The sequence below is a fragment of the Aotus nancymaae genome, unplaced genomic scaffold (genome assembly GCF_030222135.1).
Source record: "Aotus nancymaae isolate 86718 unplaced genomic scaffold, 86718_ANA_hifiasm-v0.15.2.pri h1tg000039l, whole genome shotgun sequence".
NCBI lineage: Eukaryota > Metazoa > Chordata > Mammalia > Primates > Aotidae > Aotus > Aotus nancymaae.
Genome location: NW_026988453.1, coordinates 11,023,937 through 11,096,025, shown reverse-complemented (window position 1 = coordinate 11,096,025; position 72,089 = coordinate 11,023,937). Strand labels below are relative to the sequence as shown.

The window sequence follows — 72,089 nt, the reverse complement described above, 5'->3', positions numbered from 1 at the left end:
AATGCTTTGTATAGGAACAAAGCTTTATTAAAGAATAAGTTTCCTCCACATTGTGAAATCACCAAGGACACCTGGGTAACGTAACATCATTTAATACATCATACAGACCCAGGCTAGCCTCCTGTTTCTTTTAGCATCTCTAGGAAACCAGCAATGTCAGAATAGTCAGATTCTCATAGCAGATACGGGATCAATTTTAAATGGCCTTGCATGGGGCATTGACCTAGCACTGCTTCTTTTTAAATCTTTCCAGTACTAAGAAAACTAATTTTGCTGGTACATGTGCCTCTGCCATAGGAAACAGGAAAGCCAGCCTTTCTCCTTTGAACCAGGGGCATTGTTCTATTGTCTTGGTCAAGAGAGGTCTTAAGGAGCAATTGAATTTGTAGTTCAACTATTGCCAGAAAGAACATTAATAATGTTAATTATGCCATAATTAAATCATAGAAACAAGTAATCATTCATCCAAATTTAAAAGGGCAGTTTTAGACAATCTTCTGCAACTAGTTAAATGGAATTATTCTGCTATTTAAATTACATTTTCACACTTTTACTTATTTATGGCATCTAATAAATGCCTTCATCAGAAAAAAAACAAAACAGAAAAACAACAGAGAAGTTCTCTTTAAGGAGGTGTACACAGGTGGGAACGTCAAGCCCAACGACTTGTCAGACAAAGTCACATTTTCCCAAGTAGTGTGGACTAGAGTTCTGAAATCTCTCTGGGTATCAGTATCGTGCTGTCGGAGCAGTGGCTTTGAAGTCAGGCTGCTTGGATAGGACCTTTAATTTTTCTAAGCCTCTGTTTTCTCACCTGAAAAATGTGGATAACATTTTCAAACAGTGCCTAGCATATAATTAAACTATTATTCCGACGTCATCCAGCTAGGGTGTTTTATGTAGATACGTATCACATGGGTGTGTGACCTGAAGTGGTCAGTCTGTCTGGTCAGGGTTATAAATTGAGGTCTTAACATTCCAACACACAATGACACATTCATTTCTTTGCTATCTTGTATCTAAAGCTTACAGCTCTCATTTTAATAAACACCGGAAAAATCTGTATTGTTTAGAGGATTTGCACGTTATTTACAGGTATTTAGCATGTGACCAGCAATTGTTAAAGAATCTGGTATTTGAAGAGAATTGCGCATAAATTACTCATCGGAGATTCTCCAAGTTCTAATCACGATTTCAGGTCTTAAAGGAAGCACAGCATTATGATTTTTTCAGCCTTATAGAGACAATTTAACAAGTATTAGGTTAGTATGCAAGGGCATCTGCTCTTATTTAAGAATATGACAACCAAGAATGTGAATGACTCTTCTGTGTCTCATAAAACCAGGCTTAGATATTTTCCATGTTGTTGTTCAATTCCCTTTATTAAAGGCTCATGCAATCAATTCCTACTTAAGTTGTCTGCAGCTGAATTTTATCCATCTTATTGTCGGGAAAAAAAGCTATGCAATCCACATGTTTAGCTTTCGCTTTGGCTGCCAGAAAGCTCACAGTCAGTTCATTGCCCATGTGTGCCAATCAGTTTAATTTCAGTGCCTCATTGCCTACCCTCTCTTGTTCCTTCAGCTGCAGTCTGCAGAACTTTACTGCTAAGTATCTTATCTTGCCCTATGTCTTAATCTTGAGTCCTTTCTAAAGTAGGAGGCAGGACAATTTTAAAACCTTAAATGAAGAAAGTTAAACTAATTAAACAATAGCAGCAACAACAAAAATATTGGACCAGCATTCTAAGCAAATATAAGTAAATCATTGTATAGATATTTAAGATTTCTGTTCAGAAAGGCTTAAAAGTAAAAATAATAATAATAATAATAATAGGGATTTTGTTTTGAGACAGAGTCTCATTCTGTTGTTCAGGTTGGAGCACGGCGCCACGATCACTGCTCACTGCAGCCTCGACCTCCCAGGCTCAAGAGATCCTCCCACCTCAGCCTCCTGAGTAGCTGAGACTATAGATGCATGCCACCATGCCCTGCTAATTTTTAGAGAGACAGGGTTTCGCCACATTGCCCAAGCTGGTCTTGAACTTCTGGGCTCAAGAAATCCACCCACCTTGGCTTCCCAAATTTCTAGGATTACAAGCATGAGCCACCATGCCCAGCTAGGGATATTTTATATAGATACATATCAAATGTGTGTATAAGAACAAAGAAATCAAATCTGGGGTCAAGACTGCCTAGGTCTGAATCCTAACTCCACCCTTTACTAGTTGTATGTCCTTGGGAAAGTTATTTATCTTCTTGCTGCCTTTGGTTCATCATCCCAAACTGCAGATAAAAACAACCTCAATTAATGTTTTTATGAGGATTAATGAGATATTTAGGGTATGATAAGCTCTCAGTAAATACCAACTTTTACTCTTAAAACTTCCTTTTCCTTTTCTTCATTTATGATAACAATGTATCCCAACAATGTTTACAAGTCCAGTATTCAAGCGTTGAATAGTAGGCTTACCTATTTTAAGATGGGATGAGGTATCCTCCCCAAATGCAAAATATTGGAAAATCCTTAATTTTGCTTCCCATAGAGACAACCTTCAGTAACCTAGAGCATATTAAAGTCTTCAATAGGCACAACTAGCAAGGGTAGAAACTGCTGTGATCATGGGAGAAGGGCTCAAGGCTTCTCCTTAAGGTAAGGGCCCAAGGTAATCCTTAGGACCAGGGGAGTAAAGCCATGCAGCCCCTGCCCTGATCCTCTGCAGGACATTCTGATACATAGGGATTGGGAGCAGAGGAGGTAGATCTCCCTTTCTTACTTCTGAAAAAAAACTAATGAAGGCTTAATCTGCTCTTCCCCACAAGCTTACCCTTAAGCAAGGGCCTCCACTCAGTGGCCAGCTTTCTCTATACATGTGGTCAGAGAAGAGGGGGCCCAGCAGGAGGACACCAGCTTGAGATGCTGACCCTGTGTGGTGAGCAAGCCGCAGACACCCTGGCAGTCAAGAGATGGGGTTACGGGTTGGGGAAGGGGTTGAGGGTGGAGACATCTGCTGTCTTAGAAGTCCAGTCTCGGCTCTCAACCATCAGTCACCCTTGGCAGCATCAATCCCCTCATCCCCAGCAGCAGTAACAAATGGACAACAGCACCACCCTCTTTTGGCTCAAAATCATCAGCAATCAGATGACACAGGGAAGAAGCAAACAAGCATGTGACTTCTTATGTTCCAGACATTGTGCTTAATGGTTTACATGGAAATCTTATTTAATATACTGTGTTATAAACAAAAATGTGAAAGTATGAAAGCTAAATTTCTGCAAGTTGAGATATTTTATTCTTAGTTTACATTGTGGTTTTATTACATCCTTATTTAGAGCAGTCACAATAAATTATAGTTTAATTATATTTTTAAAATATCTGTTCCTGTGTTTTTAAATATTCACTCAAGGAAATGGAATCAAAACCCCTTTAAAAAGGGCTTTTTAGACTGAGCTCGGAGTCTAGCAGTTCTAGTTACCACATAATTCGAGGCTGCAGTATCCACTATGGTAAATACTAGCAACCATGTGGCTACTGAGCACTTGAAATATGTCTAGTGCCATGGTGATACTAATTTTTTATTTGACGTAATTGTAATTAATTTATATTTAAAAGTTGAAATATTTTTCCAATAACATAGCTTGATCCCTTTGTAAGATAACATTTCGCTTTATTTCTCACGAGATGTTACGACATTATAGTGTATCTGTAGAGCACATGCATCGTTTCTAGCATTACATGTAAACGCATCATTAATTTAGTTGATGTCCACATATTGATTCAGTTTAATTTTTTTGCTATATAGTGATGCAACATTGCAATATGTTTGAGTATTTTATGCAGACAGCACAAGTTAGAGTGACACCTCTATAAACCATAGCAGGTAATGAAATGAAAATATTATTACTGTAATTATAACATATGTTAATTATTTTGCTAGTTAAAAAATAAGTATGTATACATTTTAAAATTCAAAATGAAGGCATTCTATTTATGCAGAATTGCATAGAGGTGCAGAAGCTACTACTACGATGGGAACAGAAAAACGAGAGAGAGAAAGAGACAGAGACTGGAAAAAGTGTATTGCAAATTTCACAATGAATAGCATTGCAATTTGCTAATGTGCAAAACAAGAAAGCTGTTGTATAAAATTTGTTTAAGTGTAATAAAGTATAAAAATATTGAGATGTTTTTGATAACTACATAGTGAATTTGATGAATTTTCCCTCAACATTCAAAAAAGAACTAAATATTTTTTACAGGATCCCAGCTTGTCATTTTGGCCAAATATTATTTTGCTTTGGTTCTTACACACACAGGCACACACACACACACACAGGCACACACACACACAGAGTTTTTAGATAGAAAGATAATAAAAGAAACTATTTCAGTTATACAATTTTTTAAGAAAATTATGAGATAAAGACAAAAAAGATATCTCACAAAAGTTAGAAATTCAATTAAGACCCCAAAAAATTGCTTGTAAAATACAAGATCTCTTTAACTACAACAGAGATAAGCTGATTCAAAATCTGAAAAACTGCAAGTTTTGTGGTTGCTGTTTTTAGCTTCTGATAAATCACAAGATATAAAATATACTGCCCTGTTAGTGCTTTGGGTATATTTTGTCCCTAATAACTTACTAATTTACTAATAATTATTGTCTATTCATGACCTAAAATATGGAACTCATGGCATGAGTATTTTTCAGTATTTTATATCCATTGAAGAATTTCAGCTAGTTATTAAAAAATTAGCTTCTAACACAACAAACAGTTTTCCATCTAAGTTAAGCTAAAAATCAGGCTTATTGGAATTTTTTAAAAAGGGATTGATGTTTTCTTTATTTCTTTGTTTCACTGTATGATACATCTTAAAAACATTTATGCTCCTTTTCTGAAGCAAACTCCATGAAATGTGTCCTGGATACATTGTTAAAATCATTCAGTGCATAAATGCAAGTACAATGAATCATTACAAGTTTATAGAACTGCTGAAAGAAATAGAAGACAATGAGTTCAATGACCTCAGGCCTTCTTTGACCATGCTCTTTGGTTGGGTCATGAAAGTTTTACAAAGATTTACTGTACTGCTAATTCCAATTCAATATCTTTTGGAAAATAAAGAAAAATCGCCAAATATTAAAAAATCAAAGACAAAAAATGGTAGCGCGATTTAAGTTTTCACACTGATATCACACTGCATATAAATAAGCTAAACTTGCAAATCCAATAAAAGGTAATGCTCGTCTGTGGCTTCTCTGGACAGATACAAGATTTTAAGTTGAAATGAAAACTTTTCATAATTTAATCGATAATAATGATCTTTATTATTTTCTTATATGAATCAATATGCAGAAGATTTTAATTGTGATGGATAGCATTACTTGAATTGGCTATTAAAACTGCAAGAAAATGTGTGAAGAACTCATTGTGGATATTTAGAAATAGGTGCTTTTCAATCTATCAATACCATTTGGAAGTCGATATTAATAATACTGAGTACACACAAGATTTAGTGAATTAACTTTGGTAGTTTTTGAAACTGATACCTTTTGCTTTAAATGGACTTTAAAGCAATCATGATTAAAAGAAAAAAGCTGAACCAGTTTTGTACATATGTATGCAAATATTAAAGAATGATTTTTCAGTTAATGGAAAACATTTTAAGTATATTTGGAACAAGGTATGTGAATATAATTTTCCAACTGTAAATTTTATGAAATCATACACTTCAGCACAATTATTTCCCATAAAAATTGAGCATCTGCATTTGGTGAGCTGTAAGTGTACATTTGGTAAGGAGAAATAAATCTAAAATATCTAAATATTTTTAGATTGATTACATATTGAAAGACAGTATTTTGGGTGTATTAAGTAATTTAAAGTTATATTATTAAAATTAATTTGTCTTTAACTCTTTTTTTGAGACAGGGTTTCACTCTGAGACTCTGAGACAGAGTCGCCCAGGCTGGAGTGCAGTGGCGGTGATCTCGGCGCACTGCAACCTCCACCTCCCAGGTTCAAGTGATTCCTTCATCTCAGCCTTCTGTACCTGAGTAGCTGGGATTAAAGGCAAGCCCCCAGTCGGGTGAATTTTGTATTTTTAGTAGAGACAGGGTTTCTCTTTGTTGGCCAGGCTGGTCTCCAACTCCTGACCTCAAGTTACACACCTGGCTCGGCCTCCCAAAGTGCTGGGATTACAGGCATGAGCCACCGCGCTCGGCCCCTACCATCCCTCCTCCCACCCTTTTTGGGTAACATTTATTTATTTATTCATTTATTTATTTATTTATTGAGACGGAGTTTCGCTTTTGTTACCCAGGCTGGAGTGCAATGGCGCAATCTCGGCTCACCGCAACCTCCGCCTCCTGGGTTCAGGCAATTCTCCTGCCTCAGCCTCCTGAGTAGCTGGGATTACAGGCACGCGCCACCATGCCCAGCTAATTTTTGTATTTTTAGTAGAGACGGGGTTTCACCATGTTGACCGGGATGGTCTCGATCTCTTGACCTCGTGATCCACCTGCCTCGGCCTCCCAAAGTGCTGGGATTACAGGCGTGAGCCACCGCGCCCGGCCTTGGTAACTTTTAAAATGCGGTTACTGGTAAGTTTTAAATGACAAATGTGACATGATATATTTCTAGGGAGCACTGGTCTGGGGGAGTCTATATATATATACAAATTGCTTCCTCAATAAATACTGCACTTAAGGGCTTTAAAAGGCAAGAAGGGAGGGGCCGGGTGAGGCGGCTCTTAGACCTGTAATCCCGGCACTTTGGGAGACCGAGGCGGGCCAGATCCGCTTGAGCTCAGGAGTTCGAGACCAGCCTGTGCAACATGGCGAAACCCCGCCTTTACCTAAAAATACAAAAGTAGCCGGGCGTGGTGGCACACCTCTGTAATCCCAGCTACTCAGGAGGCTGAGGCAGGAGAATCGCTTGAACTCAGGAGGCGGAGGTTGCAGTGGGCTGAGATCGCGCCATTGTACTCCAGCCTGGGTGACTCTGTCTCAGAGTCTCAGAGGGAGACTTTGTCACAAGGGCAAGGAAGGGAAGAAGCCAGTCTGGGTGAGTAACAGATACGCCGACTACTGCAAGAAAGCTTTGCCCTGAATGCGTATGTAAGTGCTTATCAGCGTTTGCCATTGTCTTCCTGCTCTTTCTTATTTTTTTTATTTTTATTTTTTTTGATATGGAGTCTTGCTGTGTCCCCCAGGCTGGAGTGCAGTGGCGTGATCTTGGCTCACTGCAACCTCCCCCTCCCAGGTTCAAGGGATTCTCCTGCCTCAGCCTCCCCAATAGCTGGGCTTATTTTTGTGTTTTTAATAGAGGCGGAGTTTGGCCATGTTCCCCAGGCTGGTCTCAAACTCCTGAGCTCAAGCGGATCCGGCCTGCCTCGGTCTCCCGAAGTGCTGGGATTACAGGCATGAGTCACAGAGCCTGGCCTCCTCTTCTAACTATGAAAGAAAAAGAAAGAGGAAGGTCACGTCTGAGCTTAAAACCAGATTTCCTCTGAAAGTCTAGCTGGCGAGTTAAACTGCGTCAGTCGTCTATTCAGGGCAGCAAAGAGTAAAATAGAATGCCCTTTCTGTAGTAAGTGTGAGTAAATACGGGCTTTTGACCCAAGAACTATCAGAAGTCCTGACGCAGAGAAAGAAAGAGACTCTAGTTTCTGAAACTCCGAAAAGCTAGGACTTAGTGGCACTGGACGCTTAAAAGGTTGTTTTTACGAAGTAAGAAATGGTTAGAACTACAGTTGAAGTTTAATCGGAGATAGATACTCAGTTTGCCCTTTCGTGTTTTTATTTCTTTCTATTTCACTGTAAAATATATAAGCATTATAAACAACGATAAGTCATTAATAACGGCCTAACAATTTATGCTCTTATTGTGATGACCACGTTTGGGGTGTATCATCAACATGGGTATGACCAGATCGCTATTTGCTTCCTGGTTATGGCTGGGGAAAGCTTTTGTTTGGAGAGAGGAGTGGTGTGGAGAAATAACCCAGTTACCTAGTGGCAGATACAAGGCATCCAGACATGGAAACTGGGAGGAAACAAACATATTCTGAAGCTAAGGAGCTTACAAGCCCAGCCTTGGTGCTCTGTCTGCGTCATAAGTGGCTCCCTGCCTCCAGTGCCTGGCGCCATGCCTGGCACCATGTGGGCGGCCAGCATCATTTGTTGGACTGAATTGTAAAATGAGGTCATTTCCACAAAGGGATTTGTTGTCTGATCAGAAGAAAGAATGCAAACCATAAGAAAATGAATATAATGGTTTGTCTTCCTTTTTGTGTTTTTGTATTTTGTTTGTATATATTTTGTTAATTAAAATCTTTTTCACCTAGTTTTTTTAGAGAAGACAGTGGATGCAAAGAACACAGTATAGATACCCCTCGCCACCTGAATTCTCACTCTGCAAATATTCGCTTTAATGGCTTGCATCCATCTTTACCCCACATGCAGTACCCTGATTGAAAACCTGCTATGAAATATCTGCATGCTGGGGCCAGTGAAAACTTATCATTTGAACACAAGTTTGGGCAGGAGGGCGTAGGATGCCCTGCAGTGGCTCTCGCTGCTTTGCCTGTAAGATGGCTTCTCTCTTGCTTGCATTGCCTGTTGTGCTGTTTAAAGTTGTGTGTTACCATCATCATCTTCTCAACATTGTTAAGTGAAAATAACCACCATCATCTTCTCCACACTGTTAAGTGAAAAGACTTTCTCAAAAAGTGGGAAAGCCTGAGAGGATAGTATACGAACCAAAAAGCCCAATCACTAAAAAAAGTTGACAGTGAAAAAGCATTTTAAGAAAGGATAATAAATAAAAAACAAATGTGCATAAGCAGGTAAAAGGACAACCTAATTTGTACCGGATATTTTTTAAATGATATATTTTTAACACAGTATTTGTATCTACTCACTAATGAGAACTAATGAGAATTAAATGTAATTGGCATTTTAAATCCTTCATACCTTTCAGAAATCTTTATGGATTATTACATAGATTTCTGAGACTGTTTTAGTGATATTTGGGGAAATTTGTTGGGTTTTAAAATTTTTTCTTATTTGTAATAATGATGGCTTCTTTGATTTTCTTGTGTTAAAATTAAAAAGAATAATTTTTTTTTAAAAAAATGAAATATAGGCTCTAGCTATCTGAAATTTCAAAATCTAAAACATTTTCCAGAATAAATTGGATTTGGCTGCCTCAGGATGCCTGAGGTCACAGACTGAAAGTAGAATTAAGTGGTGTTATGAGCAAATATTTTTCACATCTAGAAAAGCCTCTTAACTACAAAGAATTTAATTTTGTTGTTGTTGCTACTTAGAAATATTTGGCAAGCAAATGACTCTAGATAATGTTTCTAAGAGAACTTCAAAGAATCCTCTGATATTGAAGTAAATTGGAATCCTAAATCAAATTTTTAAAAAACCAACACACACATTTGAAACGGTTGAAACCTTTATAAATTCTCTTTCCCTGAAAAAGAAAAAAAAAAAAAGAGTGTGAAAGCCACGGTGGGCCAATGGACTATTGTGGTTGTTCCTAGCTGGTTTCTCTGTCTCTAGTCGTCCCTGTCCCGCTTTGTCTCCATGGTCAATACATAAAGCTCTCAGAATTCTCTGGTGAAACACTATTTGATCATAACAGCTTCAGGTTCAGGAAACATTAACTCTTCATTTTGTGTGTGTGCATGTGTGTGTATGTGTGTGTGTGAAATTAAAATGTCTCCTTTCAATGATCCAATTCCTGCCATGTTTCCAAGCCTCCTTCGACCCTCACCTGTGAGTGTGCCCCTCCTTATATGTTACTTCGTAATTCTCTCCAACCTCCTGGGTTGGCAGACCCTCTTGTGCTCAGTTAGGGATGCTGCTCAAAGCTGCTCTATTCTGCTCAGTTCTCTAGTCCTCTTGGGCACTTGTACAATAGGGACATATCCCCTTATACCTTCGAGCACAGGGTATATACATAGGGCTGAATACTGCTGGTAAAATGAATGGATAAATATGACGTTGTCTACCTAAGTAAACATCGCCAGTCCTGAGAGACTGAAAATCCAAAGAGGAGTTCCATCCTCAATCATAGGATGGAATAGATACCCTTAAATGTCTTGCTGTAGAAAATAAAATATAAGTGACATCTTTTTAAATACAAAGCTGAGCTCACAAAAAAAAGTAAAAGAAATCTCTAAAGGAACAAGAAATCCGATTTATAAATCTGTGCTCCATGCCTGGCTGTCCAGAGGAATTTTTTCAATTGGTCAAATAGAGGTTTTGATTTAAAGTATACTAAAGAGGGAAAGAAATAAGACCTTTTTTCTATGGGACCTGAACCAAGACCTCTGGAGAGCACTATTGGTGGAACCATAGGGCCATACTTACTCACTGAAGAAGAATCATAAAAAAATACACACTACTTCTGGATGCATACGATGGATTATTTTATTATTTACTGTTATCCCTTTCTCAAATCCCACTAAAATGGGAGCAAATAACGTTTTTAATTCACAAGAATAAATAGGTACAGGAGAGAATCAGTAATGGTAAAACATTGGAAGCTTAAAAACATATGGAAGAACAGTAACTGACTCAGAAGATCTGTAGAAGGCTGACTCCTAATGTACTGGGGAAAGCTAAAAAATAAGACTTTTAATTGCAAAATCTCCCAAAAGCTTAGAACTGGCAGGAAGAACCTCTAGGAAATGGAGGTAAAGTTGAAAGTGAAATAACTGATTGCAGGTCATTTTAAGCAGCAGTTAATCTCCACATTTCCACCCCTCCTCCCCCTTGTCTCTTCTCCCATACCATAAGTAACTGTCCCTTCCCAAATGCAGCAAAATGACCAGAGACTTAGCTACTGAAGGATGTAAGACAATCACTAGACTGCCAGACATCAGCCCCGGCTGAGGACAGGTGCGTAATTCTGAAAACAGACCATCAACTGAATGCTGAGACCCTTAGCCTGTTTCTCACTAGTTCCCAGGACATATGCAGCTAGCACTAAACACCCCAGACAGGAGAATGGAAAACTTCCTGGGGCCCCTGACAAACATAAGAGGAAGACCCAAAACTACTGATACCAACGAGTTCCCCAAGACATGTCTCAGCCACAACCCAAACCTTGGTTCTCAGAGCTTCCAATCAGGTCACTGCTGTTCCCATAGCCAGAAAATATGAGCAGACACTCAAGGGCCATGAAATATCAAAGAAAGCCTCTATCATGATACATATAAACCAAACAAAAATCATGTACACAGTGTGGTAAAAACAAACAAAAATCATGTGAACAGTGTGGTAAAGCAATTTAGAAAAAATGGAGACTATGCAAAAAGGAAAAAATTTTTTTAAAGAACTGTCATTAATATTCTCACAGAGATATGGAAAGATATTAATACCTTTTCTTTTCTCAAAGGGATAAGAGAAGAAAAGATATCACACACCAAAAAAAACTCGGAATGCTAAAAACAAAAAAAGAAAAGAAACAACATTCAGAAAACAGAACGTAATCAGAGTTGAAAATCACCCAGGATAGAGTAAAGCACAAGATGGAAAACATTCTTGAAAAGATAAGAAAGCCAGAAGGCTAGTTCAGAAAATCTAATACCCAGACAACAAAATAGTTCAAGATATTTTCCCCTGTTAAATTCAATTAAATTTGGCCTAAACTGCCTCTGTACTTTGAATTCTTACACAGCAAAGTGCAACCTCAGTGTGTACACAAATGGCAACCTACCTCAAGGGTGTATTCTTGTAACAAATAACAGACACAGGCTGCCAGCTAATCAGCCCACGTTCAAATAAGGCAAATGCGAGCTGTCTCTTGTGTTACTTCCTCCTTCTGTCTATAAATCCTGCCTGCCCACTTTGCTGAGTGGAGCTCTCTGAACCTCTATTGATTCTAGCTACTGCCTGATTCATGAATTACTCTTGCTTAACTAAACTCTGCTAAATTGAATTTGTCTAAAGTTTTTCTTTTAACACCATCAAATGGGCAGATATGTGTTTCCAGAGATGAAAGACTTATCAAGAACTCGAGTATAGATGAACAAAACCCACACCAAATAAAAACTCAAGACTATGTTTATTAGCAGGGAAAATAAAAAATAGTTCAAAAAAGGCAAAAAAATTTAAGTTACTTTGTTCATCTATAGAGTTTGTATAATTTTAAAATAGTAAATGTGAAATAAAGATTATCCACATCAATATTAGGACACAACTGTACAAAATGAACCACGTGTTGTCATTCCTGGAATTAACCTTACGAGGGCAGGAGAGTGAACGGTATAATGCAGGAGGTAAAGCAAAAAGCTAAACTTTGTTTGCCAACCTTGGAAATGTACTTGTAATGACCAAAATAAAAAATCAGGAAGTAGTAATGTAAGCATGTTTTTAAAATAAATATGAAGGTAAATGCCAAAAGAATTTGTGAAAAGAGAGGAATGTGGCTGATGTAAAGAGTGGAAATGAGGAGAAGATATGCTTTTTTTTTTCTTTTTCTGCTTTTTTTCATTTTATTTTTGATAATCAGCTTTGTGAAAAATAGGAGTCTTTAAACTACATGGGGATATATTTTTATAAAATCTGTGTGTGTTTATATGCATACATGAATATGCACACATATACATATATATATTTGTATGTTTATTTCTGCTTCTATTTCTGTGTGTTTGTATGCATACATGGATATGCACATGTACACATAGTATATATATTTGTATGTTTATTTCTACTTCTATTTCTGTCAGTTTATATACAAAGATAAATCACAAGAAAAGTTTTCTATTTGCATCTGGACTTTGGGGCTGGGGTGGAGCAGGGACAAAAAAAGTTCCCCTAGAACTCTTAACTATAGGCTGACCTCATAAGGGTGTAGGTTAAGAACGCTTATTTTGGGAGGTTTTGTTTACTGATGTATTGTGCACTACTATCACAGTGTTGGAATATAGCAAGCACTCAGTAACATTTGCTGATGAAAATGAATAAAAATAGATTTCAATTAATGGGATATAATATCATGTAAGACAAAAGGGAAAAATCCTTGGATGTTTGAAAAAAAGAAGGAGGTATTAATTTTGGACTTTGTTAAGATTAATATACTGCTAAAAGTTTAAGTTTAACCTCTCAAATAATTGAAATAGAACACTAAGCTTCCAAATTAGTATAAGAGGAAAAAAATTGAATTAAGAAAAATAACCTGTCTAAAAGAATGAAAATAAAAAAAAAGAATTTTAAAAGTAGGACAAATATGAAACATGAAATATAATGGTAGAAATAAATCTAAATGAATAAATAATTATAATAAATGTAAATAGGCTAAAAACTTACCAATTAAAGGATATAGATGATTAAAATAAAAAGTCAGCTTTATACCATTTACAAAAGACACATCTTACATGTTAAGACACAAGATGCAGAAATGTCAAAAGAGAACATTGTAAAAATGCAGAAAGGTCAAAAGAGGTAAGTTAGTAATTCAGGCAAATACTAATAGAAAAAAAGCTCATGTATCTATATTAACATTGAACAAGATAGACTTTAATGCAAGAAGCTTACTGAAGATTAAGATCATTAAATATTAATAATCTTAATTCCTATGTATATCTAATAATAGAGTTTCAAACATATAAAGCAAAAATTGATAGAACTATGAAAAGAAAACAACAAAAATCTAAATACTTAGTGAAAGATTTTAATGCAATCAATCCCAACAATATTAAAATGATTGATCAAGCAGTCAATCAGCTACCAGTAGATTTAAATGACATAATTAACCTTTATTCCAGTAGCCATATTCAGCACTCTGAATCTACCAGTTGTCAAATGTACATCTGTTCAAGTGTATATGGAACACTTATGAACATACATTATTAGGTCATTAACAAGTCTCTGCAAGTTGGAAAGCTATCATATTATAGACACTATCTATTCTGACCAAAATGTAACTGAGTGTTTTTTTAAAAAAAGGACAAACCCAAGATTTTTGACAGTTTAAAAACACTTCTTAAAAATCCATGTACTGAAGAATAAATCAAGATGAAAATTGGAAAAAGCGTAAGCTTAAATTATAATATCCAAATATGTGTAACACAGAAAAGGTGATATTAGTGGCGATTTTACAGGCTTCAACATTTGTATTAGAAAATAAGAAAGAATGGAAATTAATGAGTTAAAATTCTTAAGAAATTATGAAAAGAACAACAAAATACAGAGAAAAAAGCAAAAAGTTGATGTTTTGAAATTTTAAAGACTAGCACCTTGTAACTAGATTGACATTCTTAAAAAAGAAAGAAGGAAAACAATAAATATTGGAATTTAAAAATCACTCATAACTATAGATATCAAAGATAGTTTTAAATATCAAGACTAGTATAAACAATTACATACTTTAAAGTTTGAAAACTTGGATTAAAGAGAAAATATTATACATCTAAACTGACTCAAAAAGCAATAGAACATCTGCATATTGCTATAATTATTAAATAAGTTGAAGAAATGGATAAAAATTTACCCACACAGATACATTCTCACCCAAGACTCAGACATTTTAGTGGTGTGTTCTATTAAACATTCAAGGAACAAGTAATTCCAATTTATATAAATAGTTCCAGATAATAGAAAAGAAGAAATACTAACCACTTATTTTACCAGACTACTAGAACTTTAAAGCAAAAGCATGCTGGGACAGTAACAGAAAGGAAAATCACCTATCAACCCATTAATAAGCAGAGATACAGAATTCAAGACAAAATACTAAAAAAATCGGCTAGGCCCAGTGACTCACGCCTGTAATCTCAGTACTTTGGGAGGCCAAGGTGGGCAGATCACCTGAGGCCAGGAGTTCAAGACCAGCCTGGCCAACATGGTGAGACCCTGTCTCTACTAAAAATGCAAAAATTAGCCAGGTGTGGTGGCGCTCACCTGTAGTACCAGCTACTTGGGAGGCTGAGGCAGGAGAATCGCTTGAAACCCGGGAGGTGGAGGTTGCAGTGAGCTGAGATGGTGCCACTGCACTCCAGCCTGGACAACAGAGGGAGATTCTGTCTACACACACACACACACACACACACACACACACACACACACACACAAAAAATACTAGAAAGCCAAAGCCAGCCAGCAATGTTTTAGATCTCTCTCTCCTCCCTTTCTCACACATACACAAAATTGAAAAAATATATTAACACTATTTTCTATACTAACCAATTAAAGAAAAAAATTATGATTACCACTATAGATTCCAGAAAAAATTTAATAAAGGTTAAAACCGTTTTATGTTAAAAAGACTGTTGTGTTAATTAGGATTGGAATCATCTGCACATAACAGAAATCCCCTTCAAATATCAAGAGGAAAAATCATTTCTCTCTCATGCATGTGGCATTCAAAGACAAACACCAGTCATGGTGTACTGACTCGATGGCACCGTCAGGGACCCAGGCTCCTCTCTACTTTGCCATCACAGTGCTTGGCTTCGGTTTCACGGTCCAAGACAGCCATGGTACATCTGCTTCCCATCCCTCCTGTGGCATTTCTATTTTCCAACTATGGCCACAGCAATCTCTCTCACCCCAAATGTTCTTTTGCAATGTGACCCTTCCATTCTCCCACCAAATAACGGAGTAATTTCTCCACTCCCATGAATATGGAAGAATTTTCTGCTTTGACCAATAAAATGTGGCAGAAATACACTGCACCAATTCCAGGCATCTCGTTTAACTGGACTCAGGGCTACTGCTTCCTTTCTCCTAGCAGCCAGACTCAAGGTGACTATTCTGAGACCACCGTGCTGTGAGAAAAGCCCAAGCCCCATAGAAAGACCCTGGAGGAAGAGAAGTCATGAAAAGAGATCAAGGAACATACAAGTGGGAGACAAAGCGTGAAGAAATCGTCTTGGAAGAGGATGCTCCAGCCCCAGCTATCTCAGTTGATACCATGTGGATCAGATAAACCATCCAGCCAGACCCTTTCTGATCCTGATCTATGAAACTGTGAACAAGCTAAAATGTTTGTCTTAAATCTCTGAGATTATGCACTTCACAGCAATATATAACCTGAACATCTCTCTTTAAAGGAGTCTTCCCAGACATCTCACACAACACTTGGCTTTAATTTTCTTGGCCAAAACTTAGTCACATGGCAACACTTGACTATAAGTAAGTCTGGGAATTGTGGTCTTTTCCCTGGGCTGCAATGTTCTCAACTAAAAATCAGAGTTCTCTTCCCAAGGGGGAAGGGAAGAGTAGATAAGAGAATTGAAAACAGCAGTCAGTCTCTGACAAAAATTAGGTGTAATCCAGTGAGTCTCAAAATGTGGTCCGGGCCAGCAGCATCAGTAGCACCTGGACACTTGTTAGAAATGAAAATTCTCCAATCCCACCTTAGACCTATTGAACCAGGAATCCTGGGGCTGGGATTCTGCAGTCTGTGATTGTTGTGACTGACTGCTCACGGAAATTCTGATACACACAGAAGTTTGAGAACCATTGGTCTAAACTTAAAGAAAATGATTCTTCCTGGTGAAATGTCAAAATATTTCCTTTAAAATCAAGAACAGAGCAAAGATGTCCAGATTCATTGCTTCTATTTAACATCATACTTTGTTCTGGCCAGTGCAGCAGGAGAAGAAAAATAAATAAATAAATGTAAAAGAAGAGATAACACTGTCATATTCACAGTTTATTTGTTTATATTTAAAATAAATCCAAGTTGCAAGTTGCTGATTGTGTGAATGTACAAAAGATTGGTTTCTTCCTACTCAACAAAGCACACTATTTAGATATCATCGGTAATGGCAAGTATTCGTTACCCAGGAATGAATCTAACAGCAAAAGTACATTAATTTGAGGTAGAAAATTATAAAATGTTTTGAGACATTAAAAAAAGGCTTAAACAGGCCAGGCCCTTTGGCTCATGCCTGTAATCCCTGCACTTTGGGAGGCTGAGGCAGGCGGGTCACCAGGGGTCGGGAGTTTGAGACCAGCCTGGCCAACATGGTGATAATCTTTCTCTACTAAAAATACAAAAATTAGATGGGCATGGTGGCCCATGCCTGTGGTCCCAGCTACTGGAGAGGCTGAAGCAGGAGAATACCTTGAACCTGGGAGGTGGAGGTTGCAGTGAGCCAAGATGGCACCACTGCACTCCAGCCTGGACAACAGAGGGTGACTTCATCTCAAAAAAAAGAAAAAAGACTTAATTAGCTGTATGATTTTCATGTATAGATAGACAGACTTAATATCAAAAACTCTCCCATGTCCCCAGTTTATTCTTTTTATTTGCCATAATTACAATTTCTTAAAGCCAGAATGGTTTTTCTGGGTAAGCTGATTCTAAAATGTATATGAAAGAGTGACAGTTCAATGATGGTCCAGATAGTTTTGAAGAAAAAGGATGGAGTCGAGGGGATTGCTCCTACTATCTGTATATCAAAGATTTATTTTGAAGCTTTGGTAATTGAGATAGTGAGGTATTGACACAGGACAGAAATATAAATGAATGGAATAGACTAGAGCATCCAGAAATATACTCATACATACATGGAAAATTTACCTAACATTGAAATGACATTTAAGATTGATAAAGAAAAGACTGACTCTGATAGGTACACCTCACTATATTGTGTTTCTCCATATTGAGCTTTGCAGATACCAAGTTTTTTTTTTTACAATTTGAAGGTTTGTGGCAACCTTGCATCCAGCAAGTTCATTGGCGCCATTGTTGAGCAGCCTGTGCTCACTCTTGGCCTCTGCGTCACATTTTGAAAATTCTTGCAATATTTCAATCTTTATTATTATTATTATAACTGTTGTGGTGATCTGTAATAAGTCATCTTTGATGTTACTAATGTCATTTTGGGAGGATGTGATGTCATGAACTGTGCCTATAAGAGACAGAGAACTTAATGGATGCAGCTTGTGTGTTCTCTCACTAGCCATTCTCCCTTCTCTCTCCCTCACCCCAAGCCTGCCTATTTACTGACATATGACAATATTGAAATTAGGCCAATTAATTACCCTATAATGGCCTCTACGTGTTTAAGTACGAAGGAAGAGTCACACATATCTCACATTAAATAAAAAGCTAGAAATAATTAAGCTTAGAGAGGAAGGCATGTTGAAAGCTGAAAAATGTCAAAAGCTAGACCTTTTGCACGAAACAGCCAAGTTGTAAATGCGAAGGAAAAGTTCTTGAAGGAAATAAAAGTGTTATTCCAATGAACACACAGATGATAAAAAAGCGAAACAGTTTTATTGCTCATATAAAGTTTTAGTGGTTTGAATAGAAGATTAAACCAGCCACAACATTCCCTGAAGCCAAAGCTTAATCCAGAACAAGACTATAACTTTCTTCAAATCTGTGAAGGCTGAGAAAGGTGAGGAAGCAGCAGAAGACCAGTTGGAAGCCAGCAGAGGTAATAAGGTATAAGGAACGAAGCCCTCTCCATAGCATAAATATTCAAAGTGAATCAGCAAGCACTGATGTAGAAGCTGCAGCAAGTTATCCAGAAGATCTAGGCGAGATCATTGATGAAGGTGGCCGTGCTAAACAACATATTTTCAATGTAGATGAAAGAGCCATTCATTGAAAGAAAATGCCATCTAGGGTTTTTATAGCTAAGTAGAAGTCAATGTCTGACTTCAGAGCTTCAAAAGACAGGCTGACTCTTGTTAGGGGCTGATGCCCCTGAGGATTTTAAGCTGAAGTCAATGCCTCTTTACCATTTTGAAAAGCCTAGGGCCCTTCTACAGTAATTTACTCTGCCTGTGCTCTACAAATTGAAAAGTAAAACCAAAATATGACAGCAGATATATTTACATGATGCTTTGCTGAATATTTTAAACCCACTTTTGAGACCCACTGCTCAGGAAAAAAAAGATTCCTTTCAAAATATTACTGCTTATTGACAATGTACCTAGTCACCCAAGACCTCTGATGGAGAGGTACCAGGAAATGAATGTTGTTTTCATGCCTGTTAACATAAGATCTATTCTGCTGCCTATGAATCAAGGAGTAATTTTGACCTTCAAGTCATTACTTCATGACTTGTAATTTTGTAAGCCTATAGCTGACATAAATCATGATTCTCCTGAGGGATCTGGGCAAAATGAATCAAAAACCTTCTGGAAAGGATTCACCATTCTAGATGCCATTAAGAATATTTGTGATTCATGGGAGGAGGTCAAAATATCAACATTACCAGGAGTTTGGAAGAAGTTGATTCTAATCCTCATGGATAATGTTGAAGGGTTCAAGACTTTAGTGGAGGAAGTAACTGCAGATGTGATGGAAATAACAAGAGAACTAGAATTAGAAGTGAAGACTAAAGATGGGACTGAATTTCTGTGATCTCATGATCAAACTTTAACAGACTATGAGTTGAGTTGCTTCTTGTGGATAAGCAAAGAAAGTGGTTCCTTGAGATGGAATCTACTCCTTGTGAAGATGCTGTGAACACTGTTGAAATGACAAAAGATTTAGAATATTACATAAACTTAGTTGACAAAGCAGTGGCAGGGTTTGAGAGCACTGACTCCAGTTTTGAAAGGAGGTCTATTGTGAGTAAAATGTTGTCAAACAGCACCTTATGCTCCAGAGAAATCTTCCGTGAAAGCAAGAGTCAATCAATGTGGTGAACTTCACTGTTGTCTTATTTTAAGAAATTGCCACAGCCACCCTAATCTTCAGCAACCTCCGCTCTGATAAGTCAGCAGCCATCAACATCAAGGCAAGAGCCTCCATCAGCAAAAAGATTACTACTCACTGAAGGCTCAGGTGATCATTAGCATCTTTTAGCAGTAAAGTATTTTTAAATTAAGGTATGTACATTGTTTTTATAGACATTATGCTATTGCACATTTAATAGACTGTAATATAGGGTAAACATAACTTTTATATGCACTGGGAAACCAAAAAAATTGTGTCACTTGATTTATTGAGCTACGTGCTTTATTGCAGTAGTCTGAAACGAAATCTGCAATGGCTCCGAGGTATGCCTGTAACTAACTAACGCTGGACCAATGAGCCTCATGTAAAATAGTAATACTGTATACCAATATCATTACAAAATCGATGTTAATTCCAATAGAATTAAAGACAAAATGTAAAACACTTAAGCTTTTTGCATCAAATTCTAGGATGATATCTTTAAGATTACAATGTAGAAAAAAACTTCTACAAGATACCAAAGGCACAAATCACAAAGGAAGAGACTGATGAATTAAACTACATTAAAGTTTAAACTTCTGTAGAGCAAAAGAAATCATGTTTTAAAAGGACACGTGACAGACTGGGAGAAGATATTACAACATATAACTGATAAACAATCTGTACACTAAAAATACAAACGTCTCTTGAAGCAATCCAATTTTGGAATACTCTACTTGTGTGATGTATTTTGTAACATAAAAAGTCAAAGATTATAATTAAAATATATGATTTAAAATAAAGTGCAACTGAAGAAATAGTCGAATTAGTAAATGGTAAAATAGATAATACACTTGCTCCTAACCAAAAGGTGAAGAAGTGATAAAACATTAAAACAGAAATGAAGGCCAGGCACAGTGGCTCATGCCTGTAATGCCAGCACTTTGGGAGGCTGAGGCAGGTGGATCACATGAGGTCAGGGGTTTGAGACCAGCCTGGCCAACATGACATAACTCATCTCTACTAAAGATGTAAAAATTAGCTGGGCATGGTGGTGCATGCCTGTAAATGCAGCTACTCAGGAGGCTGAGGCATGAGAATCGCTTGAACCCAGTAGGCAGAAGTTGCAGTGAGCCGAGATTATGCCATGGCACTCCAACCTGGGGGACAGAATAAGATTCTGACTCAGAAACAAAAAATTGAACTAAAATGCAGCTCAGGTATTCAAGAGGTAGAAAATATAAAAGAGAAGTCAAGAGACATAGAGGATATATTGAGAAGTTCTGATCAGTATTCAATCGGAGCTCCAGAAAGAAAGGACAGAGGGAATGTTTACAGAGATAATTGCTGAGACTTTTCCAGACCTGATAAATAGGAATAACCACACCAAAGAACAATTTGTGAATTTAGCTTTACTGAAACTGAGCATTTTCACTTGTCAACAACTCAGCAATCTTACCTCTGGGTATGTATGTACCATAAATGATTTCTTGCATATGTGTACATGGTAACGTGTGCAAGAATGTTTATTGTGTCAGTGTTTGTAATTGAAAAATACTGGAAATATCAATAGGTGAGAAGATAAATAAATTATGTTGTATCCATATAATGGAATGCTACGCATTAGCAAAAATTAATAAACTGGAGTTACACGTGTCAGCAAAAATCAATCTCACAAAAATATTGAGGAAGAAAACCAAGTTGCAGAATACACAGTATGATGCCATTTATTTAAAATATGTAAAAGTGTAAAACAATATATATATACCCCTTAGAGATAAGTGCGAATAGACCTTTTTCTATAAAGAAATGCTAAGGAATAATAAACAGCAAACTCCAGATGAGGATTTCCTTTGAAGATATTGGAGAGGGGAGAAGTCATGATCACTTGTTTTGGTAATGTTGTATTTCTTAAGGTGAACGGAGGGTTCATAAGTTCCTTACATTGCTCTTTATAGCCTTTTTTATGCCTGAAGTATTTCAAAATACATTTTTTAAGCAGCTAAAAGACCTTTGAGACATAACTAAGAATGTCCAAGCATTGAGGCTATTTTAACTGAAATGTTATTATAATAGTTTCTGGAGACATTTAAAGATACATAAAATTCAGTTTATCTACCTGTTACTCTCGACTCTTAATCTTCCGCTCTCTCTCCTGGAATACACTGAATTTCCTCTGGACTAGCAATATAATACATCTTCGATGACATGTATTTTCTTTTTCCTCTCAGCTTTCATCTTCTCCTCAGCTTAGAAACATACTCAAGTTTCTGCTAGCCTTAATAAATAAATAAGCAGTACCTGTTCCTTATACACTTGTGAATTTTTTGCCTCCAGTCTCACCCAGGTTCTTGGAGGAACAACCCAGGCTTCCTATCTCTAACCCATCACTTCTAATCAGTCTGCAAAACACTATAATTTGACTCCTGTCCACCTGACTGGAAAAGCCCATCTTAAGGTGTTAACATCGCATTGCAAGTCAATTTCAAAGTGACTTTTCAGCTTCGTCAACCCCTGCTGTATTTGACACTGTTGAGCTCTCCTTCCTTCTTGAAGTTCCTTCATCCCTTGGGTTCTGTGACACTCTTTTCTTCTTCTCTGCACACCTGCCTATTACTCTTCTGTGTCGTCATCATCTGAGTTGTCACCTTTAACATAAATCATGTGACTGAACACAGATAAGTGTGTTTCTGACTTTGTTCTGTTCCATTCATCCGTTTGTCTATCCTCATTCCAAAACCACACCACTTTAGTTACTACCTCTGTGATAGATCTTGATTTATGAAAATATAAGACCTCCAGCTTTGTTCTCTTCAAGATTGGCTTGGCTATTATCGGCCCTTTGAATTTATATAACATTTTAGAAAATTGCTTTTTTTTCTCTAAGAGAGATGGTGTCTCACTATAGTGCCCAGGCTCGTCTCAAGCTCCTGGCCTCAAGCAATTCTACTGCCTTGGCCTCCCATTGCTGGGATTAGAGGTGCGAGCCACTGCACCCAGACTAGAAAATTGATTTTTTTAAAAAGTATTTTTCCCTAGATTATTTGTCCCTAACATTTTTTAGAAATTTAAAAAATTCTGAAGTCTGAGAATATCTAACCTAGTTTTTCGTACTCATTTTGAGACTCAATTTAGGGGTGGCTTCCTCAGAAACCTCTCTGTCTGCTCATGACAGGTTGCTTATGTTCCCATCCTATAATTACCACTCACTTTCCTTGTAACTACCTTGTAATTACCACTGTACATTTTCCTTGAGAGATCTTTCTAGAAATAATAACAATAATTATTACTACTTATGTGCTATAATTACTTTTATTCAATATCTTCCACAGGCCCTAGGCAGTAGATATTACTAAACTATTCAATAGATTAGAATACTGAGGTACAGAAAGATAAACCACTTGAGATAGATCACACGACTGAGTAAATTTTGAAGTTAGGATTCAAACCCAGTTCTGTCTGATTCCAAAGCCTGATTTTTCCCCGCACTGTGTACTCTCTCTCTGCTAATGATGTAATACTTAATCATGGAATTTAAATTTAATTTGTTAGAGATTTGATGTTTACTTTTCTTTTTGAGATAGGATCTTGCTCTGTCACCCAGGCTGGAGTGCAGTGGCCTGCTCATAGCTCACTGTAACCTCAGTCTCGGCCAATTTTATTTTTGTAGAGACAGGGTCTCACTATGTTTCCCAGGCTGGTCTTGAACTCCTGGCCTCAAGCAATCCTCCTGCCTTGGCCTCCCAAGGTTCTGAGATTACAGGCATGAGCCACTAGGCCCAGCTGTTGATGTTTACTTTTAAAAGCCTAATAGAATATTAACTGTATAACAAATAAATAATATTTAATAATATGTATAATATTCAATGTCTGTAAATAAGGCTTCAAGATAAACTTTATTATTTTTTAAATATTTTTTGAGACCGAGTTTCACTCCTGTTGCCCAGGCTGGAGTGCAGTGGTGCCATCTTGGCTCACTGCAACCTCCATGTCCCAGGTTCAAGCGATTCTCCTGCCACAGCCTCGAAGTAGCTGGGGTTACAGGCAATGCCACCACGCCCAGCTAATTTTGTATAAACTTTTAATTTTTAAATACCATATTTAAAACAAATTTTCCATACATATTCTGCTTAAGTGCCGTATTTATTTTTTATACTAAATAAAAAAATAATGTTTATGTTTGAATTATTTGTTGCTGAGGAACAAATTACTCACTCTATGCCAGAACCTACTGGCATAGAACAACAAGCATTTTATTCTTTTCATGAAGTGTGTGGGTCAGAGCACAGCAGGAAGGGCTTGTCCCTGCTCCACCACGCCTGGGGCCTCAGCTGGGAAAGCTGGAACGGCTGGGGGTAACTTGAACAACTGGGAGGTGGAAGCATCTGGCAACTCCTTTATTTACATGCCCAGTGCCTGCCCTGGGATTACTGAAAGGCTGGGCTCAGCTGAGGCTGTCAACCAGAGCGCCTAGGCAGGGCCTCTCATGTGGCATGTGGTAGCTGGGATCCAAGACAAGGAGTGTGTCAGGAGAGCAAGCATTCCAAAGGAAACACGAGGAAGCTGCAGGGCGCGTTCTGCTCTGGTCCCAGAAGTCACACAGCAGCACTGCCATGACACTCAGCTGAAGCAGTCACACACTAGCTCAGATTTGAGGGATGGGACCTGGAGCCTGCCTCTCAATAATAAGGGTGTCAGCAAATTTGAGACCATATCTTAAAACCACCAAAGCTTACAAAAATATGTGGATTTTAGTCATGTTTTGGATATCTGCACTTCGCAGTTAGTGTTTACTGTTCATATTGGATCTGAGAGTGGCACCTTCACAGCATCCACATTCAACAGGAGAGATGTCACACCTCATCAAGAGTTCCCACCACTCCTCACATCAGGAGGATTTGGGGGCCGTAAAGTTACCGCTGAACTATGTGGCATGAGAAATACATTCTGAGTCTTCCATTCCTCTCTTCTGGTATTCTCCCAATGTCATGGATGATGAAAAGAACTGGCCTCATATAGTACCCTAGAGATGTGACAGGGAGTGCTTCCCTGACTTAAGACATTTTCTTTTAACTTATGATAATATGGGGAGATATTTGAATGAAGATAAATGACCATTTTTCACATTATAATTTGGTCACTACACTTATGTGCTAGATGTGTGTTCAGAACTTAGTTGATCTTTCAATATCGTATGACCTTGTTGCTCAAAGTATGGTTCTCAGATCAGCAGCAGCAGCACCTGGCAGCTTGTTAAAAATGCAGAACCCCAGGCCCTAGGCCAGACCTGCTGCGTCAGAATCTGCATTTCCATGAGATTCCCAGGTGATGTGTTCATATGTTAAAATCAGAGGTACTGTTTTATGAAGTGGATGCTATTACTATCTACCTTTACAGAGTAGGCAACTCTGAAGGGTTAAGAAACTTTCTGATCACATTCTGAGAGAATAGAAAAAAGCAACTTGATGAAGAGTACACAATTTGTGAGTTAAAAGAGCTAAAATTCAAAATCAGGTCTCATTGACTCCAAAATGTATGTTCCTCACAAATATTCCATCGTGCCTCTCAGTAAATTTCACTGCATTAGCAAGTGTGTTCCTATATAGACAGTTATCATCTGTTTTAAAGGGTGGTTGTGAAAGTATCCAATAATCTGAAAAAGAGGCTCTAGAACAGGCATCGCCACCAAAACAGCATTGTTCCGTCACTTCTCAAATTGTTTAGCCCTCTGTCTCCCCTTGCTCAACTGTGAGTTCCTTAAAAGACAGAACTATTGTCCTGTTTGTTGTTAAACCTGCAGAAATTAACCCAGAATCTGACACATAACAGAGCATCTGCCCCTTACAAACTCCTTAATTAATATACGTTAAACTTGTTTGTTCAAGTGAGTTGTATAGATTGGGAGCAGTTAAAGATTATTCTGCTGTAAAATCATACAGCATCTTCTGCTGTAAAAGAGGATGCAGGGGTGCTCCCTGGGGTTTCCTGCAGGTCAGAAAACCACCAAGGCTGCTGCCAACCTGTCCTGTCGGCACGGCTTATCTCTCTGTCCAGGCAGCCCCCAGCCCAGCCCAGCAATGGGACTTCCTGAGAAAGGTTCTCCTTTCTTCCCTAGCCCTGGAGCACAGCTCCTCTTCGGCTATAATTAACTTCCTTCAACTTGATTTATGCAGAAGGGACAGGACCCGTGAAATGCAGGGAAGCTTGGTTATAATCCCTGGATTTCTGTGGTGCCTCAATTTCTAAAGCTCTTTTTTAACTGATTGCATCTCATGTCTTCTTATTGGGAAATCTATGCAGAGAGGGACATAGACACTCAGCCATGTATAGCGGTTAGAGCAAGCAGAAGTCCTGGTTTTCCCCGGACAGGACGAGCCTCATCTATGCACACAGACCTGGTGTGATTGTTAACCGTCTTTGTTCATGGTCAAATGCACGCTGTTTGGGTTATAAATTATATGGTCACCTTAGTGGTGGTCCTGACGTCACCTCAGGAGTCAGAACGGGGCCAGTCCCTAATGCAGAGATTTGCTTTCTGGACTAGTGAACCATCTGTCCTTAGGGCATTTTTCCTAGTGTAGCCTTCAGGCCACCTGCTTCAGAGCCAGCTGTGAGCTGGGTGTCCACACAGGTGCCCAGGCTCGCCTTGGTCCTACTCAGACAGAAGCAGGAGCTCCTTTTCCTCTGAGCCTCAGTCTTACGCTCCCTCCTCTGACCTACCTTAAAGTCCCCGATGACTTTCTTTTCCCTAGGCACCCATTCGCCAACCCTTAGCACTGGGAGCCCTTTGATTTCACTTTGAAGGCCTCCCCCTTCCCACCCTTAGAGGGTGGCCTGAATACCACTCTGCTCTGTACCCCCATAGCACTATTATTAGGTGGGAGCTTCAGAAGCTAGAACTGAAATCCCTGGCAGCCCTTTGTCCCCAGAGCGGAGGAGAGAATCGCCGGAAGGGACAGCCTAGCCTGAGGTTAGACAGTCCAGTTCTCTTTCCTCTGGGCTCCGGAGGACTGCAGGCCAGCAGGAAAGAGCTGAGCTATTCTTAGCTGAGGTGTGGGAGCCTGGCAGGGGCTGCAGGCGCTGCCCTGAGGGTCAGAGACAGGAATCGGCCACCCACTCTGGCTGCTTCCCCTCTCTCCCTTGGCTGCCCCTCACACAAAGAAATGACCACCCTACACCCTGCAACCAGCGGCAGTGAATGGCTCAGACGTGGGTCACCCATAGTCCCCTCAGTAGAAAGCACAGCTCTGCCTCTCTCTTATATTACAGTTTGTGGGTATGTTTGGAGCTGAGCGGGGCCTCAGCAACCATCTCAGTTTCTTTGTAGAACCCTAGCATCCTGCATAGGTCAGGGCTGCGCCCCACGAAGGGGAAATGATCTGTCCAGGGCCACACGGACATTGAGAGTCACTGAGAACTCTCCCGGGGCCAGGTGGGGTCACAGCATGTACAAGCTGTGTACAAGTTCGGGCTAAGGTTTCCAAATGTCAGTCAGCAGACAAGGCTATTTGTGCCAACATGTTCGCAGGTCCTCAGTAAAACGAAGGCCACTCGTGTCATATTACCAAATGTGCTTTCATGGAAAGGGTTTTTTTTTTTTTTTTTCTGAATTTATACTCTTCTTATATTGAGGTTGTAAAAAAGACCTTGCTTTATGAAATGACTCTAATAGTATATGACAATCCTAAGTCAGTATCTAACATTAAAACTTTTTTTTAACCAATGCGTGAAATAAAAATATATATTTAGGAAGCAATAGAGTGGAGAATATTCAAAAGAAAATAAAGATACACTTTATTCATTCATTTAATGAGTGTTGAATGTCTGTTTTTGGCGTACACTGAACCAGAGCACAAAATACACCTGGTTTCTACCCCTATGTTGCTTTCAGTCAAATGGGGAAGACGAGTAATAAGCAGGTGAATGTCGCTGTAAACTGTGAGAAGGGCGACGAATGAGCTGTGAGCGGGTAAAGGGGACTGGTGAGGTGCTGATTTTCAATTGGGTGGTTAGGGAAGACCAGAAGAGGACGGGGAGCCACTTTGCAGAAAGTGAGCAGGGAGAGAAGCCATTCGGCAAAGGGACAGCTTGAGTGAAGGCTTGAGGTTGGAAAAGAGCTTGGGGAGTTTTAGGAGCTGGAGCAAGGGGGAGGGCCTACCAGATGAGGTGAGAGAAGGAGTCCAGCCCCTTCAGGTCTTATACAACATGGAGAAGAGTTTTCGATTTTATTTTAGAAGAAAAGGAAACTATTGAAGGGTTTTCAACAGGGGAATGAGATGGTCCAGTTTTTAATTTTAAATACAGGGGATTGGTTCCAAGAGTCCCTCCCCCACTGGGTACCAAAACCTGCAAACGCTCAAGTTCCTGATATAAAACGGCATAGTATTTGTATATAACCTATGCATATCCTCCTGGATACTCTAAATCATCTCTAGATTACTTATAAAACCTAATGCAATGCAAATGCTATGTAAATAGATATTATATTGTATTGCTTTGGGAATGACAAGAAAAAAGTCTACACATTTTTAATACAGATGCAATTCTGAGAGGAATATCATTTAATACACGAATATTACTTAACCCACAGAAATGGAGGGCCAGCTGTGCTTTTCTCTACCTGCTGTGTGAAGAACGGACAGGAGCAACTCAAAGAATTGTCCTAGGAAGACCAGAGTAGAGGCCAGTGATATTCCAGGTGAGAAGTGGTAGGTTCAAACCCTTCCTAGAGAATGCAATCTTCTACTTGTTAAGAAAACACACACACACATGCTAAATGAGTCAGGTCATCTGGCAAATGTAGTAAAGTCATATGTTTGGACACAGAGTTTTGGAGAGGAGAGCTAAGGGCATTCCAGGACCTTCCCAATTCCTCTCTAGCTTCAATCCTTTACCCTGGGGTTTTCAGCTGGTCTCTGGGCTTGTTCCCCCTAAGTTAATACATCCTCAGAGAAACCTCCTAGGCCCTGTCCCGAATGTCCCCAACCAATCCTCCCAAAGCTCCCCAGTTTGGATATGACCATTTCTGCAGATGACACACATCTGGGAAGCAGCTGCCTGGCCACTCTCACAAAATCATCTCCCTGTAATCCAGTCAAAGCTGGAGTAGAGAGGAGGCATGGGGGACTGAGGAAAAATGTGAGGTCTGCCCAAGATAGGATCTGGATAGATGTCAGGGGTACCACCCCAGATTTTTGGAGACAGGCCTCCAGGGTAGCCACTGGGATTTCAACCGGCCTCTGTGTCTTCCCCTGATCCCTGCAAGATCAGATGTGTCCCACAGCTGTGGACCATCTGCTATCCTCCACCCCAGAGGAAGCTACAGTTTAGAGCTTAAAGAAGTGAGGGGGAAGACAGTAAGTTCTCCCTTGACATAGAGTTAATTGTGGGAATAAGGAGTCTAGACTTCCCATGAAGTGGGCAAATGGCTTCGTATTAATCTGCACAGGGGCTCCCCAAAATTGTCCTGACATGGGAAAACATTTCAAAGGAAACTCAGTGTCCCAGGGTTTTTAAACTCCCTACTGTTTCACAGACTCTAGCTTACAAACTTCATCTTTCCTATTTGCTCTGCTCTGTGTGCCTCTTCTTTCCTCTCTACTCCAAACACTGGCACCTCGAGTTCCCAATCTGGATCATCAAACGCCTAATAGCATCTAGTCAAGCTGACATCTAATCCTCCCCAGAGGAAGGGAAATGCGCTCCCATCCAGCAGATGATGTTATTGGCCCCTCCCTGAGCTCAGAGGCTTGGTGCAGCCCAGACATATGGATCTTTTTAGTGACTTTTGCAATTTGGCAACCCTGTTTCACACCCTCCAAGCCCTGCTGCTCAGACACTGCTCTGCAGAGCGTGCACGCGGAGAGGGCGGGAGCGGATCCATGCACGCTCTTTTACTCTTATTCTTTCCTTGTCATTTCTCCTGGCAACTCTCTACTCAGTTTGAAAAACAAAAAGTAAAGTGTTCTTCTCCCGGCCCAGTCTTTGACTGAAAACAGGAAAGAGAAAAAAAAGAAAGAAAGATAGATAGATAGATCACATAAAAAGAAGGAAAAGAGGAAAAGAAAATGAGAAAAAGAACACAGAACTGCACCATGAATATTCTGGTCAATTCTCCAACAGAAAGACTGAGAGCCCCTTGGCCAACAACACACTGTCTTGCTTCTCCTTTTCTCTATCTCCTATGTGAATAGACATAGATTCCAGTCTACATGAAGCTCCTGGATTTATGCAGTGCACAACCTGAGCACCATCTGCTGCAACCCTACCTCCTCCAACACTTAATTCATCCTGAGCTCTGGTGTGTGGATTTGGCCTTGCTCTGTGTGCCCAAGAATGATGGATAGTGTTTCTACTGAGGCAAAAATGTCTCTGACACTTGGCAGGCTCACACTTGCCCCTTTTCCCCCTAGCCACACACTCAGGAGACTGGTATGTCTTTGAAAAATAAGGAACTTTCTTGCTGTCCAGGGAAGAAAGAATGGTTTCTTTGCTTAAGAACCAACAGCCAGAACTGCCAAGGAAATTCTGTAGACTCCCCAGTCAGGAGTCACCAGAGGTCTGGTGCTAGGAATGTAAGACCTTCTGAGATCCCAAGACCTTACTTCCAAATTGAGACCGTAGCACCAAGACCTTAGAAGGTTTTATCCTCCTAGCACTAGACCTCTGGTGACTCCTGACTGGGGAGTCTGCAAAATTTGAAACTTAAAGGGTGGGGCCATTTTGGATGTAGATGTTAAACTAGAAGGGGTCCATAAAATTCACAGGAATTGGGTTGTCCTTAAGCCATCCCCCGATGCTCTGCCTCTGAGGTGGTCTTTTTCAGGCCATAGGCCCAACTCAGAAGGCAAGAAGTGGGAGAAATGAGACATAAGAAAGCTTTGCTTTTTTCTTCCAGAGCCAGGCCTGGACCAAACACCTTATTTTACGTTTGATTGTTTCATGATAGATGGGACCTCTATATAAAGCTCTTGAGAATAGTTTGGGACAGATGTTTCCTTTCCAGCCACATTTTCCTGCCTCAAGTTAAAAATAGCCAGCCTCTTTTCTTTGGCTTCTGTAAGATGTACGCCATTAAAACTCTCTATTTGGATTTGCAGAGACAAAGGCTGTTAAGTCCCTGGCTTTCACAGCTTGCTGGGCCATAAGCTGATGCAATATTGGGTTCAGGAAGATTCAGCCCCTTGAGGCAGTTTTCTGGACACTTTAGTGAGAGAAACTGCTTTCCTATACCTACCGTTAGGTAGCACCAGAAAGACAATTTCCAAGTGAGGAAGGACATTTTGCAAAGTAGTTCTATTTTTGCTTTCCTGAATAAATCCTTCATTATGGAGTTTTCTTGAATCAATGACACTCTCACCCCCAGGGTAGCCTGAAACCCCTTTGATATCTGGCTTTAATGGAAGCATAAATGCTGTCTGGTTGCATTCATGAGCAATGCTGAGTTAGGCCTACACCATCAGGAAGATTACTTGAAAGCCTAGACACTACAGAGGGAAATGAGCAGAGACAATATCAGAATTACAGACACAAATCCACAAACAATGGATTCCTAACCCTTTTCCTGAGAGCTGCTTCCCAGGATGTAAGGAATCTTTACTCAAGTCGCCCTTATCACTGACATATGCGCCCTTTGGCCAAAACTGTTTCCTCTGTCACCTGATGGCTCCTGTAAACGAAACAGGACCTGACAAATCCAAAGAAAAGAACTTCAATCATGTATAATTGGCACACCTTTTTCTTTTCACAATAAAAATAGCTTTACGTATTTTTGTTTGTAAAAGTAGCACATGGTTATTGTGAAAAACCAGTGTACGTGTTACATACTGTAGTGAGGACGAACGTGAAAATTACCCACAGTTCCAACACTGAGATGAATCATTATGTGTGCATATGAGACGTGTGTCACGCTGACACTGACGTTACATACTGTAGTGAGGATGGACGTGAAAATTACCCACAGTTCCAGCACTGAGATGAATCATTATGTGTGCATATGAGACGTGTCACGCTGACACTGACTTTTTACCTCTCTCAAAACAAAAATAGCATCATACTGTGACATGCTTTTTTTTCCCTACTTACATGTCAGATCACCAGGTCTTTTTTTTTTTTAGACTTTGGCTGGAGTGTAGCGGCATGATCTCAGCTCACTGCCTCCGTCTCCAGTGTTCAAATGATTCTCCCACCTCAGCCTCCCAAGTAGCTGGGACTACAGGCATGCACCACCACACCCAGCTAATTTTTGTAATTTTTAGTAGAGATGAGGTTTTGCCATGTTGGCCAGGCTGGTTTTGAACTCCTGACCTCAAGTAATCCATGCACCTTGGCCTCCCAACGTGCTGAGATTATATGCGTGAGCCACCACACTTGGCCTCAGGTCACCAGGTCTTAATAGCTGCAGCAATGACAAGAAAGCTGTGGACTATGTACTAGTCTAGCTGAAACACCACATCTTTCTCTCTCACTCACCAGCTTGTCCCTTCGGAGGCAAAACTGGGACAGCAGCCCTAGAATTATGCTTGGAGGGGAGGGACACAAGGCATTGCATTTTACAGCTCTGTTCTGAATATCACTACATTTCTGCTTTTGCTAACATCCCGAGGGGCCTATGACACAGACCAACAGATTATCTCGGGTGCCTGCACTGGTTGATCAGCCCAAGCTCACTCCCTTCTAAGAAACAGCCCCAGCCGCTCAAGTGCAAGACAAGGGCATTTTCACAACATAGGAATCACCTCCAACCCATTGGAGATAACATATAAGTATATTTAACATATGTAATTATACATATAAGCAATTTGAAGACTTTTATAATTTAAATGTCTATAACAAATTAAGACAAATTATTCACAAACAAGTAATAGCACAAATTAAAAAGGGAACACACTCTGTACATAAAGTACAGATTAACAAGCAAATAGGAATTTTATCAACAACAATTTGAAAGCTTTGATAAATACTCAGTTTCCTAAGAAAATTACAAAATTTACCCAAGAAGAAATTTTTTAAAATCTGAGAACTCATAACATTTACAAAAATACAAGGAGCATTGTTAAATAATCCCACACTAAATATGGGGCCCAAATGATCTTACAGGCAAGTTCCAACACATTTTAAAAGGAAGTGATCATCCCAGTCTTATAAAAACTTTTCCTAAGAATAGGAAACAGGGAAATACTCTACAATGTATTTTATAAGGACTCTGTAACCGCAACACCAAAACCAGACAAAGCAAAAAGAGAAGGAAAATTATAGAGTCGTTTCATTTATAACCATAGAAGCAAAAGTAAAAAACAGAAAATTGCGCTAACAAATTAAATTCTACAGTGCATAAAAAAGATAATAAACTGACAAAGTTGGGTTTAACTCAAGTATGCAAAGTCAGTTTAATGTTAGAAAAATCCATAAATAGAATTCTCCACACTACCATATTAAAAGAGAAAAATCACATGTAATTTTAAAAGGTATAGAAAAGGCATTTGAAAAAAAATCATCATTAGTTTATTATTAAAGAAAAAATCTTTTAGAAAATTAGGAATAGAAGGGAATCAACTTAACATGATAAAAAGCACATATAGGCCGGCTGCAGCAACTCACTCCTGTAATACCAGCACTTTGAGAAGCCAGGGTGAGAGCATCACGTGAGGCCATTGAGACTCTGTCTCTAAAATAAAACAATAATTTAAAAATAATAAACAAATAAACACAAAGCACATTTAAAAATTAAGCAAATGGGGAAACATTAGAAGTTTACACTTCAAAATCTGGAACGAGGCAAGGACGTGCATGATCACCACACCTTTTTATCCTTGGATGTTCTTGCCAATATATTAACTTAAGTAAAACAAGTCAGTGGCAGAAGGATTAGGAAGGAAACATATTATCACTATTTGTTTGTGATATGATCATTTACATACACAACCCAAAAGAATCTACAAATACTTCAATATAATAAGAGAATTTAATAATGTAGCTCAATAAAAGATTAATATAAAACAATAAATTGCAATTTCATACACCAGCAACAAAAATAATTAAAAAGAAGATAGTATTTGTTTGCCATAGTCTTAGAGGACATAAATTACCTAGGAATAAATCTAACAATGAATTAAATGAATTTATCATTTAACAATAATAAATGAATAAAAACCATTACAGGGAAAATTATTAACTTTAATGAAGACTCAAACAATGGAGATATATATACCAAGTTCTCTAAATGAAAGATTCCATTCTCCCCAGGTTAATCTATGGAGCAATTTTGATCAAAATCCAAAAGGCTGTTTTGGGAGTAAATCTGATAAGGATTGATAAAATTATATGTTATTATTATTTGTAAGAATAAAGAGCCAAGAATAGTCAGGGTATTTCTGAAGAAAATTTGGGAGAGGAAAACTTGCCCTACAGATACCTGAACTTATTTAATCCTACAGTAAACAAGGCAATGGTGAAGGTACTGGGGTGTCCATACTGACCAATGTTAGAGAGCCTGGAGCCAGACCCACATACGTATGAAATGTGAACACATGAAAGAAATAGCATGTCGGATCAGCAGGGAAAGAGGAGACTACTCAGTAAATGCAACTAGGAAAATGGTTGTCTGTATGAAAAATACATAAAACTGGATTTCTGCTAGTTGTTTATCTTGTCTCTCTCAACCCCAGCCTCACTCCTCTGTAGAATTCTCTATCATACTGGCTATAATGTGTGTTTGCTCTATTATGTGAGAATATTCAGTTTTGTACAGAGGACAAGACAAGCAGGTGGATGAAACTCATCAGATGTGTTAACTATAGATACAAAGTAAGCAAGTCATTTGTGAGACATAGGCAGAGTTCAGAAGATGCGCTAAAAATACAGGTTGAGTATCCCTTATCTGGGATGCTTTTGGGATTTTGGAATACTTGCATTACACTCATATGTTGAGCACCCTATTCCAGAAATCTGGAATCCAAAATGCCTCAACTAGCATTTCCTTTGAGTGTCATGTCAGTGCTCCAAAAGTTTCAGAATTTGGAGCATTTCAAACTTCAGATTTGGGATTCTCAATCTATAGTAAGTTAGTAACCTGCAAGACATGTAAAACAGAATAAATGGAATAGACTACTCAAGGATGGAACAGACGAGAGTTCTACTTACAGGCAGAAAAGGATAGAAACAAAACAAAACAAATCATAAGCCATGAGGTATAGATTATGCCACCTTGGTGTTGGTGTCCGTGTCATCCCTAAATTGACTACCTACTGGTGGCACCTTCTGGCCCCCTATAAGCTCTGCCCAAGAAATGCTGGCAAAAAGGATGGCTGCCCAAAACATTGATGAAGACCTGTGGCCAAGCCTACCTGCCCTTAAACATCTCTCAACAGAATGAGTATGCCTTGGTTCCAGGGATCTTCAACATGCTGATCCCCTTACTCAATCTCAGTTCTGCTCCTCACGACTATACCATGCAGAGCAAAACACAGGATTGAGCCTGTGAGACTGTGCAGCAGGACTTTTGCCCTGCTTGCATTCCCCAGTGCGTCAGCCTCGTGTAAACCTGTCCCCTTGGTTCTAGTTCTGTGCTTTAAATAGATTCGATCACCCTTGTGATTTGATCATCATAATTTGATCTGAGCCTTTCTGATCTGTGGGCTCTGGAATAGCCTGCCTATCATGAAGGCAAACATTGCATCATGGTGACTTCCCACAGGACACTGGTTCCCAGATGCCCTTGTCAGCTGATTTCTGGTTAGGTTCTGCCAAGAGGAGGTGCTGGAGGGAGACTAGAAGGTGGGAAGAGGAAAAAAGGGACTCACAGGTTGCCACTGCGCCAGTCCAGCATCTGAACACTTCTACTACCAAAGATTCCTCTCTGCCAAAATGGGAAAAAAAAAAAAGTTTGCAATGTGGGAAAGAAGTCTTGGTTCCAAAATACAAAATTGGAAAAATCAAAATTCATAAATTTTTCATTAAATGCCGACAAAACGTCAACTCAGTCAACTTGTAAACTGCAATTCAACTCTTTAATAGTTTCATGTAAATGTAATAAAGTTTGAATTATAAGAACAAAATGGAGAACATATTTCAAAATTCAGAGTTATAACAACCATTTTCCTTACTTTTTAACATGAAAGGTATTATATTTGACATGGAATGAGGGTCCGTTTTACGTTGATTGACATGATGTGTGTGTATTTTGGGGAGGGGTGGGGTAGCGGATGTTTAATAGTAAGAGTGGTCATGGCTTCCAAGGGTCTATAAAGGGACGAAGACAGCCTCTGACTCAGTGTATTTCTGTTGTATCCTCCACTTTGTGCAGTGTAGCTAACATCTAGCAACAGCTTATGAAGCAGGAGAGCAGAGAATTGAGGAGCAGCCCAGAAAGGCTAGAACTTTGAAAGGACTAGACAGCTCAACTCAATCTGGCCTGTGAGGAAATGTAAGGCTGGGGTCCCTGGGTGCCCTTGTGTACCTGTGTTTGGGGGTGGCTGGGCCAAGGTATGTGTGCTCGAGGTGATGTGTCTTGGTGACCCTGGAAAATATGAAGAGTGGCCAATCATTGTCTAGCTTCATAGTTCTGGGGCCATTCATAGTTTTGCAAGCCAGAGAAGAAACAGCTCTGGTCTCTCAGAGGAAGGGATCAGCCAGCCTCCCACGCCCCCTACTTCTATTTTTCCTCCCTGAAGCCTGACATCCACTTCGCCCTCACACCTTGCACCTAGCATGTGTTCTTTCTATACCAGGGATTCTTGAACCTCAGTGTGCATGAGTCATGGAGAATACTTATTCAGAGTACAAATTCTGGTCTTCACCCTTGGTTCTGTATGGATCGTGCTTTGAGAAAACCCTGCTCCATAGAATCATTCTCTCTCTGCTCCCAAAGCTAGTTAAGAAGATCAGGTACTAAAGAAAGACAAGCTCTTTCCCGTTTCCCATGGTCCAGCTACAGGAGACAAATGGTATTTAAAGTAACCAGAAAAAAAAATCTAGAAATGGAAGTTAAAGTGGACCAAATTAGCTTTTATATCTAGCACGAATTCCAACGCCACATTCGTTCACAACCTCACACCGGGTGTCCGCAGCAGACCCATCCTCTGGAGCTGAGGAAGTTGAGGGGAGTGGGGAGCCTGGCAGTGTCGGAGCTAACTCCTTTTCCCTGTTAATTGGGAGTCCCAGGGACCAATGCCTAATTTTAAAATGCATTTTTGCCACTCTTTCTGTCCCCAGACCCCTGCCATCACTATGTGATCAGTTCTGAATCATCATTTGCACTTTGAAACAGATTCATACCATACTATTGTATTCAATCAAATTTGCATATCAGGCCTTTGCTCTGATTGTGTGATGAAATACCTTGTCCCCTGTTTAAAGAATGCTGGGCAACAAGACCAGAATAACATTTCGGTTTTGTTTGTAGACCTGGATCCTTCTCCTGTGCAACCCCAGTGCATAGTAGGTTTGAGATGGACCATAAAGGTAAACCTACTTTTATAATGCTAAGTTGTCTGCAGAGAAATCAGAAAGGACCACAGAGTGCTGGTCTGGCTTCCTTTCCTTCCCTTTAGGCTATGTGGCACAGAATTCACGAAGAGGCTGAACTGAGTATAATTCCATGATTCCACTCTGGATATCAGAACAGCCTCTCCCAGGTTATGCCTCATCTGATTCCCCGCCTGGTGCCATCATCTGCCCAGGCTGGCTTCTCTCTTATCCAGTCTTTACATCCCCAATTCAAGACTAGGCTGCCTACCCAGCTAAGAGTTTCTGCCATTCATTTCACCAACACCCAGAAGAACGGGTGAGGAACAGGAAGCTCAAGGATCTATCAGGTGGTGGAGGATGGAGTCACAGAAAGTCCTTTTTCTGATGGGAGAGCAAAGTGAAAGCCCTAGTGGCTCAGACCCAGGTCTGGAGAGCGGATAACTGGGGAGAAGGCTCCCAGGGAAGTCCTTTTTCTTTAGGATGATGGTGATGGGGAGGGAACTAAGTGGGGAACTATGGAAGGTCACAGGAAAAGTTAATGCAAGTTAACAAAAAGTTAACACAAAAAGATCTTGCAGAAAAAAAAGTGAAAGAAAAAGTCTACACGAATGGTTTGGATAACCAAGATGAATACATATAGTCATGTATGCGCGCTACGCACTCCTGATGCTTCACTCACACACAGCACGGATCCGGTGGTCACACCGTGCTTAAGTTTCACCTGATGAACGAAATGCTCATACATCTAAACTGAGGTCCTCACGGTAGATTCCTTTTGCAAGATGCTTACTGGCTTACAGCTTAAAATAAAGGAAAACCAAAAGGAAAGAAACGGGGGAAAAATCACAGGAAACTTGCCCCTGCCCTGGCCACCGGCAAGGCTGCCACAAAGGGGTTAAAAGTTAAGTGGAAGTGGAGCTTGAAGAAGTGGGATGGGGCCTCTTCAGAAAGCTGAACGAGGCATCTGGAGCCCGAACAAACCTCCACCTTTTTTGGCCTCGACGGCGGCAACCCAGCCTCCTTCCTAACGCCCTCCGCCTTTGGGACTAACCAGGGGAGCTCAAGTTAGTAGCAGCCAAGGAGAGGGGCTGCCTTGCCAAGACTAAAGAGGGAGGGGAGAAGAGAGGGAAAAAGCAAGAATCCCCCACCCCTCTCCAGGGCGGAGGGGGCAGGAGGAGCGCGTCCTGGCCACGCCGAGCGGCGTCTTCCACTTGGTGCGTCTCTCTGGGAGCCGCGCGAGGATGCTGGTCCGCAGGGGCGCGCGCGCGGGGCCCGGGATGCCGCGGGGCTGGACCGCGCTCTGCTTGCTGAGTTTGCTGCGTGAGTATGAGTACCGCCTGCGCGCCGCGGCCGCTGGGCTTCGCCGCTGGGAGGGTGGAGGCTCTCCGAGGCTCTCCGAGAGGCTGAACCGCAGAGCAGAGTTGCGCAGAGGGAAGGGACCCCTGCCCAACCCACGCACTGACGCCCATGCTGCTCCCGCCGGGGCCAGCGCCTCACCTGGGAGCCGACAGGGGTGGGAGGGGAAGGGATGGCCACCGCCCCGCGGGTGTGCGGTAGCCGAGGTGCGAACCGGTCGGCACAACCGGCTCCAATGGACTGAGAGAAAGCGCTTTGGAGCTGCCAGGGTCTCTTCTGGTTGCCAGAAGTGCGGAGTGCGAAGTTGCAGCAAGAACCGGGAGGCCGCGGAGGAGAGAAGCAGGAAAGTTTTGTGGCTCTTGGTTGATTCAGAAAGCAGAGATCCGGAGCGGACGGCTGGGAAGGGGCCGGGGTGCCCAGCTTGCACTGGGACTGGGGGAGCCAGAAGTGGACATTAAGGAATTCGAGGGGAGCGAATCAGGGACGAGGCTCCAGGTCTCAGGCCAGGGGAGTTCGGAATGAACAGTCCGTGAAAAGAAAAACAAAACCAATCAAACAAGCAAAGCCTTGCATTTAAGATTGGGAAGCTGAGCTGGCAGTCCCACTTCAGCAACCCCACCGCGGAGGAGGTAGAGGAGGACAGAATTTGCTCTGCATCCAGCCTCGCTCGCCTTACCACAAACCCTCACCCCTGCACAAACTTAAAACTTGTCATCTTTTGGAGTTTTCTTCCTCTGCCCCCACTCCAAGTTCTAAAGCTGGTGGATGGGTTAGAACACTCCCCCACTCACCTACACGTACCCTTACTTCTTAAGGTCCTGCTTCACTTTAGTTAAAAAAAAGAAAAGGCACCCAGTAAATATGTATACTTGATTGCTTTCCTTGGGGAATGACATTCTCCACCTCATCTCTTTGCACTTGGAAGGTTTGAAACTTTGTACATTGCTCTCCCTCTTGCTTGCAGCCCTCATGGGCTCCCAATTCCATACTCTCACTACATCCCAAAGGCCATCCACTACGGTCCTGCAGAGTGACCTGGACTAGACCTCTTTGCTCCCAGTCTTCTCCGTTGTTCCCCTTTGGGTCTGCCCAGTTGGGGAGAGCTGCCCCTGGGCTGGAAGAAGCTCTGGGTGAGGTTTTGGGTTGCCCTGTTTGGCAGTCCTGGACATGTGCTTTGGGGCAGGGAAAAGCCGTCGCTGAGGTTTCGAAACCCTAGAGTGGGTGCTAGACTAGGCCTTCACAACAGGGGTGAGTTGGCCAATGGTGCAGATTCCAATCAGATGCTCCACTCTCCTTTGGCTACACAGCTTGCGATGACCTGGTCCTCGGCCGAGTGAGGTCCACCCTCTTCTTATTTCCTCAGCTGGTCGGTGTCAGTCTCGCCTTGGCCTGCCGAGGTTGGGGTCAGGGGAGCAACACAACCTCTGCAAAGCTTTGGGCTGACATGCTGAGAATCCTATATCCCAGCTTTGGGTGGGGATGGATGGGGCATAGGGCCCTATTCTCAACCTTGCCAGACTACTTGAGCCAACTGTAGCTTTATGCCTTTCCCCAGAGCTTTCTAGGGTTTTTGTTTGATTATTTTGTTTTGTTAATACTAGGAGTCATTTTCTGTCCTGGGATACATTGTGGGATAAATGAGATGACTGAGTGTACCGTGAAATGCTACCGTAAAGCCATTGCAGAAATGCTATGATTATTGTAAAATTTAGGGTGGAGGGGATTTCTGTGGTTTGTTTTCTCATCATTTACCTCAACAAAGAGCTTGTTCTGGGAAGGTCTTTTTTCTGTCCCTTTGAGAAGGTAGCATGTGCAGCTAACCAGAAGTGGGCTGTCTTTGTTGGAGGTGGGGTAGATCACAGACCAGAGGCAGGGTGAGGGGCTAAGGGGTCTCCAGGCAGCACTGCCAGTGCACTGGCTGGACCAGGAAGCCTTTCAGGTAATTAGGGAACTCCTTTGTCAGGCTCAGGGTATCTATTTCCTCTAAGCTTTCCAAGGCCTGTCCCTCTCCTCACTCTAACAACACCCCCAGGCCCTTCCTGTCACATTCCTCGTCTTCCTTTGGGTCCTTCGTGCCTGCTGACCCCACACCCATATCCTGTCTGGGGCTACATGTAAGAGGGGAAAAAGAAAAGAGAAAAGAATTTTATCGGATATTTTCCAGAGGGGAGACGACTCCACCCTTTGAATCTCTGCCATATGGCGACCAAGGAGGAGCAGCCTTGGGGACCTCTGACTAATTCAGTGGTCCCCAGTGCTCCCTGCTTGTAGACCCAATCCAGCTGGCATCACCTTTGCAGATACATGTCTTCAGCAGCATTCCTGTTAGGCTGATAAAACACGCAGGGGCCTTGGGCCTCTTTTTCTTATCCCTTTGGCTCCACCTCCTGGGCCTCCTCACTCCCTCGTCCTCATCTCCTTCCTTTGCAATCTTTGTCTCAAAAAGCTCACGGCAAGAAGTGCCAAACTGCAGCAGATAAACTCAGCTTCAGAGTCCTACAAAAACAAATGAAAATGAGGAACAAATTCCGCTTCTTACGGTTGGTCTCAGTGCCTGATTTCCTGTAGAGCCTGGGCTGGAGGGCCTGCATCTACTTTCAGGGCTGGATGGTTACCCAACTCCACCCTCAGGGTACTTGGGCCTCCCTCTCTCACTGACTTTGGTTGATCTAACTAAATGGCTTGCAGTGTGGAGAACTAAAAATGTGAAGATATGGAAAAAGAACACAACACCACCCTCCAAACGAAAATTCTCACAGTCGCCAGGGCTGTGAGAATTCCGTACTTTTCTGGGCTTTGACTTCTCTAATGAGAACATTCTCTTCCCTCCTTGGCTAATAAATGAAAACATATTATCTTTGACTTTTAGTCCCAGAGCTGGACTTTGTGCTAAGGAGAGAGATGCATGCATGTTGGAAAGACGGAGAGACAAACAAATAGGGATGCACACAAAGGTGGACTTCCTAGTACCTGTGCTCTCAGAGCCCACCCGGGAATGAATCACTTCCCTTCAGATGCAACGGAAAAGGCCTCTGGGCTTAATCGGGAAGTAGGCTTCTTCCTGATTTGGAAAAATAAAATCAAAACTGATACTTCTTAGAGAGGCGTGGCATCTATAGGCAGCTGATTTAAGAAAATGTCTTAAGGGGTCTTTGGGTGACAAAGCCTAGAACCCAGGACCACCCTGGATGAGCAAAGGCAGGCTGCAGGCTGAATTGCCGAGCATGATAACATAAAGTGAAGCCTCACGTTTGGGTGGGCCCAAGAGACACAAGACTAAAAGGACTCCAGAGTCCAGGAAGAGCATATAAAGGGAGGGGAGGGACCTGGACAGTGACGGGTGGAGGATGGAAAACACCTGGGAGGAATTTTTTTTTTCTACATTAGCACAGTAATATCTAATATTTCAAGGTTATGCCATTGTCTCCTCTGGGCTGCCCTGTAATCTCGTTCCATGCTCTCAACCTGTCAGCAAGTATTGACTACACACACAAGCCTTTGTTAGTGGCTGTCTTGGGAAAGTAAAGCAATGAGTGCTCGGCTAGCTTATGGTGAAGTGGTATACTAATGAGGGCAGGGAGCCATTGAGCCATGGAGCCACAACCCAGGGATCTGTGGTGCTGGGAAAATGGAGGGAGAGGCAACAGGGAGAAATGAACTCCGGAGGCTCAAGTTAATCAGGGTTCCACAGTAAGTGGATGGGATCCAAGACATGCCGTTTTTTGGTTTGTTTGTTGTTTGTTTTTTGAGACCAAGTTTTGCTCTCGTTGCTCAGGCTGGAGTGCAATGACACAATCCCAGCTCACTGCAACCTCTGCCTCCCAGGTTCAAGCTATTCTCCTGCCTCAGTCTCCTGAGTAGCTGGGATTGCAGGCATGCACCACCACGCCTGGCTAATTTTTGATTTTTAGTAGAGATGGGGGTTTCTCCATGTTGGTCAGGCTGGTCTCGAACTCCTGACCTCAGGTGATCCACTTGCCTTGGCTTCTTAAAGTGCTGGGATTACAAGCATGAGCCACCGCACCCAGCCAAGACATGCTATTTGAATATAAAACGGAAATATCAGTACACTGGGAACACTCAGGCCACAGACCCTTGGTTTATATATGCTCACACCTCAGTTTAGCCTTTGAAGCTTAAGAAGGCATTAGCTCAGTCCTTTGTTCTAGTCTAAAATGACTCAAATTCATGGTAGACCTCAGAGTTGGAAGGGCCCCCTAACACAGATGCTTCCTGAATGTTTGCAAGAAGCATGGATTGCTCACTGATCTCCGAAAGTGGCTTATTTCATTTTTATAAATAGCTACATCATTTTAAACAAACTTTTTCCTTGGATTGCAGTGAAATTGGCCTTCCCATAACTTCTAATCATTTGTTCTAATTCTATTCTTTGGGCTGGCACAGATTTAATCTGGTCCTTCATGATAATACCTAAAGACCTTTCTAGTGGGCCCTACTAGATTATAAACAGCTTGAGGGGTGGATTTAAATGACAATGACACTAACACCGGATGGAGGAAAGAGATCCCGCTCTTATTTTATACTCTCCACAGCACTGAGAGAGAGCCTTTGCACATCACCAGCGCTGCAGAAAAATGAGAATGAATGTACAGGTTAAGTATCCCTTACCCAAAATTCTTAGGACAAAAAGTGTTTCAGATTTCGGAATATTTACATAGACATAATGAGATATCTTAGGAATGGAGCTCAAGTCTAAGCATGAAATTCGGGTTTCATATATACCTTGTACACATAGCCTGAAGATAATTTTAGACAATATTTTTAATACCTTTGTGCATGGAACAAAGTTTCGACTGTGACCTGTCACGTGTGGTCAAGTGTGGAATTTTCCACTTGTGGTGTCATGTTGGCACTCAAAAAGTTTAGTATTTTGGAGTATTTTAGGATTTCTGATTTTCAGATTAGGGGTGCTCAACTGGTATAAATGACATGAATCTTACAGATTCAGTTATTTATCCTTCCTTCTCAAATTCTTCTTTTCCATATCAGGGGTGAGCGAACTTTTTCTGTAAAGGGCCAGAGAGTAAATTTTTTAGGCTTTAGGGGCCATATGTGGTTTCTGATGCATGTTCCACTTTGTCTTATCTTATGACACTTTAGAAATGCAAAAGCCGGCCAGGTGTGGTGGCTCACGCCTGTAATCCCAGCACTTTGGGAGGCTGAGGCGGGCAGATCACCTGAGGTCAGGAGTTTGAGACCAGCCTGGCCAACATGGCTAAACCCCATCTCTATTAAAAATACAAAAGTTAGTCAGGCATGGTGGTGCACCCCTGCAATCCCAGCTATTCAGGAGGCTGAGGCAGGAGAATGGCTTGAACCTGGGAGGCAGCAGTTGCAGTGAGCCAAGATTGCGCCGCTGCACTCCAGCCTGGGCGACAAAGCAAGACTCCTTCTCGAGAAAAAAAAAAAATGTAAAGGCCAATCCTTACTGACTGACCATACAAAAACAGCCTGTGGGTCAGGTTAGGTTCACTGGCCAGTTTGCCAACCCCGATCTAGATGAAATAACACTAGACCTTCAACAGTATACTTGGTTTCTAGAACTCTTCTAATCCTGGTTATCTTCACATGAACACTCTCAATTTAATTAATTCCCCCTTAAAATATAACATCAGAGCGAGACCGCTGTGGCTAGAGGTAACTGGTAGGAACACACCTACCGCAGTTGTCCTTCAATCCTATTGCTTTTTCTAAACCCCCAGGATTGTGCTAAGCACCAGAAGCAAAGCACGTGAGGATAAGAATGGCTCCAGCACTTAGGAAATTTGTCTTCTGACTGGGGTGACTGTTAGACCTATCCCGAGGAAGCACCATATATGATTTTTGTGGCAGATGATTCATAGAGATAAGTGTCTGCCCTCCGAGAAGCAGAAGGAAGGGGCCTAAAATAAACAATATCCACTGTTTCTTGAGCTTTTACGGGACTGGATGACTGCTTCCACTTCTTAGCTCCTTTGTTCCTCAAAACAGCTAAGACATAGGGACTACTTTTATCTCTGTTTTACAAGTGAGGGTTACAGAGTTGAAGTAACTGTCCAAACCACACAGCTAAAACGTGGTAAAGAAGCCTTTGAATGGGTGGTGTGTCTGGCTGCAGAGCCTGAACTCTTTGTCTCTAGGCTCCTGGCAACACGGTCTGTGGCTGCCAACAGCCCACTTCCTGGCCGAGGCTGGTATGTCCCTTCATCCTGGTTCTGTAACTCTATGGACTAAGATTCCCAGGAACTCCTTCAAGATACTCCTCTTGATCCAGGTGCTGGAATATGAAAGGATGGACAAAATAAGACTGGTAGGCTAGGAGATCAGGAAACAGGACCAGGGAAAAACTAAAACTAAGGAGGGCTGTGAAAGGCAAGACCAAGTATAGGAAAATGGTCTCTTCAAGTACGGGGATTTAGTTATTTTAGGTAGCAGGGCTTTCCGGATCTCTGAGGATTTGCAAACTCACTTTAAAGACCAAAAGAGTCTTCAGTTTACTAACAACAGGTAGAAATATTTTCAAAATGTATTGCACATGTCTTCGCTTTCTTAGAATACTCTCCAGAAAGGATTTTATGACTCAGATGTGTCACGAAAATGACGTGGCTATGTTGCAACTCAATGACATCATCAATGCTTATAAGGTAGATATAGCTGATCTATTTATGCCTACCGCAAATGATTCCAGAAAACTGGTGTGAATTTTGATACTTGTGTCTGCTTTTCATTTATTTTTGTTTCTTAGTTTTCAGCTGTTGCTTCTCCTTCTTATTTGCTTCTAATAGGCTCTTCCTACGTTTCAACGTTAGCTGGGACATCAGATAACCAGGCTTATTAGAATTATGTATAAAACAAGAATAATTGCCTCTCAAGAAGTACCTGAAAGTTCAGTGCATGACTTTTACTACATGAATTTTGTGACATCTATTTAGCTTCTTAGAATCCTCATTTTACTAATTTCTTGAGAGCTTCTCTCCTCCCTTGCTCCAAGTTCACGAGCTGATATCAAATAAGGTAACTAAGGGTCAAATGGAGTCCCCAAGGAGACACAGTTAGTAAGGATTGACTGAGAAGTAAACCACAGAAGAGAGCTTTTTATTCAACTTTAAACTCTACTATAATTCTTGTAGCCTTGCAGGTAGGGGCTGTTCCTCCCATCTAGGATGAAAAGGAGGGAGCGGAGGTTTCATCAATTGTCTCTTAGGATCTGACAAGCTCTCACTGACTGGTAGGCTCCTGCTAGCCCCCCTACAGAGTTGAGAGTCAGAAGGTCACATAAAGAAAGGTCAGTGTTTGATGGTTAATGCCATGGATGTGTGTGGGAAGACAGGATAAAAAGGGATCTGTGGTCAGTCTTGACTCTCATAAATGTCGTTCCTCCAGGGCTCTAGAAACTGTGAGCCTAAGAGATGCACTCACCCCCCTGTGCCGCAGCATTTATGCCAGGATTGGCTCCAGGCCCCTGGCCAATGTGTCCCCTTGCTCTGCACCAGCTCAGGCATTCCTGATCACTCCATTTTGCCTTTCTGCCTTCCCACGTGTCCTGTCCGCCTGGTGTCTCAGAGGGTGCTCTGCTCACCCTGGGCTCAGAGCCCTGACTCTGAAACTGGGGTCCCCTTCTCATTTGCAGGTGGATCCCACTACTTATTCCACAGTACTTGTCCTGGTGGTAGGCGGAGGGGTTGCTGCAGCTGGGATCCCGGCCCCAGTGGGTCAGTAGCTGGCCTGGATTCAGAGTTGCTTTGCTCTTCTGGAACAAGCACCTCTGTCCTCAGAACTAGCAGCAGGTCTCGCTCCACATCTGGAAAAGTTCAAAAGTGTTTGTCTGGGTGAAGGAGGCCCTTCGGGGGAGGGGTTCAAAAGCATGACATCATCTCAGTCAGGCCCAGCTTCCTCTGGAGATAGAAAAGGGCTGGGCCAGGGTGGACCAGATGGGATTCCCAGGAATCGGCGCGCTGTGGGAGAGGAGGGAAAGGGCAGGCAAGATGAGGAGTCTTGGAGTGGTGCCTTGAGAGGGTGATCCCGTAATTCAGTGTCTAAATGCTGCCTCTTTCGATGAATTCACATGAATCTGACCTTAAAGTCAGACTGGTGAGAGGGTCCCATGTAAACAGGAAAGAAGCCTTATTGACTTCTGCATCAATTTTATTTTGACCGATCCACCTCCTGTTCAAGCCGGATGGGAGCCCATCCTTTCTTCTCTGGAGATGTGGGAGATGAATTCAGATTTTTGACAGTTTAGCCCCAGCCTAACCTCCTTGCTACATCTACTCAAGAGTCTGCTAAACCTGTGTTCCATTGCTGCTTCCCTTCACAAACTGTGGTCTTCCTTTGGGCAATACCTTGGTGATTCAGGCTCTCCATCTCTAAGATGGAGATATGGATATCCTTCTTCCCACGGCTTACCTGACACATCATAGTAAGACATGATTTCTGCACTCGCCGTTAATAGCAATCTACTTGTGGCAGGTTGCAGAAGGAAGTAGATATGAGAGAGTGAAAACCTTGTCATCACCTTTAGGAAAAGCATTCTTGGCCCCAGGTTGATGGCCATGAAGCAAAAAGTCTAGCTTCCCTCGATCCTGAGGGAACAAGAGATGTCATTCTACCTTGCTGTTTACCTGGATATTGCTGAAAAATACAGATCCAGATCCCAATCAGGAAAGTTTAGAGACAAACTTTAGGAAGGCCTGGGACCATCAGGAGCTTCCTTGAAGATAGAACTTCCGGTGTCCAGAGTTTGGACACCAAGTTCACCCTTAACATTTACAAAGCGCAGGGCAAGAGTACAATAGGGGCCTACATACTGTATTTCTAAACATTTCGAAGTTATAAGCCAGGCCAACTAACTGATGAAGTATCTTCTATCTTCTTACCTTCATGATCGCCTGGAAAGCCAGGTTTGAATTTGGGACGCTCATATACTTGGAATTCAATGACAGGAAAAGATGGTTCCTGGACCCAGCCCACTCCCTTTTTCTGCTTCCTACCCATGACTCCAGTTCACATTGCAGGGGAATGGCATGTGTGCCTTGGACACCCTACCCATGTGCTTAAGCACTAAGCACTAACTCTTCTGCCAGCAAGCAGTCATCATTTGGCCACCACTGGGCCTTGGGGGTATATGCCCTCATGCTGCAGTTCCCCTTAGCAGGATGGAATGGGAGAAGAGCCCCATCGTGGATGTGAGCAAAGTGCCATTTAAGCAAGAAGTGCTAGGACTTCTGGTCCCCACAGTATGATCTGGAAGAGAGGGTACATCCTGGTTGGTCCTCACAGGAAGCAGGACAGGGTGTGGGCCGTCAGAGGCACAGGGTTCTGGCAGGAAGCTTCTCCTTCCTGTGTCTAAGGATGGTACTGACTGGTCATGGCGGGTCACACCTGTAATCACAGAGCTTTGGGAGGCCAAGGCAGGAGGATCACTTGAGGCCAGAGTTTAAGGTTACAGTGAGCTATGATCTCATCACTGCATTCCAGCCTGGGAGCAGTGGTGATGGAGCCAGATCCTGTCTTAAGAAAAAGAAAAAGGATGTATATCAGAATATGTGGAAGAGATGTGCAAGGACACTCATGAAGATCTTCTGAGAATAATGAAATCCAAAACATTATACTACAATAATTTAGCATTTGTTATCTCATTGATTCTCCCAACAATCCGTGTAAGGTAGCCAGAAAATACCCTTACTTAAGAGGTAAAAGAACTGAGATACATACATGCATTAAATTACGTGGTTAGTTATCGGCAGAGCCAGAACTAAATTGTCTACCTTCCCACTACATTGTTGAGAAACCAGGCCTTGTGTTCTCTGGTTCATTAGCTGAACTCCGAGGTCAGAGCGTCTTAAAAACTGAGTTCCTTAACAAAAGGAAAGGTGAATGGGTTTGAAGACCGTGAGCAAAAGGATGAGGGGAATTTGGAAATGGGGGAGTCTGAGAAGCATAGATTTTTTGTTACTGTTTTTGTTGTTTTTTGAGATGGAGTCTTGCTCTGTTGCCCAGGCTGGAGTGCAGTGGCACGATCTAGGCTCACTGCAACCTCCACCTCCTGGGTTCAAGCGATTCTCCTGCCTCAGCCTCTCAAGTAGCTGGGATTACAGGCACCTGCCACCATGCCAGGCTAATTTTTATATTTTTAGTAGAGGCAGGGTTTCACCATCTTGGCCAGGCTGGTCTCAAACTCCTGACCTTAAGTGATCCACCTGCCTCAGCTTTCCAAAGTGCTGGGATTACAGGCATGAGCCACCGTGCCTGGCCAAGAAGAATAGATTTTTAAGGGGATTGCATAGAGACAGCGTGAGTCTAGTGATTATTCCAAAAGATAGTATACTGGATGGAGTGTGACCAAAAAAGAGGATACAGTGAAAAGGAAAAAGAAGCATGACCTCTTGCACGTTTTAGATCTTTGCAATATTTATGCAGGTGTAATTTTATATATTAGTATGTAACTAAACATATTATGAACATTGCCTCATATTTCCATGTTGCTACAGTTTTTATAATTTTTTCTTTCTAATGATCGTGTATATGATGGTGTAATGATTATGGTATATTAAGTGCATGTATCACTTATCCTATTGTCATTCATTTAATTGCTCACGGCGTTTCCCTCCTATAAATAATACTCTATGAGACATTTGTATGCACGTAAATCTTTCCTTTCCTATGTGCTCAGGGCAAATCTGGCAGTGGGAAATCAGTCTACTGTCCAGGAGTATGTGCTTGTCGCTGCCTCATTGCCAGTGGCAGCAGGGAATGTTCTAGACGGATTCTACCTGAAGTCAGGAAATTGCATCAGGTGCTATCACAAGGCTGATATCTTCAGGTTCTGATTCTTCTTCTTCCTCGTTTCCCTATAGCCTCCGGATTCACGAGTCCCGACAACGGCAATGTTACTATTACCCCACAGTCACCTACCCTGGAAATATTTCCAACTGTTTCTACAAATGTATCCAACCAAGAAACTGCAATACCTACTACCCTCGGAATTACCAGCCACCACCCTGTGTCTCAGAATGGCACTGAGGGCCCGTCAACCATCACAGGTAAAAAGAGCATTTGTGTCGTGTCCCAGAGAGGTGCTGCTGATGCTTGGGTAAAGTATTTAGGATGTTTTCAGACTGCTCCCCTCACCACAGAGGAAGTTATACAAGCCCCTAGTATTAAAGGTTTGAGTATCATGCTTAGGGCACCCAGAAGGAAGTTCCAGATAATTCTTCCTTCAGTGACAGTTTTCTTAGGCCCATGTCTTGGCAGCTGATCCCGATCAGTAATGCCTTCATACCCCTTCTCTCATGCTGAGTTCAGCTTAGTGATAAAATAAGGATTGGATGACCCCATAGAGATGTCTGATCTCTTCTAAAGGAGAGAAGGTATGTGCAGGTCCAAACTGGGGGGTCTTTGGCTTCTCTAAGGTAGACTAGCATCTATTTCAGTTTCAGCATCTATTTTAGTTTCAGGGCACCTCTAATACATTCTAGATTCCAGCTCTGGTTCCAGCAGCTTGAAATGAGTTTGGTCAGGGATGCGACACGAACTAACTGTTAACTCTCCAAACTCCCCTTTCTGTGTCGCGACTGTGTGTATGTATGAGCACGTGCACACCCATGTTTTGGTCTCTTCCAGAAACTGCAGTCAATTCCACATCTACCTCTGTGATCACTCCAGTTTATGGAACCACAAACTCTTCTGTTCAGTCACAGACCTCTGTAATCACCGCAGCATTCACTACCCCAGCCAACTTTTCAACTCCAGAGACAAGCCTGAAGACCAGCCTGTCACCTGGAAATGTTTCAGACCTTTCAATCACTAGCACTAGCCTTGCGACATCTCCCACTGAACCCTATACATCATCTTCTCCTATCCCAAGAATCATCAAGGTGGGTGAATTTGGGCCAAACATGGCAGATTGCCCCTCACTTCATATGTATGCAGGCAAACTGTCTCTTTCCCTCCACCTCTTTCCTGATCCCTCACAGTGGGATCTGGGTCAGGTGGGAATCAGCATGGAAATACACAGTGTAAATATTGCTGGGAGAAGTAGGAAGATGGGGAAAGAGGTACAGTTAGGTGGTAAGGCCCATCTGGGCTTTGGGTATTGCATTTTAGGGAGTAGAGAGTAAACGGGATTCTCAGAGATCCATCCATTCCTCTGGTTCTTTCTAGTACCTATCGGTGGACTTTGACCAGGGCACCATTTCCCTTTGGGAATATTTGGAAACTATTGTTCGTTTACTGGGGCTGCTTCTCCCAAGACGATTAGGACAAATAACATTTCCTCTACACGAGAGGGTTTGGTGGTTACGCCAGGTCTAGAGAGGCAATGAAGGTGGGCACTGGCAATGGCAGGAACTGGGCAAACCAGGGACGGTGGGCTCAGCCTGGTCTTCTTGGCCTTAGGCCCATGGCTGTCAACAGCTTTCAGCACGCAGGACAGAAAATATGAGAGCCTCAGCCATGAGATATGCCCGAGGGATCTGCCTGCTTTTTGTTTTCAAAGGAGCCAGGGCTGGGCATGGTGCCTCATGCCTATAATCCCAACACTTTGTGAAGCAAAGGTGGGTGGATCACTTAAGGTCCAGAGTTCGAAACCAGCCTAAGCAACATGGCAAGACCCCATCTCTACCAAAAAATACAAAAATTAGCTGGGTGTGGTCATGCGCTGTAGTCTTAGCTACTAGGGAGGCTGAGGCAGGAGAATCACTTGAACCTGGGAGGCAGAGAGTTTGCAGTGAGCCGAGATCACACCACCGTACTCCAACCTGGGCAAGACTCTATCCAAAAAAAAAAAAAAAAAAAAAAAAAAGAGCCAAAATGGGAATCTGAAGAGTCCTGGAGGCCAGGAGGGAACTAGGTGCATCTGCTGGTCCACCCCATTATCCCTGTTTGCCTGTATGGCCTTCCTGCAAGTTTGTGGTTGACTGGAGAGAAAACAGCCTAAATGGGAAAAGATCATCCGCTCTCACATTCCTGCACCATCCAAGCCAGTGTTTACCAGGATTGCAAACAGCTACTTGCCATAAGCCCAGGCTAGTAACAAAAGTTTTGTCATCTGATGAGGATACAAGTAAAATAAAAGAGAGTATGACTATTAGAAATCTCTAGTCCCCTGACAAATTTTAAATTTCCTTTTCCTTAAAACCTCCTAAAAGAGCACCTCACAGAAAGCAAACTGGAAAAAGTTGGGAGAGAAATGAGGAGCAAAGGTGCTGGGTTACTTACTTGGGTTTTGTTACTGTTTTTATTTTAATACAGACAGAAATCACATGTTCAGGCATCAAAGAAGTGAAATTGCCTCAGGGCATCTGCCTGGAGCAAAATGAGACCTCCAGCTGTGTAAGTCAAGCCCCCACCCAACCTCTTCCTCCTGTCCCCTTCCTCAATCCCTTCTGAACGTCCTTAAACCTTCTTGGGTAAGACTGGATTTGGGTAGGGGTCCCGGGAGTTCAGCTTGGTCAGTCTGCTTTTCATACTGAGCTTTCTGTTTAGGGAGTAAGAGGCCCCATCTGGTGGGCAAAAAAGGCAAAACCAGTTTTCATTATTAATAAATTTTACTCTATTCCTCTTCTCCTCTATAGTACTATTTTTATTTTCCCCTCCTCTCTAGTCCTTTTAAATCGGAGAGAGTCAGATGTAAGTTGCTTTTTGGTTAAGAAAGTCCTTCTCACTCAACAGATATAAACTAGTCACCTAAAATGTCAGTTCCTTTATCATTTCATTTGTTATTATTAAATGTTTACACATAACTCTTTAATCCACACAGAATTTATTTTGCTCTAATCATTTTGCCTAACATTATTTATTGAATGACTCCCTCTTTTGTTGTATGGGATGTTTCCTTTAGCTTATATTAAGTTTTTGGCTTTTCGTTCTGTTTTTTGAGACAGAGTTTCGCTCTGTTGCCCAGGCTGGAGTGCAGTAGTGTGGTCTCGGCTCACTGCAACCTCCACCTCCCGGGTTCAAGAGATTCACCTGCCTCAGCCTCCCGAGTAGCTGGGATTGCAGGTGCCCGCCACCACACCCAGCTAATTTTTTTTTTTTTGTATTTTTAGTAGAGGTGGGGTTTCACCATGTTGGCCAGGCTGTTCTCAAACTCCACGACCTCCTGGCCTCGTGATCTGCCCACCTTGGTCTCCCAAAGTGCTGGGATTACAGGCGTGAGCCACCATGCCTGGCAGCTTGTATTAAGTTTGTATATGTCTCAGGGCCTACTCTTTAGACATCTTTTATTTGTTCAGTTTGTCTATACTTTTACCTATTTTAAATTTTCAAAATTATAGTACATTTTCACTACAGTATTTTTCATATCCAGTCAGGCAGGGCAGGTCTTTTTTTAATACATTGTAAAAAATGCAAAGTATTTTTTTCTTTTAGAAAAGAATGCAAAAAAATGCTTTAAAATTTGAATTGTAACTGCTCTAAAATTTCTTTATTTTTTGTTTTTTTTTGTGTGTGTGTGTGTCTCTCAGCATCTTGTTTCTTTAGCTTTATTTTTTCTCTAGATTTGATGGATTTCTTAGGCTTATTTATCACATAGATGTCCCAATTTGAATATATTCAATCTCCCAATTTGAATATATTCAAATTAATTGTCACCAATAGGTCAGAAAGTTAATGGAATTTTGGGTAATTATTTTGGGTTTGGCCAGTTTCTTGAACTTGCCTGAGTCTAGGAGCTTTTTAGTTGATGGCTTTCAGTTTTAAGGTAAGTTACCTCATTATCTACAACAATATCTTGTTTTTCTCCTCCTGTTGAGTAGTTACGCCTCCTGTTTCAGTTTCATGTGTTACTGCATTGGAAAGAATGTACAGGGCATTGTGTTATTTTAGATGATTCTGGCAGACCTTGTTTTGTTTCAGTGAATCTAATTTCCTAACACTAACTCAGCTCTGGAGGAGGGATGAGGTGATCGAAAGAGTTGTATTTACTTACAGAAGAAAACATTTTCTTACGAGTTGGGGATCCGTTTAAGGGAAACACGTATGTGATGTGTTGGCATGCACAGATCGGAAAGATCACAGTCTGCAGAGGGCATCAATTACTTACTTTGTGCATTCTCACTCGGAAGTTTTACTGCAACCATCAGTTGGGTCTCTCTGACTTACAAATTTGTAAAAATTATACCTGAAAGAATTTAACTTAGGACATCTAAAAACAACAGAAATAGTGAAGACATGGGTGTGCATAGTGGAATGACTAAATGCAGTCTGCAAACTAGTTAACTTAAACGTGGACGTACAATGTGCAAGTAATACACAGCGTGTTTCTGATGCTGATTTTTAACTCAACTCATTAGAAAAAAGAATTATCAGGTTCTTTGCTAATTGTAGCCATGGAAAATGACCATCTATTTTTTCCCCGCATCAAGTTGGTGGAGCATTTATTTTTCTGTGTATCACACAGGTATGTGCCAGAATGTTAATTCTTTGTGCCTGGAATTTAGAGTTAACTGCAGAGCCTTTGGCTGTCTGTTGCTCTTCAAAGTTCACACGTAACTTGGGTCACCGTAGGAGAAAGGTGCCAGAAACTTACTGCTCTTTTAGAAATAATTCCTCTTAACTCTGCTGTGGTCTTTGCTGTCTGGCCTACTTCGTGCCACGGCTGAGAAGATCTCTGCATAGGATCTGTGAGCGGGGATGTGGAAAGAGAGCAGCTCCCCTCCAGTTCCTCTGCTAAAGAAGACTTCCATCCACACTGCCCCTTCAAGAAGCAACTCTGTGGCAGCTCATATGCGGTGCTTTTCTTGCTGTGGTCTTTCCACCGGTGTTGATCCCTTTCTTCCTGAGGGCTGCTCATCCCCAGCCCGCACGCGGCAGTGCCGCCTCCTACTCCCCGAGGTAATTTATCCTCAGCCAGCCATTCTGTTCTGAAATGTTCAGTCACAGCTCCCGACTGTGTCCAAGATGCCCTTTTTTGGGGCCCTACTCCCCACTTTTCTGATCAACGGTCTGTTCCAAAGGCTGTGAGTGCTGCAGGGCCTCCTAATTTTCCTTAGGTTGCATTTGTACTTTTGGTGTCAGAAGGCCTTAAGGTATTGGTTCTAATGCTGGGAGCCTCAGCCCCTACCTACCTAATATCCTCGTGAAGAGCAGGAAGGCTTTGGTTTCCCTGAGCATCACGTCCTTGACTACTTACGTATGTTGGTATGCTCCTGCATCTAGTATATACCCATAACAGGAACATGTGTGCATGAGTCTCAGCTATCCACACACTCGTTCTGCACTGCGTGAGTGCAGACATGTTAGCTCTAGTGAGTACCAATACGTTAGCTCTCCCGACGTGGATTCTGTAGGTGTGTCTTCTGTACGGGAATCCGGTAGACATGTCTATCTCAATCACTTTCCTTTTGCTCCCGAGCCATCACCTCCAGGCAGCCAGGGGAAGGGAAGGTGATACCACTCTCACCTCAAACACCTGTTGCCGTATCTCGGCACCCTCCTCAGCAGGATGCGTGTTCCCAAGTCTAACTGTCATGCTCTGGGCAGCAGTGTCAGCTTCCTTTAGTTTGTGTGGTTGTGTTTCCCCAAACAGTTTCCAAAATGTAAGAGTACTTTATACGTTTATGCTACACCCATTTGTCCAGAGGAATCCACCAAAATATTTCTTGATTGTGGCAAAACACACATGACATAAGTTATTACCTTAAGCACTTTTAAGGGTACCACTGAATAGTAGTAAGTACGTTCACATTATTGTACAACCAATCTCTAGAACTTTCTGCGTCTTCCAAAACTGAAATTGTGTACCCATGAAACAACTCCCTGCTCTTCCCAGACCCTGGCAACTGCCATTCTACTTTCTGTTCCTGTGAATTTGGCTACGAGGTACCTCATATGAGTACAATCACAGTGTTTGTCTTGTTGTGACTGGCCAATTTCACTCAGCGTGATGATTTTAAGATCCATCTATGCCGTAGCACAGGTCAGAATTTCCTACCTTTTTAAGGCTGAGTACTATTTCATTGTATGTGTGAACTTCATCTTGCTTCTTTATTCACCCATTGATGGACACTTGGGTTTTTTCTCCTTTAGGCCGACGTGAATAATACTGCTTTTAACATGAAAATATAGATATCTCCTTGACACCCTGATTTGAGAACTTATCCAAAAGTGAAATGGCTGGGCCACATGGTGATTTTAGTTTTGAATTTTTGAGGAGCCATCAGACTGTTTTTCATAGTAGCCACACCATTTTACATTCCCACCAGTAGTGTACAAGGCTTCCAATCCCTTCTCATACTCATCAACACATGTTATTTTCTGGGTTTTTGAAACAGCAGCCATCCTAATGGGTATGAGGTGGTATCTCACGGCAGGTTTGATTTACAGTTTCCTGATGGTTAGTGATGTTGAGCCTCTTTTATGTGCCTATTGACCACTTGTAGATCTTCTTTGGGGAAAAGTCTAGTGAAGCCCTTTGCCTGCCAATTTGTTCCTTAGAACTACCTGGCCAGGCACAGTGGCTCACGCCTATAATCCCAGCACTTTGGGAGGCCGAGGCGAGCAGGTCACTAGGTCAGGGCTTTGAGACCAGCCTGGCCAATATGGTAAAACACCCGCTTTACTAAAAATATAAAAATTAGCCAGGCATGGTGGTGCGTGCCTGTAGTCCCAGCTACTTGGGAGGCTGAGGTAGAAGAATCACTTGAACCCGGGAGGCGGAGGTTGCAGTGAGCCTAGATCGCACTACTGCACTCTCACCTGGGTGACAGAGCAAAACTCCATCTCAGAAGTAAAAAAAAAAAAGAATTACCTATCATTAGTACCACATCTGTTTATATGCAGAGTTTGTAATTACTCAGCTAGCTCACTTTATCCTTATTCACATTGACTTCGTCTGAGGCAGGCTGCCTCCAGCATCCACTAAAGGTCAGTTTCCATGCAGAAAACATAAGTTACAGATGAAGGATTTATGAAGATGTGTGTCTACTGGAAAGAGCCTGCAATCTGGTGACGATCTCACTTCTCATCCTTGGTTAGCTGCCCACTTGTTAGGTGACTTAAAACAGGTCCCTTCGTTATTCCATTTCCTATGTGAAAATAGGGTTTTCACCTGCATTGTCAAACTCACACCAAAATAGATGAAATGATTTTAAAAGAGGTGGGGGAGATGATTGATCCTAGCATCTCAGGGTTGGAAAATACCTTAAAGGTCATTAGAAAAATACCTGTCCCTCCTCCGCCCCCCCCATCCCCATCCCCATCCCAGTGCTTTGTGTCTTTGCAAAGTTTGAGAATGCTACTCAGAGGGGCTAGATGGGTTTATTACGTTTGCAAAGAAACATGCATGAGCCGATGAGGTTAGGAGCTTGTACATCTGATTTTCATGAACAAAGTCATGAGGCTGTGTCTTCCTCCTGCCCACTCTCCCGTGATGTTTGCCCACAGCCTCTTGGGGGAGGATGTTTATTACAAGCATCCGGAGAAGCACTGTGCTTTGTTCAGGATCCACCTGTTCCTCTTGGGGCCCAAACACAATTCACTGATGCGGGTGGATTCCAGAGTGGGAGGCTGGCCGCTATTATTCCCTTGAATCTAGTCCAAGAAACTGTGCAAGGGGTGGAGGGACCCTGTGTGGAGGCCAAACGGTTGGGATGTTAAGTTGAACAACAATTCCCTGAGTTCTTCGGTTTGTTTGCTGCTATGGCTTGTGCGGTCTGGGCTGTAAACGCTATAGCGTACACCACCCCGCAACACACACACTTGGGAGTCTTACAGTCTAGTCAGAGAAAAATGACAATAACAATAGGCAGAATCAATATGTAGACTCCAGATGATACGTTATAGAAGGTATTACTATTATTAACGGTCGTAATAGCTATCATTTATCTAGTGCCCACTAGATTCTCAACACAACATTGAACACTGTTTTTTTTGGAGACAGTGTCTTGCTCTGTTGCCCAGGCTGGAGTGCAGAGTTCAGTGGTGTGATCTCGATTCACTGCAAACTATCTCCTGGGTTCAAGTGATTCTCATACCTCAGCCTCTTGAATAGATGGGATTACAGATGCCCACCACCATGCCCAGCTAATTTTTGCATTTTTTAGTAGAGACAGAGTTTCACCATGTTGGCCAGGCTGGTCTCGAACTCCTGGCCTCATCTAATTTGTCTATCTCTGCTTCCCAAAGTGCTAGGATTACAGGCATGAGTTGCCACGCCTGGTTGACATCTGTTATTTTAATTGCCGTACATGCTAACTGAAAGCTTTGACCAGGTGGAATTCATAGATACCTCCCAATCCCCACCCCCACTACATATGACCCATGAATACAACACACACATACATAACACATGCACAGAGGATTTCACACAGTGTCCTATATTCAGGGCTTGACAAATTGTCAAGGTGTGGCTTCTTGCACTCAGCAGGTGGAGGAAGGTGACATTTGGTTTGGTGAGTTTATGACCTGCAGGAGCCCTGTCTCCCTGCCTCTCTCGGGAAGCAGACCTATTTCAACTGGAGACACTTCAGAAGCCCAGAGTCATCTAGACAAGAACCTTCCTCCTCCTTATCCAGATTTGTGATGCTGGGGAGTGTGGGTACTCAAGCGGATGCCATGTAAGGCTCCCCTGAGACAACTGGATTTAGAGAGGTGGAGACTGTCGATCGGTTCGGTGTGGCATCCAGGCTACTTAGTGCAAATGCTGTTCAGAAAAACAAATGTTTCCAAAGGCAGAGTGTCTACCCAAGGACTTACTGGGAGACCTGCAGAATTGCTCCTTTTCCTGAGGGAGGAAGCAGCAGCGGCCTGAGAACTCATTTCTCTGCAGCCATGTTTCCCGGGGATTTTTTGAGGCTCCAGTTGGGCTCGTGTCTCTGTGACCTGGAGTTTGGCTAACCACACTCTCCTGGCCTCATCCAAGCCCAGTTATTTTCCCTCAGCTGCTTCAAATTCCAGCTGGGTCCTGAGGCCAATCTTGACCTTGCTTTGTGTAGGAGCAAAGGAGCCTGGGTTTTCCTGCCTTGGGTCATAGCAGTGGGAAAATACCCAGGCTCCATTCCAACTGGGAGGACCCGGGGGCCTTGTTGCAAGCAGCAGCCCTGCCCGCAAACAGGAAGCTTTCTCCTCCTCAGAGGCCCGGTTCTGATGATGGTCACACACCACCCCAGCAGTTTTTCCCTAACAGGAAAGTTGTCAGGGCTGTTCAGGCATTTCCTTCTCTGCCATCTGCCATCCGGACTGAAGAGAAAGTCTTAGTTTCGATTCCTTTCCTGTGCAGGGGAGGTCACTCTGATTGGAGGCTGCTGGAATAAATTCTGACTCACTGTTGAAGAATTATCAGAGCTTTTCTTCCAAGTCCAAGTTCCTGGGTCTGACAGACCAGTTAGCAACCTGGAGAAAAATCTATGAACTTCATTAAAACTGAGTTCCATGCTTTTAATGGAAAAGGGGGGATGGAAGACCAGACAAAAAGGCCATTTCAGTTTGAGCAATGAACTTCAAGAGGCTCCTTTAGGAAGTAAGCGGGAGGAGGCCACTGCGGTTTCCACTGAGTGTATATTATAGATTTGTTCTCTACTCCTCACCTCCCGTGGCTTTTCTTCCATCACTGGGGACTGCTGTAATCTTGAAACAGAATATTTTCGTTTGGTTATTATTGCATCATTACTATTTTCTGTTGTTGGCCATTTCTTTTGAGTTTAATTTGCATATGTATACACAGGCAATGCTTCAATGAGACCATTTTTTAAGTTTGTTCTCTGACATCTTAGATACTAGTAGATATGCATTTTGGTCCTAGGAGATTATTTAGGTTTTTTCCAATAAGAAAAAATAATGTTGTTGCACATATACAGCTAGCAGTATTTTTTTTTCCATTGGAATTTTAGAAAGAAGAATCCTTCTTGTGGACAGGGTAAGAGTGTGGTTTTAATCAGAATTACTGCCTGAGACTCTGGGTGCGGTTTAGGGTAGAGCAGTAATTTCATCTCTTGCTCTTCATTTTTCTCTGTCTTCCCAGGTGGAGTTTAGGGAGGCCAAGGGAGAGGACCTGGGCCAAGTGCTGTGTGGGGAGGAGAAGGCTGAGGCTGGGGCTGAGGCTGGGGCCCGGGTGTGCTCCCTGCTCCTTGCCCAGTCTGAGGTGAGGCCTCAGTGCCTGCTGCTGGTCTCGGCCAACAGAACAGGTAAGGTGCACCTCTGTCTGGGGAAACTGGGAAGGAGTAGAGCTGAGGTTAGAGAATCCTGAGTGGAGATGGGGCATCTCAGATCCAGAGAGACCACAGGTGCTGGAGAGAAGGGCTTGGCTGATTTTGGGAGAGGCCCTCCCAAGATGGACCACCTTGGCCATTACAGCATGTTCTAGAATAACATGGGAAGGTGGAGCAGGATAAGCTGGTTTCCCTTCTAGATTTAGCAACCTCTGTTTCTAATTCTAGAAATTTCCAGCAAACTCCAACTTCTGAAAAAGCACCAGTCTGACCTGAGAAAGGTAAGTTCTCTGAGATGATGGGTCTCAGAGGGAATGCCGGGGCAGGGGAGCTCCCTGGAGTAAGTGGGGAATTCATTATCTTCTCCAGTTCTACCTACCATCCTTCTCTGAGTCTTCTCCTTTCTGGTCTTGAACCAGAAATGGTGCGGTGTGGCTGAACTAAGAGATGTCAGTCTCAAATCCCATTTCAAAAACGCCTGAGGTCAACGCCCTCAAGCATCTGTGCACTGTTGAGTCACACACAGGGGGCTAGAGTGGGCTGGGTTCCACCTTTGGCAAGTGACAGGCTACATCTTTTGTGTTTCTTTTCAAGCTGGGGATCCTAGGTTTCACAGTGGAAGATGTTGCGAGCCACCAGAGTTATTCCCGAAAGACTCTGATCGCGCTGGTCACTGCGGGAATCCTGCTGGCCGTCTTGGGCATCACAGGCTATTTCCTGATGAATCGCCGCAGTTGGAGCCCCACAGGAGAAAGGCTGGTCAGTTCTGGGGGCCAGGGCAAAGGAAATGAGGAAGATAGTGGGTTTCCCGGGAGTTCAGTGGATGTCCTGGAGCAGGAGGGGAAATACCAGAAAAAGCCCTTCTGTGAGCTTACAAAAAGATATGCATGTGTGCACATATAGTATCAGTGGAAAATTCAAAATATTATGGAGCAAATTGGGGAGGGGACAGTAATGATGCCAGCGCACCTACTCGGTGTGGTAGCAGACGATCCGTGTATCTATTCACTATGTTTTCTGGGATGGTTCAGCTTGGTGCCACCAGAACAGGCTCAGTCAGCCACACTGCATTTGCAACCATGTTAAATGTCCAGTGGGCGCCCCTTTGCTCAAAAGGAGACACACAGAAGGAGAATCTCCTTTTGCTGTTCTGGATGAGGGAGGACAAGGCTGAGGTCTGATTCTTGGCCTCTGGCCTGCCCCCTACCCTGGGGAGGTCATCCCACCCTTCTTGGGACTGCCCGTTTCCTAGCGGGAGCTGGCTGCTGCGATGCCGTGGCATGGTGTGGTGCCTCTCCTATGTCCTTTCTCCTCTAGGAGCTGGAACCCTGACCACTCTTCAGGAAGAAAGGAGTCTGCACATGCAGCTGCACCCTCCCTCCGATCCTCCCTCCCACCTCCCACGTCCCTTCTCCCGCCCCCTGCCCCCACTTCCTATTTGGGCCCCTCCCCTGTCCAGTGTCTCACACCCCTGCTTACCGGATAATGCTACTTTATTTATACACTGTCTAGGGCGAAGACCCTTATTACTCGGAGAGCGGTGGAGGCCAGGGCTATAGCTCAGGACCTGGGACCTCCCCTGAGGCTCAGGGAAAGGCCAGTGTGAACCGAGGGGCTCAGGAAAACGGGACCGGCCAGGCCACCTCCAGAAACGGCCATTCAACAAGACAACACGTGGTGGCTGATACCGAATTGTGACTCGGCTAGGTGGGGCAAGGCTGGGCAGTGTCCGGGAGAGTGCCCCTCTCTGCATCTGACCACGTGCTGCCTCCAGGCTGGAGGTGACATCCCTTACGCCCAACCCTTCCCCACTGCATACACCTCAGAGGCTGTTCTTGGGGCCCTACACCTTGGGGAAGAGCAGGTAAACTCCTGCCCTTTACACATTTGGCTCCCTGGAGCCAGACTCTGGTCTTCTTTGGGTAACCGTGTGATGGGGGAAAGCCAAGGTCCAGAGAAGCTCCCAGGAATGATCGATGGCCTTGCAGCATTCACACACGACACCTTCCCCTTCCCTCCTCCTCTCTGCCTCATTACAGGAACCTCCCAGGGGAAAGATGGGCTTTTCTAGGCTACAATGTTCTCCCAAGAAGCTTTTATTTTTACTGTTTCTTCCGTATATTTTCTTCCTCTACTTTGGGGAAACCAAAGTAACCCTTTGCACCTGCTCTCTTGTAATTATATAACCAGAAAAACGTGTTGCCCAGAACAACTTCCCTTACCCCACCTCCAAGACACTGTGGACTTGGCCTCCAGCTCCTGTCTTGTTCTCTAAGTTCCACTGAGCTCCATGTGCTCCCCGACCCTCCCCACCATTTGCAGAGGTCTGCACAGTTTTCTGGCTGGAGCCTAGAATGGGGCTTCCAAGTTTTAGGACTAACAGCTCAGTCCTAGTCTCTCTGGGGCCACACAGAAACTCTTTCTGGGCTCCTTTTTCTCCCTCTGGTTCCGAGTAGACAGGATCATGGGACCAGGTCTTGGAGCTGAGCCTCTCACCCTGTACTCTTCCTCTGAGGCTGGGTCCTGGCCTTATCCTCTGATCTCCATGGCTTCCTCCTCCCTCCTGTAGACTCCTGGGTTGAGCTGTGGCCTCAGTCCCCCAGCAGATGCTGTTCTGTCTCTGCCTTCCTCACCCTGAGCCCTTCACTGCTCTGCACCCCCATGTGGTCAGAGCCCCACATCAGCTCCTAACCCTTATCACCAGCTGCCTCTTCTGTGGGTGACCCAGATCCTTGTTTGCTGTTGATTTCTTTCCAGAGGGGTTGAGCAGGGATCCTGGTTTCAATGACAGTTGGAAATAGAACTTTCCAGAGAAGAGAGGATTGGGGAGATATTTTTTTCTGAATAAAAAGTGGCGTGTTTAAGTACTGCAATTAAAGTGATACTGAAACACACCTGTTATATGACTCTGTCTTAGCTGGGTATGTCTGAGTGCAAGAATGGCATCCTCCATTAGACCTAGCTAGATTATGCAGTGATGTTGGGGGGGAAGACTAGCCAGGAAGAGGTTGGACCACCTCAGCAGACACGGGCACCAGCCAGGAGGCTAAGGCCCTTTAGCCAAGTCTGCCAACTACTCTCCATGGGGAGAGGGAACATAAAAAGGCAGGCCTGAATGCACCAGGGAGCTTCAGAATGGAGGGTGGTGTGCTGGGGTCTTAGGAGCTGTACCCTTCATGAACACCCTTCTGAGAAGAGGAACATACTGATGGCTGCTGGCAAAACAAAGAGAAGGAGCAATACCCTGTGTACCCTCTATTATCAAGCCATCCCCCTACCCAGTCCCCCAGGTCAGAGCAGACACGGTGAAGGACTATGTGGGGATTGTTGTTTAGAGATCTGGCAGCCAACTTAGGGAGGGGGCTGCTTTCTGCCTTCAAGATTAAGACAGCAGCCTGATTAAAAGAAAAAAAAAAAACCGTAAGCATGTCCCTCCCCGCAGCTTTCAGAACAACCCCCACCCCACCCCTACCAGGCCCCACCATCGGAAGTGGGGGAGGGAGTGCTGCCAGACACTGCTGAGGAGCTCCAGGAAACACTCCCAAGTGTGTCAACAGTGGCAGAGGCAGTTGGGGCCAAACAAAGGTTGATTCTTCCATTCTTATCTCCACAAAGCCAGACCTTTCCCTTCAGCACTCCTCCACCCACACCTCCTTCTTGCCTTTCTCCAACCCCTCTAACCATAGGTTCCTCCCCAGGACTCGGGAGGCGAAATGATGAGGTTCAGAGACTTCCCTCGAAGGCGATGGCTGCCTTGAGGGTTGGAGCAAAGGACGATGGTAATCAGTAGGGAAGTCCAGCCGGCCGGCATCTAGTTGCACATCTTGCCTTGAGCGTGATCCCGTGAGGGTCTATCCCAGCTAGCACATCAGGTACAGGGTTCAAACTCCTGGGAAACATGGGAGGAGGAGAAAAGGCAACCGAGTCTTGGAACCATCTCCAGCCTCAGACCTAGCAACCTGCAATGCAAGTCACCATGTTTGTTGCAATGTGTATGTAGGCTTTGGGAGGAAGGGGTATGTGTGTGTTGGGGGTGGGGTGGGGCGACTGGTTCCCTGTGAAGGCCGGACAGCTTGCCCTGAAGAATTTGCCTGCTTTCTGGAAAAATCCAACTTTCCCACGCTGGGCCTGAGCATCCTGGTACAGCAATGGCGCCACCTGCTGGCCTTATTGGGCTACTGCTCAGCCTCAGCTCAATCGCCTCCACGTTGGGCTTCTCGTCCTGGCTGTCCCACCCTCTAGTCCAATTTCTCTGGTACGCAAACCTCATGTAACTATAGAACGTCACTGCTGAAGAGGACTTTAAAGATGCATTTAATTCAACTCCCTTATGGTATAAAGACAAACAAAGGCTCAGAGACGGGAGGTGGCTTGCCCAATCACCTGGAATTCGGAAGTCCTGACTCCGCAGCTTTTCCTTCCGTCATCTCACCCCACTTTTCTGCCGAGGCCTCCTCCGGGTTCCTCCAGTTGGATGTCATGAAGTCAGTGTGGCAGTGTGAAGATAGGTTTGGGACCTCGCTTCTGGAGCATTTCATCGACATAAGCTATCCTAGGCCTGTCCAGCCAAGCAGGTCCTGGAGGAGCCCCGGGACAAAGGTCCCTGGAGGCCATGAGGCTCGGCTGCCTCGAAGCCCACAGTGAGCCCAGGAGAATTAGCTGTAGGGCATTACATTGTTCACTATGCAAAGCATACCTGGAATTATCTTCAGCCAGATGTTCATCTGCATGGATAAATAAAAACGCCATCTAAGTCCAGATAAATCGATCACTTCCATCCCGTCCCCTCTAGGCAGATTAATCCCACACCTCCTTTTTTCACAAAAGCAGTAATAAGTCAGCGATTTTGTGCAACAGGATGCTGCTTCTCTTCCTGAAGCCCCCATCGAAGAGGTTCCAAGCCACCATTCAATCATTCATCAAGCCTTATGATGTGCCAGGCACTGTGCCAAATGTGCCAGAACATCTATTATGTGCCAGACACTGTTCTTGAGACTGGAGATAGAGCAAACGCTCATGAAGCTTATAATTCTAGCAGAAGAGAAGGACAGTAAACAATGTCATCTCAGTAAGTATATACGTATGTTTTCAGGTCATATTGAGAACTATGAAAAATATACAATATATTGAGAATAATGGTTGGTATTTTACATATGGTGGTTACTTTCAGAAAAATAACAGTAGAGAGCACAGGTTCAGTTGAATGAAGTGGAGAAGCAGGTTGTATATGCCAAGCTGGGAGAGATGATCCCACGCAGGGGAAAGGACAAGTGCAAAGCCCAATGATGAAAAGCCACCAAGGGCAGAAAGCCTCATATGATGGGGCACGATGGCCATAAGATTGTGTCAGTGAGTGGGGGTGGGGAGAGACGGGAGGTCAGACTACACGAGGCCTTTTAGTTGTAGATTGGGAAGCCACTGGAGGGTTTTGAGCAGAGAAGTCATATGATCTGCTTTATGTTTTAAAAGGATCGTGCTGGCTGCTGAGTATAGAATAGAAGTTGAGGGATAAGAAAATAGAAGGAGACCGTAGCAAGCAGAATGATCACGGCTGGGAGCAGGTAATCATATTGGCAGTGATGAGATCAAGCAGAATTCAAAAAGTGTTTTGAAGGTAGAGCTTACAGGACTTGCTCAGTCTATTTATTTCTTCAAATAATAATCACACTAACAATGATAGTAGCTAACATTTTTTGACTCCTTACTGTATGAAAATTGAGACACTGTGCCAATATTTAAATAGCATACTTTACTTAATATTCACAGAAATCCTGTGAAGTAGACTCTATTATCTCAGAAAAAGAAACTGAAACTCAGAGAATAACAAGGGACTGTGCTAGGTGCTCAGTGGCAGAGGCAAAGATGAATAAGATGTGAGTTTATTTGAACGCCAAATGTTTAAGTCTTGGGGAGGATAGGACACACATTCAAACAAACAAGCAAGAAAAATACATGGCAGAAAAATGAGAAGTAACACAAGGAAAGACTAAATGAAGTGCTGTGTATCTAGACGTGGGCAGGACTCTTTCCAGCTGGGGAGATCTGAGACTGGGTCATGGACAGGTGGTTTCTGAGTGGGTCCTCTAAAAATGAATACGATTTTGATGACAGTAATAAGTGAGGACATTTGAGACTAATAGAAGAGTACATACAATATGTAACGATGGGGAAAGATAAGGTGTTTTCAAAGGACAATGTGTTTCCTGGTATGACAGAGAAGTAGAATGTGTTAAGGGAAGCTGAGTACCAGAAAGATCTGGGTGTCATCGTTTGTGTAGGGTGTTTAAAGCTAAACCACAGAGTTTAATTTTTTTCAACAGAAGAGGAGCTACAGAAGAGTTTCCATTTATTCATTAATGTATTCATTTATTCAAAAAATATTTCTTGAGTGCTTATTATAAGCCAGGTACTGTGCCAGGCACCTGGAATAAGATACAGTCCCTTCTGTCAAGTCTTTACATTGGGTGGATGTGGGAGGGACAGATGCAGAACAATATGCATTGAGTGTAATGCATATGCTGTGGTGCAGGAAGCTCTGAGTGGGAGGGGCATGGAAGCCATGGAAGACCATGGGAAGCTTCCCAGGAGAAGTGATGTCTGGGCTGACCCTTTGGTCAAGCAGGAGTTAAAGAGGAGAAAAGGAGAGAGATACGGGTGTTCCAGAGAGAGGAAGAAGTCTTGGCCCAGGAGCAAAGTGAGGGTAATTGTTCCAGAAATGTGAGTGATCCTTTTAAGGCCCAAGCAAAGCATATTATTCTTTTTTATACCTTCCATTTCTTTGCTGAGTCTTTCTGTTCTTTCGTTTCAAGTATGCTGCAATTGCTCCTTAAAGCGTTTTTATGACAGCTGTCTGTTTTAAAGTTCTTGTCTGATGGCTCCAACATTTTTATCATCTCAATGTTGGCATCTGTTAATGGTTTCTTTTTTTTCTCAATCAAATTGAGATTTTCCTGGTTCTTGGTATTACCAGTGATTTTTAATTGTGTCTGAAAATTTGGGGTTTATGTTGAAAGACTGGATCTTATTTAAATCTTCTGTTTTAGCACACCTCCTTTGATACCACACTGGTGGGTCCAGGTTCCGCATTCAGCTGCTGACACCTGTAGGGCAACGGGGTGGGATGGAGGGAAGGGGGTACCTCATTATTGCTGGGTCACCAGGGTAGAAGTTCAGGCTCCCCAGTAGATCTTTTTTGATACCACCCTGCTGCCATGCCATTCCTTGAGTTCAAAAGTCCCCCCCAATTCTGCCTTTTTCTATCAGAGTGTCCTTATGTTTGATTTATACATAATATCCAGGGTTTTTAGAGGTACTTAACAGGAGGCATAAGAAAAAGTGTGTCTACTCCCTCTTGTCTGGAACTGGAAGTTCAAGTCAAAAATAAGAGAGAGGAAAGGAAATCATAAGCCATGAGAGTGGAGAGTTAGGCAGGTTCTATACCAGCTGTTCTCAAAGCCCTCTTACACTCTTAAAAATTTAGAACTTCAAAGAGCTTCTGATTTTGAAGGTTACATCTATCAATAATTACTGCTTCAAAAATTAAAATTGAAAAAATTTTAAATTATTTATTACTTTGCTTAAAAATAACAATAATTATCCCATTACATGATAATGTAAGTAATGCTTTTCTTAATGAAAAATAATAATTTTCCAAAACAAAAACAATTAGGAAAAAGAGTGTCATTGATTTAGACTTCGGTAAATCTCTCTTATATCTGGCTGAAGAGAAGAATGCTGATTTTTTTTATCTGTTTCTGAATTCAGTCTATTGTGATATATAATGTCTGGTAGCCTCTGAAACACTCCACTGAACACTTGTGAGAGAATGAATGTGAAAAAGGAAAATAGACTTTTAGTATTGTTATGAAAATAGTTTTGACCTCAGAGACCACTTGGAAATGTTTTAGGGAACCCCCAGAGCACCCCGGGTCACACTTTGAGAGCCATTGCTCTAGGCCTGTCACTACCTCAGCAGTAACTAGGTACGTGTGGCTGCTGAGCACTTGACACGTGGCTGGTGCAAATGAGAGACAGAACTTCCACTTGCATGTAATTTAATAAACTCAAATTTAAAAACTGGAACGGTACAAAATTTTTCTTGTGGTCGTTGTTGTTGAAACATGACCTTACAGTTTTGGTAGGAATACATTTCACTTTAACTCTTCAAAATTTAGCATCTGAACTGAGATATGCTGTACGTGTTAAATACATGACAGACTTTGAGGACTTAGAAAAAAGAATGTAAGATATTTCATATTTCTTATATTGAGTATGTTTTGCTATGACAGTATTTTTGATATGTCGGGTTAAATAAAATGTATTTTAAAATTAACTTAGGCTGTATTTGTTTAAAATCTTTAAAATGTGGATACTAGAACATTTAGAATGACATATGTGGTTCACATTTTATTTCTCCTGGGCTGTGCTGCTCTAGATGAATTTAGATGATGAAGATTTTGCGTGCCATGGGAAGCTTATTCTTTTCTTGAAGGTACTGTGGAGCCATTGAAAAGTCTGAAGTAGATAGAGGAGTGACATATCAGATTTGCATTTTAGAAGACTTACTTTGGCTTCAGGGTGGAGCATGGACTGAAGGAGGAACCAGTTAGGGTTAGGAGGTGATTGCATTATTGAAGAGTAGGAACACAGTGGCCTGAAGGAAAGTGGCTAAACTGGAGACCTATGGCTGGGCTCCCGCCTGTAATCCCGGCACTCTGGAAGGCCGAAGCAGGCGGCTCACTTGATGTCAGGAGTTCGAGACCAGCCTGGCCAACATGGCAAAACCCTGTCTCTACTAAAAATACAAAAGTAGCTGGGCATGGTGGCACAAGCCTTTAATCCCATCTACTTGGGAGGCTGAGGCACAAGAAACTGTGTGAAAGAATCCATGTTGTTTTAAGCTTTTGAATTTTGGGATAATTTGTTACTCAGCAACAGATAATGAACTCAACTAAGCCTCAAAGGAGACTTAGAAGGGAATACGTCAAGATATGAGAACCATGAGCCTGGGATCATGAGAATATTTCCTGGAGGACAGCCTGGAATACGGTGGCAAATACTACTGAATGGCAGAGGACTGGAATTTTCCACAAAGAGGCGATTGATAACCTTGGTGAAAGCAGTCAGGAGAGTCAGGGAGGGCAGAGACCAGATTATCATAGGCCAAAGAGTAAATAATAAGAAAAGCTGTAAATTTTCCATTATCACGTTTATTGGGGGGAAAGTACCATAAGTATCATAATCCCCATTTAAGGTATGAGAAAGCCAAAGTCACATTGCTAATATATGGCAAAATCCTCCTGACTCTTCCACCAGTGATATATTGAAGAATTCTCTCCGTTAGCATGGTGGCTCATGCCTGTAATCTCAGCACTTTGGGAGGCTGAGGCGGGAGGATTGCTTGAGGCCAGGAGTTCGAGACCAGCCTACGCAACATAGCAAGATCTGTCTCTATGCGAATAAAATAAAATAAAAATAAATTAGCCAGGTGTGATGGCAGATACCTGTAGTCCCAGCTAATCAGGAGGCTGAGGCAGGAGGATCATTTGACCCAGGAAAGAGGTCAAGGCTGCAGTGAGCCATGATTGCACCATGGCACTCCAGCCTCGGGAACACAGTGGGACCCTGTCTTTAAAAAAGAAAATTCTCTTCACCTACATTCATTACTTTTTCTGAAAAGAGTTCTGATAAATTCAGTTTTTGATGCTTCATTCCATTTCCAGTGATATTCTTGAATCCCTTATGATTCTGGTGCCCCAGCCGGCTTCCCAGCGGGGATGCTCCTTCGTTTGTTTCTGCCTAACTCACCTCACCCCCGACTGCCTTGAGTAAGGCCTCAGAAAGAGAACTGACAAATTAAAGTGAGACATTCTTTCATTCATTCCCTAGCTATTTACTGAGCTTCTTATAAGAGCTTCAGCTACCCGGCCAGCATTCTCAGACGTCAATGGACAACCAACTTGTCATGGCAGGTTTACATGTGAAGTCAGCACTCCACAAGCAAAAGAAAATCTGCCTCAGCTTCCTAGAGACAGGGGGACCTACCCAAGGTCGAATAGAGCACAGTAAAATTCAGCAACTGCAGCATCAACAAATGAAGCAATCAGAGTAATCACTGAGCAGTGATTAATAGCAACATCTCTTCTTGAGTCTCAGACACGAAGCTATAGATAGGTAGCTATTCCTAGCTCTAACTCTATTTTAATGTATTTGGCCTTCAGTCAATCAATTCACCTTCCTCTGACAGACTCCCGTGCAGAAAGATTTCTTGAGTAAGGTTTGCCCTGGGGATGCAACCCACTTCAGACCTGCTTGAGCTGCACAGAGTGGCCACATGGTGTCGTAGTCACTCTCCGGCTTTGGAGTCAGACAGCCCGCATTTGGAGTTCAGCTCTGATGTTACCTATGTGACTTTGAGCAGATTACTTTTTAACCTTTTCCATCCTCGGTTTCCTCATCTGAAAAAAAAGGGGCAAGGGATAATATCTACCTCATAGTATTACCATAAGTATAACAGAAAGAAAAAGATGTAATGCAAAAAATGACTGCCGTATTTCTTCATTCTAGGGTGGAACAGGATTTATCACAGAGACGCTTCACTCATTTGTTGAGAAACAAACACTTTGTTTAACTTTTTTGGTTAAGAAATGCAGCCGAGGATCCAATTATCAGCTCCTACTCTGATCTCAGAGTGAGGATACCTCAGAATGGAGATGTTTGCTCAAAAGAGTTAAATTTCCTTTGTGTCATAAAATAACAGTAATCAGATATTTTCAGGGAGAGGTGGAGGGAAGTAGAGAGAGGGAGAGGAAGAATTGGGGAAACGGAGAAATGGCTGCAGGCAGGGCTCTGGGAGGCAGAGCAGCCAGGGAAAACATGCTGGGCATGCAAGTGTGATGATTTTCTCCAAGTGATGCTGTAACGATCCTATGTTGCCCTGACCTTTAGTAAAAGTTTTCCATGCAAAATGACCTTATGTCCTGGGGGTCTTTGGGGAAACAAGAAAAGAAGGGGCCTGCTTGCCATGAATGAGAGTGATGGGATAAGAGGACGACATTGTCAGGAGGCAGGTGAAAGTGCCTGAGTTCAGCTGGAGCAGGTATTCATAAGGAAAAGTGATCACATAAGGAAGAGTTCATCCCTCAAGAGTTTTTGGAAATCTTGGGCTTGGTGTGGTGGCTCACACTTGTAATCCTAGCACTTTGAGCGGCCAAGGCAGAAGGATCACTTGAAGCTCAGAGTTCGAGATCAGCCTGAACAATAAAGCAAGACATCATCAAAAAAAAAAAGAAGGAAGGAAGGAAGGAAGGAAGGAAGGAAGGAAGGAAAGAAAGAAAGAAAGAGAAAAGAAAAAAGAAAAGAAAGGAAAAGAAAAGAAAGGCAAAGAAAAGAAATTAGCTAGGCATGGTGGCTTGCACCTGTCACCCAGCTACTCAGGTGGCTGAGGCGGGAGGATCGCATGGGCCCAGGAGTTTGAGGCTGCAGTGAGCTATGATTGGACAATAGAGCAAGACTCTCTCTCAAAGGGAAATAAAGGTTATCGTGAGAAAACATGGACTTTCCAGACTTGGGTTGTTAATGAAACGTGATTCAAGAAGGCTGGTAAAAATTAAGTTATGGCCGGGCGCGGTGGCTTACGCCTGTAATTCCAGCACTTTGGGAGGCCGAGGCAGGTGGATCACAAGGTCAGAAGTTTGAGACCAGCCTGGCCAAGATGGTGAAACCTCGTCTCTACAAAAAATGCAAAAATTAGCTGGGCGTGGTGGCGGGTGCCTGTAATCCCAACTACTTGGGAGGCTGAGGCAGGAGAATCACCTGAACCTGGGAGGCAGAGGTTGCAGTGAGCCGAGATCATGCCACTGCACTCTAGCCTGGGTGACAGAGCAAGACTCCACCTCGAGAAAAAAAAATTAAGTTACATAAAGATTAAATGAGAGAATGTACATAAAGCAATTAGCTCAGAGCCCAGTTCTTAATAAACATTCAACTTAAAGTAGCCCTTACTATTGTGACTTAGAATTCAATTTCCTCTTTTCTTCACGCCTTTTACTTCAAGGGCTCACAATCTACTTAAAAATTTTGATATAGTCATTCATTTATTCTACAAACACTTATCAAATTATTTTGATGTGTTAGGTAAGTTAAATAATTTCAGGCAGTAGTAATTGTCACAGCTAATGTTTTGAGGGCTTAGTACATACTAGGTACTATGCTAAGTGCCTTACATAGTTTTTTAAATTTAATCCCCAACTGTCCTAGGGAGAAACAATTATATTTTCACTTTATAAATGAGGTTAGAAAATAAGGCACAGTGAGGTCAAGAGACTTGCCCCAGATCACACAGCTAGCCAGTGGGAGAGCCAAGATTTGAACCCAGGCTGTTAGATTTCAGTGCATGCTGTTAGGCTCCACACTACATTATTTTTTATTAAAATTTTTTTCTTTTTGTGTCTTCTCATGCTTGTTTCCCAACGAC

The 72,089-nt window shown here is 42.5% G+C and overlaps 1 protein-coding gene across 2 annotated transcripts; it reads left to right on the top strand.

The window, feature by feature from the left end:
* The first annotated feature begins 38,070 nt into the window (after nucleotides 1–38,070).
* Nucleotides 38,071–62,508, top strand: CD34 (CD34 molecule). 2 transcript variants are annotated; one of them, XM_012459258.2, is made up of 8 exons: nucleotides 38,071–38,432; nucleotides 49,325–49,510; nucleotides 50,091–50,344; nucleotides 51,720–51,800; nucleotides 59,428–59,590; nucleotides 59,843–59,895; nucleotides 60,209–60,373; nucleotides 60,932–62,508. In XM_012459258.2, the coding sequence occupies exons 1-8, from the start codon at nucleotides 38,354–38,356 to the stop codon at nucleotides 60,944–60,946; spliced, it is 996 nt and encodes a 331-aa protein (XP_012314681.2). In that variant the 5' UTR covers nucleotides 38,071–38,353; the 3' UTR covers nucleotides 60,947–62,508. The 2 variants fall into 2 exon arrangements, with proteins under 2 accessions (XP_012314681.2, XP_012314680.2); XM_012459257.2 differs by having other exon boundaries at nucleotides 38,072–38,432; nucleotides 61,127–62,508.
* The last annotated feature ends 9,581 nt before the right edge of the window (nucleotides 62,509–72,089 follow it).

Bases quoted from the DNA above. Each gene is read 5' to 3' on its own strand.
- CD34 (XM_012459257.2), top strand. From the start codon at position 38,354: ATGCTGGTCCGCAGGGGCGCGCGCGCGGGGCCCGGGATGCCGCGGGGC. The intron at 51,801-59,427 runs GTAAGTCAAGCC...CTGTCTTCCCAG, and splicing joins AAAATGAGACCTCCAGCTGT to GTGGAGTTTAGGGAGGCCAA. The intron at 60,374-61,126 runs GTCAGTTCTGGG...TACACTGTCTAG, and splicing joins GCCCCACAGGAGAAAGGCTG to GGCGAAGACCCTTATTACTC.